Source organism: Lissotriton vulgaris, unplaced genomic scaffold (assembly GCF_964263255.1).
Source record: "Lissotriton vulgaris unplaced genomic scaffold, aLisVul1.2 SCAFFOLD_5623, whole genome shotgun sequence".
NCBI classification, from domain to species: domain Eukaryota; kingdom Metazoa; phylum Chordata; class Amphibia; order Caudata; family Salamandridae; genus Lissotriton; species Lissotriton vulgaris.
In genome coordinates, this window is record NW_028253299.1 from 15,299 (window position 1) to 87,387 (window position 72,089).

At 43.9% G+C, this 72,089-nt stretch overlaps 1 protein-coding gene across 1 annotated transcript; it reads right to left on the reverse strand.

Annotated features, from left to right (window-relative positions):
- Positions 1 to 18,407: 18,407 nt before the first annotated feature.
- Positions 18,408 to 19,376, reverse strand: LOC147661042 (olfactory receptor 8U9-like). Its single transcript, XM_086951373.1, has one exon. The coding sequence runs from the start codon at positions 19,374 to 19,376 to the stop codon at positions 18,408 to 18,410; it is 969 nt and encodes a 322-aa protein (XP_086807499.1).
- Positions 19,377 to 72,089: the final 52,713 nt, after the last annotated feature.

Genomic DNA, 72,089 nt, shown 5'->3' on the forward strand with positions numbered 1-72,089 from the left:
TCTGGTGAATTGCACAAGTACATAGGTAATGCCTAGTGCTAAGGTAATGTCTGGGACATTTTAGAAGTACATACAAACTGCTTGAGTAATAATATCTCTACAAACATATCTCAAACTTCACTTTTGTGATGTTGCTTTACTATTTCACAATTATTTATAATGTTACACCTAACCAAATAGAAAGCAGGAACCGTTTACATGTCTCTGCTATAAGTCTCACCATACCCTGCCCTGTCCTATGCTGATGACACCCAGCTGGTGGTCTCCCTCACCCAAGCTCGGGCTGGTGCTACCTCCAATTTTGTGTCCTGCCTTCAAGAACTGGCTGTGTGGATGGAAAATAACTGCCTGAAATTGAATGGCAGCAAGACCGAGGTGCTGGTGATAGGGAAGGCTCCATCATTGTGGTCACCGGCATGGTGGCCCCAGACAATGGGTCCCACTCCTACACCTTGTGAACAAGCCAAGAACCTTGGGGTATGGGTGTACAACAAGTTGTCTTCTGATTACCATACCAGGCGGGTGGCAGGCGCCTGTTTTGGTATCTTACGAGGTCTACGGAAAACTCTAGACGCTCTTTCCACAGCATCAAGGAAGAGCATGGTGCACGCTTTGGAGACTTCTCTCCTGGATTATGGCAACCTCCTGTATCTGGGTGCTACTGCCAAATGCATGCGGATATTTCAGTGCATCCAGAATGCAGCAGCAAGATTTGTTCTTATGCTTCCTAAGAGAGCCTTAACAACAAGGGCTTTGGCCTGCTACATTGGTTTCCTATTAGGAAGAGAGTACAGTTTATGACCCTGTGTGTAAGTCACCGGATTATACAAAGGAAGCAGCCTTTGTACTTGCATGACCTTTTAATTCCATATGTACCGACTAGACATCTAAGATCTAGTGGGAAAGGAAAGGTGTGTGTTCCCAACATCAAGAGAGGCAGGATGGGTGGTCGTTCTTTTCGCAATCTGGCTGCTCAGTTGTGGAACACACTTCCTCAGAGTCTCCGGCTGGAGTGCTCTGAGTCTATTTTTCGGAAAGGTGTCAAGACCCATTTATTTCCTGCGGTGTAACTTTAGGTCTTAGTTGAAGGCCCTGTTGTCGCTGAATTTAGCTGGTACCTTAGCACGGGGACACACTGGCCCAGTGAAATCAGGCACTCTACAAATTATTATTACTATTATTATTATTATATTCCTGAAAACATGCATAGATATCTTAGTACCATAACACTATGTACACCTCACAGAACAAACGTCAAATTTAAACCAAACACCAAAAATGATGTGGCATATTTCAACTGTACCTCTATAAAGACTTATAAAAACTAGTCTAATCACTAATACCTTAACTCAACATATACACTTCCAACTTGATACCAACACCTAAAATGATGCGGTATACTACAAATGTACATATCCACACACTGAAACAAAGTACCATAATCAGTAATCATATTCCAAAATACACATAATACTATACAGAATCTATATAAACAACATTTAAATACATTACAACAAACTGTAATAAACATTTCTACATTTAATAATATATGCCAAATTTCAGTTCATGATTCATATTTTACCTTTAAAAACAAAGCTAACACATAATACACCTCACAAATGTATAAATCACCGTTGACATTGATTTGTAGATGATGAAGTATAAGTAACAAAGAAAAGATGTTCTTATGTACACCACTACTCACAGCAAAGCAAAACCAGTAAGGGCAAACTTTCCCTCTCTTTCTCCACATATATATATCTAAATACCAAATCACATTGCTTCCTATTACAAATTCTACAACACATTTCTATTGGTTACCCATATCAACACTTGCCAGCTGACTTCTAAATTAACTCATACTGCTTCTGGAATTTTTTGGAGTCTCGCATCCACTGTGCACCGTAAGTGATGGCACTGCAAATCCATACGGGAGTTCAAAAATATATTTCAAATAATATTACCACTATTTTTTAATAACACACCACTACTGAAGATAACACTCACTTGGAAAATCCCACTGTAATAACAAATTACTTTAATATTAATAACACATTCACATTTTAATGTCACAGTTAACTTTTAACCCTATCCCATCCTGCATAATACCTGTTTCCAAAGTAACAGTTCATGGAACACTCAACTGAACTCACAGGTCACAAGTTTAGCATATTTTTCAATTCACCACACAATGTTGCAAATACAAACAGTAGGTGTGGTCGACTTTCCAAAATATGAGTTTATCCTACGTATTGTAGCTTTCAAACATTTTTTACTAACCAATAAGAAACATGCTTTTTAAAGACATAAACATGCACCCTTTTTTTGACTGTACAATATTCTTAAACAGCCAATCATTTCTCTTCTTTTTTTAAACTGCATCTTGATGTTGATACCATACTTCTTCTTTTAGTTTGTTGCCTACCTCCCAGAGACAGAAACGTTTACCAAAGAAATTTGAAGATTTTTTATTATTTAAATAATTAATTTCTCCTTCCTTTATTTTGCAAGGAAGGAGGATATGTGGTTGAAGAATATATTGTTTTAAGGATAGAATCCCTTTTAGAATGTTCATTTATGTATTCTCTCTATGGAACTCTCTTCTCCATGCATCCATGCGCTGTTTGTGTATTTCTTTGAAGACCTGTGTTTGTTCCATGTTCTGAAGATCAGCCTAGCTTCAGTTACACTGCTACTCTTCATCTTCATGAAGACTCTGCCTGGATTTATTTGAAACTACTTCACCTGCCCCTGTGCACCCAAGCTGCTGCACACCATCCACTCTTACTGCCCAGAGGTGTCTGCCCGCCCCTGTGCACCCAGGAGTGGATGGGGTGCAGCAGCCTGGGTGTGCAGGGGTGGCACTTCAAAGAAGGCATGTGCAGATGTATGTACTCTGTGGTTACTGATTCTATACTATGTTTCAGATGAGTGAGCTTGGGGGCTGCAGTATGTCCCGGCACGTGGTTGGAGACACACCTGTGGTGGAAAGGTGACCTGTGAGATTTTGTCCACAGTGTCGGCACTTAATCTTCCTCTCCATCTCTTCCTTTCTACCTCTCACACTCTTTCTCTCTCTCTTCCTCTCTCTCTCACTCTTTCTCTTTCTCTCTCTCTCTCTCTCTCTCTCTCTCTCTCTTTCCTTTGATGAGCACATGAAGCACAATCTTATCTTGCTTTTTCTCTTGCAGGCTGTGAGTCACAGATTGTCGAGAGATGACACGCCGTGGCTGTACCTAGTTTTATTTTGTTGTTTTGTGTAAATAAAATGTTTTATATGTAAATCCATAGATGACTGTGATTCTCATTTGTCCAACCTCACATGCATCTTGATTGTTATAATTGCGCGACATCAGCTTATTTGTTACTTTCCAGACTACGGAAGGTTGCTGTCACATTTGTTTGTCGGGGGTTTATGGGGAGTGGTGGACGAGGGGGTGGCCCCATCCCCCTGGGCTTGGCCTCTCTGTTGGGGACCGTTGGGGGAGCCCCAATGCCCCCACTGTGGGAGCCAGCATTGCTTTTGGGGATTGGGAACTGCTAACATACAGTGTCCCTTGTCCAAAAGCAATTCTCCTTTCCTTTATTGAAGTGAGAGGAGGTTTCTCTCCTCTCGCTTCAACAAAGCAAACCAGGAGTGCTATCAGAGGCTGGTAGACATGCTCCCACCCTGTTATAACAAACGGCAATGTAGACACCCTGGGACATCGCAGGAGCCATCCCTCGGGGGTGTGGTGTCCAGGGCCATCAAGCACTCCAGGAGGGAAGCCGGGCTGCCCCCCTCAAAGCCCTCAGGTGGTGGGCCCTCCCGCACCTAAATTACATAGCCCTGAAGAGGTGGCTGTATGATTATACGGCTTCCCCCGGGACCTGGCCGACCTGGGGGTGCATTGAAATAAAGTGGTGGAGCCCATGCCTAATTTTTATTTAATTTCGTCCAGATTTGTGCACCCAGCGCGCATTCGAACGTATTTAAGGACCTTCTGAGCAGGCCTTGGTGGTCAGGGTGTTTCTACCCTGCCCCCTTTTCTTCACTTTTACCTTTGTTTTACAGTTTTCTTGTGACTCGGTTCTACTGAGTGACAAGATGGCTGCCAACACTTCCTGGTTTGGAGTGTTGGCAGCCAATCACAGTTAAGCTTGTGGTCGGGAGAATGTGCGAACCCACTGAGTCCCTAGATATCCAAACTTTTTTCGGGGGAATTTCTCAGCAACTACTGAACGGATTTACACCATTAAAAAAAAGGTCACTTTTTGAACCAAGCACTACCTTTTGCCAAATTTGGTGTAATTCCGTTCAGCAGTTCGGGTTGACGCCTCGGCTAAAGTTTCCTATGGGAAAAACATTTTCCAACTTTATTTTTTTAATTTCTCAGCAACTACTGAACGGATTTACACCATTAAAAAAAAGGTAACTTTTTGAACCAAGCACTACCTTTTTGCCAAATTTGGTGTAATACCTTTCCTGCAGTTTGGTCTCTAGCCATGTCTAAAGTTTCCTATGGAAAATAACATGGGGAAAACACGTTTTGGGACCCCCCTTTTTTCCAGGCCCCGCTTAGCGAATCACCCTGAAACTTTCAAGACACGATCTGATCACAAGTGTTGACAATTTCGCAAAGATTTGTCAACCGGCGCTAAAGGTATTGGAAAAACCAAAAACTCTTTTCCTATGGAAACTAGGTCCTAACTATAACTACCTAATGGCAACCGCCAGTAGGTAATATATATATATATTACACGCTATGCATGCCAATACAATAATGAATTATTCTGTATATATGTGGATTTAACCAGTTATTTTGTGCAATTCATTAACATTGTCTATTTATTGATCATGGATTTAACCTGACATTTGTTTAAAGTGTGCTCAAAGAGTTATAACCCCCTAGCAGCGACAGTCTTTCTACACTTATGTTTTCCACGTGGTACAGGAAGTTACCACCAGGGGGTGGTAACCTACACAGGTGACATGCATTTAAAAACGGCTTGTGATTGTTTTATTCTTTGCATAGCAGCGTGAGCAAGGGCATCCGTGTCCGAAACGCGTCGCTGATATATGGCTGAGTGAACTGCAAGAAAATAAAATACTATTTGCCTGCCAATTTGGTGGTTCGTCTCTTCCTTCCTGTGGTTGGCGTGGAGGCTGTGTCCGCATACGCAGAGCTAGAGTGAAGAGATCCAACGTTCTCATATATATATATATATATATATATATATATATATATATATATATATATATATATATATATATATGTGTGTATGTGTGTGTATGTTAAGGGTGGGCGTAGTCCGTGAAGTAGCGTTACGCTACGCGAAGCTACACGAAGTGCACTTCACACTACGCAAACTTCACGTAGCACTACGCGAGCTAGGTAGTGGCATGTTCGCACTGTGCAAGATGCGTTTTCAATGATTGCACAGTGCGGACAAGCATCCGGCACTGTGCAATCATTGAAAACGGCATCTTGCACAGTAAGAGCTGTAGTTTTCTGCTTCTCAAGTAGATTTTTCTCGAGCTGCAGTTTTCTCAAAGCGAAATGGAATTTCCTGGGCAACCGCTCGCAATGAGAAACCTGACCTCCCCGAGTTGAGAATCTCGCCGGGATGTCATTTAGATTGCTTGCGGTCGCGAACATGATGTTGAGGACCGCGAACAAGCAAAAAATGACTGCTGCACTATGCGTGTTCGCACTGTGCTACGTGTAGCTCGTGTAGTGCGAAGTTGCGCAAACTTCGTAAACTATGCGAGCGTAGCGTAGTGCTTCGCCCAGGGTAAGTGTATGTGTGTTTTTGTAAATATATATGTATGTATATATATATATACATCTATATAAATATATGAAACCCAAAATGTCCACAGATAAAGCTGCACTCCACAGCATGTCGTTCCATTCTATTAGGCAACATGCAATTCCAACAACAATATTTTTTTGCCTTTCTGCTTTGGGCTGCCAAAGCCCTTGTTAACAGGCTCCTCTCGTGACATCCACACAATTAGCATGAACCAACAATTCATTTTCATAATTGCACTTTATTGCCTCTAGTGGAATGCTCATTAGTATCCATGCATGCTGGGATAGATATTTCATAGTACTTTTTCCATCAGTGGGTTCCCATCAGTGGGTGTTTTATTTCTCCTTCTTTGCATGCTGGGATTTGTAGTTCATGTTCTTTTAACCCTGGTGGGTGTAAAAGAAGCCAAGAGTCAATTAATATCATTTTCAACCCTCAGTGGGCTTGCAGATGTACATTGCATAGTTCAGTAAAAAAAGACCTGCTGTGCCATTTGTGACATGCAAAAGACACACAATTGATGGACGGAATGCAGAACAAATCAAAACCTTCACCCCAGTCAAGGGATCTGGGAAAATCCATCATTCTTTTGCTCACCATGTCACCCCAGTGTAGACCTGGCCATATGCAAATCAGTCTTGATCCTGTGCCTCAGCCAGGATAGCTTGATTCCAATGACACAGTGAGCCCAGGACCCACGTCTGGGCATAACTGGGGCACTTAGGGCGAGAAAGCAAAAGACACACAATTGATGGACGAAATGCAGCACAAATCAAAACATTCACCCCCAGTCAAGAGAGCTTAGCCAGGATTTCTTGATTCCAGTGGCACAGTGAGCCCAGGACCCACGTCTCCCAGCCTACTTACGAGATATACCCTCCTATTTAACATTCAGGAAAATGCTAAAGGCCGTCCTGTACTAGGCCCTCTCTTTTTTTTCCCCCTGCACGTCCCTATTATCCGGAGTACTCTGAGTAAAGCGCTGAGATGCCCACCGGTGATTCGAGCGCTATACAAAAGGTCGTAACATAACATAACATAACACGTCTGAGCATACCTGGTGCACCTAGGGCAAGAAAGCAAAAGACGCACAATTGATTGACGAAATGCAGAACAAATCAAAACATTCACCCCAGTTAAGAGAGCCATCATTCCCGTTGGTTTTGCTTTGTTTGCCCTAAGTTGGCAGGGTATGCCCAAACGTCAGTCCCTTGCTGACTTTGCCACTGGATTCAAGCTAGCCTGGCTGATGACGGCTTATTAGCTAGAAACCGGCCAAGGATGCTTGTTTCCTGTCCAGGGAAGACATGGCTTGGCAGTTCGGGCTAGACCGTTCCCATGAGGCACAGGGTCAGGCTGATTTGCATATGGCCAAATCTGAACTGGGGTGGCAGAGTAAGCTAAGGAAAGATGATGGATTAAACCCAGAGCAGATGACTGGGGGTGAGTGCTTGCTATGTTCAGCACTCCATCCATCATTCCCTTTGGTTTCGCTTTGTTCCCCCATTTGTGACATGGACACTCCAAATCACGGACCCTCTTTTCTTTTCAGTGAGGTGGTGCAAGCTTCACGGCTGGACAGCTGTTCGGTAATTTGAAACCCAAAATGTCCTGAGTGTTTAATCAATCACAATAGTATCTTCTTGTATCTCGCTTGTAGGCTTCTGTCATCCAGCAGCCCCAGCTGTCCACCTCGTGAACATCATCACTGATGACACCAGAAGACATCAGCTATTATTTCCTTTACCATCTGCCACTCAGGTAAGTCTTGAAACCTCTGATCTTAACTTTTGCATGTCATCATTAGTAACCTACTTATGTCATTTATATAAATTAAAATATTCAAAGTTTTTGTTATGTTCTTAATTTACCTTTCTTGTGGTATCTCGAATGTGTCAGCATTTCTCATCATGATTACCTTCATAAATGGTCAATATAAATTGAGCATTTTTCTTATTTTTATAGATGCTGGATCTGGAAATTAATTGTCTGAGGCCGGAATTGGTGAGTTCAAGTTAATGAGATATAATAATTCCATGCATGGATTAACCCTTAATTTGACATGCTTTGTATGTTTAAATGGTGCTAACTTTATTATTGTTTTTGCAGGACAATGTCAATTAAAGTTGCATATTAAAATATGAGCAAAAAACTGTATTTGATGACCTTCAACTATTTACATCTCCTTCCAGGTACTGGGACGATGGTGCTACATCATCTACAAGCTGAGGACAGCGTGCAATAAAGAAAAACATCCAATACTCCTCTGAGCTACTATATCAGTTGCTAAGACTGCTTGAAAAGTACAAGATGAGGAGGAGGAGGGCTAGGAGCTGGTCAAGGCGAATGATGACCTGGACAAGGAGGATGGCATTGTTGTCCACACACAGAATATCTTCAGGAATACCATTTGACACTGGGCAGCAGTCTTCCTTCAAGTCCACACCCATTAACTATGCAGCCATTGTCCACCTAAGCATGACTCACCTCCAAACACACTTCAAATAACTGGCAGTTATGTACAATTTCTCAATGCTGAAACACCTGCCAGCTATGACGCTGTGGAAAGTCAGGACGGGTTCCACAGCGGTATACAGCACCAAGATGCCTGTCAGGTTACAGTGCGCTTACAAGTATACATACATACATACACATACAAATCTAATACATTTTGCATAGACACGAGGAAGATCTTGTTAAGACCAAATTCCCACTTGAGATCAAAATGAGTAGGCTGACCAGTGGAGTGCTAATGTGCTTTGGACATATTCAGCTCACAGAACCCTTTATTATAAAACATTGACATGCACCTTATCGAGTCGGACTTAGGGACCTTATGGCATTCCCCAGGGCCAGTAAAATCCCTGGATTTTCCTCCCTTAGGGAACTTCTGAGGAAAATGGTGTTGGCTGTTTTGTGGACTGACCCAGAGGAGATGTCCTTGATCATGAAAGGTAGGGTTAAAGACATCTACAGAGAATGTATTATGATGGTGAATGTGTCCAATCATATGAGATCACTAACTCAACAGTTTATAGACTTTAAACCCTATACCCTTTTCATAGACACCATTGACTAGATTGTCCCACCACTGGCACTAAAACTGTTTCTCAAATTTAGGTATAACGATCTTCCCACCAAATGGTGTAGCCACGTCCCCTTGGACAATATTCATCCTGCATGTAAAGGAATTCCTGAATCACTGGTCCACCTGCTATTCGTTTGCCCTCATTATGAAAATTTGAGGTCTAAGTGGATTATCCCCCTGTGGAGGCTCATTGGCCCTAGTCACTATTTGGAAGTGCTCAGCACACATACTAGGGCATTTAGCTTAGCAACAGTTTTGATGGCCTTGTGGATTAGATGTGCAATGCTCTATGTAATGAATCCAGCTCATTGTTTCTATCAATTTATGTTTTTATTACAAATTATATGAACAGTATTTATATGCATTTCATGTATATATGGGATTTTATGTTTTTAAAAGATGCTGTATCCTTTGTTTATTGATGTTTTTAGGAACACAATTTTGATAATTTTGTGATAGATGATGCTTTGGACATATAGGAATTCCTATCATAGGATACATTTTGTTTGTCCAGTGACACTACAGAGGCACCCCTGCAGGGGCCAGCACTAATAGAAATGCGAACTGAACTATTACAGAAATCAATGTGTGACTATTATATTATATGGGGAGCTACATAAGTGTTTTGTGCACAATAGTGTCTTTTTGGTAATATATTTGTCATTATATATCATTTTGTATACATAAAAAGTAGGCCTTGCAGTCCACAAGGAAGGGTGCTGAGTATTTAAAAGTGGTACATGTAAGAATGTATTGATGGGACACCCTTACAATGACTAGTTCCTAAAACCTATTATGATAATAAAAGGCTGCAATCACTGGTTTAAGACAAGCAACCCGAATAATTCAAACACTATATGTATTGCTTATTAAAAAACATATTCAGTAGTGAATTGGACTCTTTAAGAACCTTTTAGATAACATGACTTTAAAAAGTTTGACTTGGGTAATTAGCATTAGCCTGATAGCTGCTTGTGTTTTGGTACTTCCCATTAGAGTTGTGTGAACACGACTCCCGAAACACAATCAATGACTTAGGCCTTTTGGTAGGAAGACCTTAGTGTGAGATATGTGCGCCACATATTGACAGGGAAAGGGTAGCTGCGGAGGATTCCAGAACTGGGCTGAGATCTGCCTGCTCATACTTACATGGAAAGTGAGACCTGAGGAAGAGAACGCTTTTGGCCCTTAAGTTCTCTGTATCCAGTTTGGCACGAGGCCGGTGGGAGGGAGAGCTGATCCCAGTTTGGTGTAGCAGGGTAGGAAAGGACTGCTACTTTCCCTAAATGCCTTCCTGGCATCCACACAAGCCACCTTCAATGGCAGAAAGGCTGTGTCTTTTTGTATTTTACTTAGAATGGAGCACTGTGGGATAGTTTGCAATAAAGCAGACATGATGTGCTACAAAAGAGGGATTGTTTTTCCTGGGGTACTTTTTCCTTATTGGTTATGGAGTGTCCAGGAGTCAATTCTACCCACAGGCTAGTAAATCCTACAAAAGTGGCACATCACATCCAGCTCATCAGAAAATTCTCCTAAACTGTGAATAAAAAGGATAAGACAAGGCTTACCGTTTGAGCACGTGTGGAGACATGAAGGGCTGGACCTCCTACAACTGGTACCCAGGACTATGAGCTTGACTACCAAGTTCTGTTGGCTGACTTCCTGTGTGGATACCGGGACAAGATGCCTTTTTCCTGAAGTGCCCAGGTAACCTGCTGGTGGCCTTTTCTGGAATGAGTCCTGACCCCTAAAATATTCTGCTAGTTCCTGAAAAACTCAGAACCTCCAAAGTGTCAAAAAGCTTTGAAAAATTGGGATTTGGAAACGTTTTGAAATACAAGACCATCTGAGCATCAGTGGGACCTCATGACAAAAGTGTCCAATTAAGAGCAGACTTTGTCAGATACAGATTAAGGCTTTCCCTATTGGATGATTGTTGAGCACCATAAAAAGACTCAGTTCCGTATTAAACAATTCCTATCCCTGTATCCCCCTAGCCCATTAGTAACTATCCACTTCCGTAGTATCTGATTGTCTAACTTCTGCCTAATATCCCTCCTTCCCCTCACCCTCTCTCTGGATCCCTCCTGGTCCCAGCATTCCATGGCATCCCTGGCACCCTATCATCCTCACCTACCTGCCCACACATACCATGGAACTCACAGGCACTCACACACACATCGTCTATCCCCCGGCCTCCCCAAAAAATCGGCCAAACGGTTCATACACAATTTCTTCAAATCAAACCCTGAAACTCTCTTCGCTGATCCCTACTTCTCTCCACCCAACAGGCACACAACTATTGACATCATCTTCCACACGAAATGGAGAGCACAATGGAGTACTCCTAGCCACCTTTCTGATTTCTTCCACAAGAAAATCGGCACATGGTCTAGCTATTTATATTGCCCCTTCCCAACTCTTTCAAGCTACAGCAACATTCACTATCTACAACAACGGTACTATCCTCATCCAAGCCACTGACCGTAGTTTAAATCTCCTAGATAACATCTTCCCCATCATTAAAGAACAAGTGAAAAATCCTGAAAACTGCCTCACTATCCACCCACACCAACACTATTTGTGGTGCTACCGCCTTATCCCCCTCCGGCTCCCCCCAACCCACCCTACCCGACCATCCCAGGTTTCAGTTTCACATGCTTCCTTTACCCGAATACCCTAACGTCCACTCCCACTTATACTCCTAGCAGCAGCGCACTGAAGCATCTCGCGCTTCCCCTGCCCATCATTACGAGACCACTTCCGCTGCCCACATAGCAATGGATACCACTCTAGGCTTGACAATAGCCCCTCACCCCTCCTCCTTCACAATCCCTTCCCTCATCATCTCTCCTACCCTAGCCACACCTCACAACACCACACCCAACAACCACTCCTTACAGCTCAACCTATCCCCCTACCATGACCTATTCTACATACTTACCCCCATTAGCAATGGAACCCACTACGGGAACCTCCATAGCTCCCTACCCCTCTAACATACCCCCTCCCACTATCCTCTCCCCCTCTCCTCTTCCCCTACTCGCATTAACACACCTTTCAAAGACTCCACTCTCTAACCAATCCCCCACACCACAGTTGCCTACACTCTACTGCCCACCCCTAGACTTAACAGACATCAGTCCTCCTCTGAACAACCACTGCCTCCTACTGCACCGCACACACCTGCCTACCAACATGCCAAACCCTACTCAACCTCCTACATCAACATCCCTACCACACACACACACACACATCTGCACATTCTAACTCACGTAGCCCTGCACCAGCCCATACACCCAACCAGCCGACACCCCTGACACACACACTCATCTCATCACCTCCCACCCCCATCATAACCACACCAGACACTAGATTAGATGAGATCATGTTCACACTTAATTTAATCAAAGAGGATCTCCATACTTTTAAAATGATGCTATCAAATCATCTTTGGCTCCCCAGATCCTACAGAACCAATATGCCTAGTAAGTCCCCAACTCGCCTCCCAAGCACCCCCAAACACAATACTCCCAGTTGGAAATCAGTACCCTCCCATAACCTATCCTCCCACCCAACGCGTACCAACAACCCTCTTTCGGAAACCGTTCTTCGCTCTCTCCTGCTCTCCTACGAACCGGTCTTTGTGACCCCTGCTACACTCACACACATGCCCATCCCTTCTATCCTCACCAACTCTCACAGGCCCTCTACTCACAACAACAGAGGAATCATCGACAATAATCTCTGTAAAGTCCCACTCATCCAGGAACACACCACTTCCCTCGCCACCCCCGTCTTAAATGCACACTCCTGAATTGCAGGTCGGCCTCGAAACACTCCACTGACATAGCCAACCTCATTACCTCTACTGATCTTGACCTCATAATTCTCACTGAAACATGGCTTACAGAATCCTCCTCGCCTCTCATCGACATCCTAGTACCCCCTAACTATGACATCATCAGACTAGACAGAACTGGTAAGACTGGAGGAGGTATTGCATGCATACACCGGAGCAACATCACCGTAAACAGGGCAATATCCTCGGTACTCCCTTCTTGTGAATACATAAGCCTCAACATCAACAGTAATGGCTCGCTACACATCATCTATCACCCACCTGGTGACAACCTCCACTTCACAGAACACCTCATGGACATGATCACAATTCACAACGTTCGACAAAACACACTCATTTTCCTGGGTGTCTTAAATCTCCACTGGAACGATCCCAACGATACAGTGGTCAACAGCCTGAAAAACATCCTCAACACCTTAGACCTCAAACAAATTTGCAATAGCCCCACACACAATAAAGGTGCAATTTTGGACCTAATAATCTCTAAGGAGTGATTCCACTCATCTGGAGTCCATCCTCCCCTGTGATTGGTCAGACCATCACATCATCACCTTCTTCATAAAGGAAACAGTCAAACTTAACTCGGCCCAACCCACAAAACCTAAAGCATGGAAAAGAGACTGGAAAAAAAACTCAACCTAAACACGTTACCTACCTCAAGCCAGAATGTACTTCTACCCCCTCTTGGATCTTCCAACGTAACTGATCTCACCAACCATTACCTCAACTCTATGACTTCGATACTTAACAAATTTGCTCCTCTACAACTAAAGGGAGGTTCTACGAAAGACTCTAAACCCTGGTTCAACGGTGTTCTCAACGAAGACAGACGTTCTCTCAGAGCTGCTGAAAGCAACTGGAGATCGGTCCCATCCGCCAAGCTCCTTATAAATCTAAAAGGAAAGAGAAATGCTTACTATCGTAAGGTCAAGTGCACTAAAGCAGACTTCTTCAGCCAACAACTTGACCAGGCAAGAAATTGACCAAAAAAGCTTTTTGAATTAATGACCAACGTCAACGTCCACAAGTATTAACTCACCCACAACCCACATGTGAGGACTTTTCTAACTACTTTAACCTAAAGACTGAGAACATCAAGAAAGATCTCCTCAATGACCTAATCTCTCACTCTTGCCAGCTCACCAAAACCTCCCCTCTACCCCCAATTGCAACACAACTAATCCCGCCAAAGTTTGCCCTAAAAAACGACGCAGAATGGTCTTACTTTTACACCTACTCTGAAGACGCTATAGGCAAATTTCTCAATGCCCTGGAGCCTTGCAATCACCTCACTGACCCTCTCCCCGCAAATGCGGTTAAAGATCTTACCCCTTTGCTACTACCTCTCTGGACCAAAATCATCAACAGCTTACTTCTACAAGGTTGCATCTCTGACTCCCTAAAGGTGGGGATGGTGTCTCCCATCCACACGGTACACTTCCGCCCAACTCCCAATATTCCCACCTTGGCCAAACTTCTGGAAAAATTTGTTCAACACCAACTGACAAAACATATTGATCACTTCAACCTTCTAAACAAACACCAACCTGGCTTCGGTGCAAACCACAGCACGGAATCAGCCATGACACACATCATTGGTGATGCACTACAAATACTTGATCAAAACGAAGCATGCCTTCTTATCCTACTAGACCTCTCCTCAGCGTTCGATACGGTCAAACATGAGCACTTGATACATCTGTTGAAACACAGAATGGGTTTATCAGGATCAGTGCTCAAGTGGTTTACCTCTTTTCTTCAAAACCGGACTAAAAAATTCAAGGTTAACAACACTCTGTCCAAACCCATTCCAGTTACGCTAGGAGTCCCATAAGGTTCCTCGCTATCCCCTTCACTCTTTAGCGTATTCATGGAACCACTCACCGATATGCTACAGACATCCAGCGTGCAATTTCACATGTATGCCAACGATACCCAATTGTACCTCAAGATCAAAACCCTGGACGACATTAGTTTGCTTCACACTACTCTTAAGACCAGCCAAACATGGCTGGCAGAGAATCACCTAAAATTGAATGCTGTAGAAACTGAATTCCTCCTTATTGCTCCACCCGCCAAAGTCCCCATAATGCACAACTGAATCAAACACCTTACATCACTCAACGTTCAACCAACCATTGTGGATTCGGAAAAATCATTGGGTATAACTCTGGACTGCAACCTCAATATGCATAAACACATAAGTAACGCAACGAAGGAAGAAAACTTTCAGATTAATACACTAAGGAAGCTGAAGCCCTTCCTACCTCCCAATGACTTAAAGATGGCGGTTCAGGCTCTAGTTCTACTGCGGCTTAACTATGGAAGTGTCTCGCTATGAGGTCTCCCCAAAGCCACTACAGCTCCCTTAAGAGCCTCTACCATCACCGCAGCAAGACTCATCACTGGCACGAAAAGAAGGGTCCACATCTCCCCTGACCTAACATCTCTAAACTGGCTGCCATTTGAAGGCAGAATCCCCCTGAAAATAGCGTGCATGACACATAAGGCCTTACATCATAATGCACCCAGCTATCTCACACAAAAACTCACAATATCCGGCGGGACAAGTTTAACAAGAAGTGCTGAAAACTTCCTTTTGAAACCACAAAAATTCAACAAGAAAAAAACGTATAATCGTTCCTTCTCATGTATGGCACCCAGGATATGGCATGCCCTTCCACCGTAAATAAGACTGAACCCTTCCCCCTCATCCTTTAAACTGGAAGTAAAAGGCATCCTCATGGCAAAATTCACGTACACACAGCCTCATGTACCTGTGAGAACCTCCATTCCCTTCATCAAACTTATCAACCTAATCAATATATTTGCCATTACCATGATTCGTCTGTTTGCCCTTGTTCTGCACCTTACTGCTATGCTTTTTGTATGCTCAGTGTTGTTCTATATACTTGACGTTCCTATCATTATTTTACTACCATGACCCATCAGGCCTCTCCTGTTCTGCATCATATTGATTTGTCTTTTGTATTTTTTGCTTTCCGATGCTATATATCATGGTCCTGCTTATCTTTAATGTTTTATATAACTAAACAAATTAACTGTAAAGTGCTCTGATACCCGCAAAGGTCTTGTCCGCGCTCTATAAAACATTCAAAATAAATTAAAAAAAAAATTAAAAAATTGTGTTTGGACCATGCAATGTGGTGCTTGTCCGACGCACACCCTAAAAGGCAATTTATCAATACAAGCAAGGCCACTTTGCATAGCCTTGCATGGCTTGATAAATCAGGAGTAAAGCAACACATGTCAAACCACGGCATTACAGGGGCATTGTGTGGGTGTTCCTATAGAACTCTTATGGATTTAGATGCACTTCCAGATGTACCATTGGAGGTAGACCTGGAAATGGGCCAAAATGCTAGGCATTTGCAGGTGAGGCAAAACAAGCAAGGAGAAATATCTCTCTTTTACTTCCTATTTCTATGCATGCTGCATTCTGCAGTATGCATAGATATAGGAATGTGCCTCAGGTGATTATTTATTTGCAGGTAGGTGCCCCTACCTGCACAAAAACAATCCTGCATCTAATGCAGACACCCTTGCACCATGGTGCAACAGTGTTTGTGATGGTGGTAGGCAGCCCATTGTGCACCAGTAATAAATAGGGTTCATTGATGCATTTTCCTTGTAACGCAGCACAGCAAGGTGACCTGCTGCACTGCGTTACTTTTACATAAATATGCCCCTAAGTCCAAAGGTATAAATGATGAGCAGGTGAAGGTGTTAAATGCTCCTGCTTGACATGAGGACTCTGAAGGTTGCACATTTTTATTTCAACTGATAGGAGCTTTTCCAGTAAAAGCAATGGCTTCAGTAGACCCTCGTAAAATGCTCATCCTGGTTTTAGTGGACTTCTTTGAATAAAGAGTTCAGCAGTGAAGGATTTTGACGTCCATCGCAAAGACTAAGAGCCTGATTACGATTGCAAAAGGACTTTGGGAGTCAAGCTCTGATTCTAACCACAGTACCCTTAATATCAAATGATTTCATTATTGAAAGAACTACATTAATTAATATACATGGAACATTTAATGTTAGGCAAACTAGCCTGTGAACTACTTGTGTGCCAGCGTCTGCATTGCTCTTGCTGCAGCAAGTCCACATAATTCAAAGTTATTTGCTGTTTTAACCCATATCATTCCCCAGCAACGCCCCCTCATCCACAGCAGACAATAATTCTGAATAAAAGAGGGTGACCAGTTGTTATTAGTTTTCTTTATATGCAATTTTTTCCCTAGAAGTTAGGGGACATTAAATGGTTTAATTTATCTCTGAATGGCATGGTAAGCATGGCAAATAAACAACAATAGGGATGATTTTTATGAACCGTCCTAAACTCGATGGCAATTACAAACCAATTTGGCTAGCACAGGGGCCACTGAAAGTTAGTTCAGGATGGTAGAGCCAGCTCACGTCTCTTGTCTCGAACATTCTAAGGGGCATATCAACAAGGCGGCGATAAAAAATTATCGCCGCTTTTGCGTCCGTTTTTGGCTGAAAAGCGGCGATAGTTATATCGCTATATCAGCAAGGTCACACTATCGCGTGAATGCTTGCCTTAGCGCCCTTTCCCATAACGCCCACCTTTGCATCTCTAATGAGATGCAAAGGTGGGCGTTCCAGCTCAAAATAACTGGAGAAATGTCGCTAACCTAAGTTTGGGTATCGCTACTTTCCTTACTCCTGCTTCAAGACTGACTTACCCATGATAGCCTATGTAAGGTGGATATCATGGATAAGTATGCCTTGCCCTATCATCAAGCTATCGCCAAACTTTGTGAGATTATTGCTGGATTTCCAGCGATAATCTCACATTTGTCAGTTAGCGCTTGTAATTGTATTGCTTTTGAGATAAATGTTGCTAATAGCACGCTATCTCAGCGATAAAATTCCACGTTACCTGGCGATAATTATCCTAGCGCTAAGTGCGCTTAGCGATAATTATCGCTGGTCCTTGATGAAATGCCCCCAAGTGAGGAAGACAAAGTGAGAGGAGTACCTTTCACCACCCTACTAAAAAATGAGACCTGTGTTTCTTAAAGTACTAGCAAATGGAACAAGGAGCAGTGGAATAGAAATGGTAGGATGGAGAGGGTTGTTCTTAGACGTTATTGCCAATGTAAACAGCCTTGAAAAATGCATTTTGTTTGGTCACATTTAACTTGTTTTAGCAACAGGACAAGATCCATAATCTCCACATCAAATGATTTGAACAGTACTGTTTGCGTTGTATATATTAGTATTACTTCAAAGTTACAAGTGAATTGACATATGTGAAATTATATGATAAACTTTATGTGTGACACCAATGGTATTCATTTTGTCATACTTCTGCCTATGATTTTAGCACATAGTAATTGACATCTGGACCACTAAATGCCATAAAACATATAGCTTAGCGATTGGATCAGCAGCCTCATTCAGAAATTTAAGTGGGTTATGTAAATTTCACATTTCAACTTAAATATTTAGGTTTCAGTGAGATGGCCTGCTAGACAGTAATGGTAAATTTCAGATCTGTTTCAGAAGAAGCAATAATTCATTGGTACAAATGTTTGTCATCGAACATGCACCGCACAAGTCATCATACACCGTGACACCTATCTTTAAATACTGATATGAAATGTCCATGAATTATCTATCAATCGTTTTTGAGCCACAGAGAGGGTTTCTGCAGAATGTTATTTTCTTCAAAGATTCCTTAACTTCCTGATTCCTCAGGCTGTAGATCAATGGATTGGACATTGGAATTACTACTGTGTACAAAACTGAGGCGGCTCGCTCTGTTTCAGGAGAATAAAGTGAAGGTGGCCGCAAGTACATGAAGAGGACCGCTCCATAGAAAAGAATCACGCATGTTAGGTGGGATGCACACGTAGAGAAAGTCCTTTGCCTACCTGCCACAGATGGGATTTTGAGCAAGGCAGATATAATGTATGTATAGGACATTAATATAGTCACAAGAGATGTGCCACCAACCATTGCTGCACAAAGAAATATCACAGTCTCATTAATGAATGTGTCTGTGCAAGACAACTTCAAGAGGGGTCTAACATCACAGATGAAATGGTCCACCACTCTTGCCTGGCAGAACTTTAACCTAAATGTCAGGCTGACCTGCAACAAAGACTGAACCGTGCCCAGTGCAAAGGATGCAGCTACTAGTTGAATGCATAGTCCACCAGTCATGATTGTGGTATAATGTAGGGGCCTGCAGATAGCAACGTAGCGATCAAGGGCCATCACAGATAATAGGAGACATTCTGTTGATCCAAAGGCAGAGAAGAAGAACAGCTGTGCAGCACATCCAATGAGAGTAATCCTTCCTTCTTTGTGGAGGATATTAGCTAGGGTGTTAGGAACTACAACAGATGAGTAGCAGATGTCCAAGAGAGACAGAGTGGTGAGGAAGAAGTACATAGGTGTGTGAAGGTGAGGGCTCAGCCTAATGAGCAAGATGAAGCTTCCATTTCCTAGAATTGTAATCAGATACATGACTGAGAACACCATGAAGAGAAGGGGTTTTAAATCTGGGTTCACTGCAAAGCCTGCCAGGATGAAATCTGTCAGCAATGTCTTGTTCAATTCCTCTGACAAAAGCATGCCTATATAGATATCTTCTAGAAGAAAATGAATAATCTATCAAATTTACATAGAGTAGTAATATAAATGTAAGTATGAAAAGAGCATATGGATGGAGGTACATATGGCTATCTATAATGTTTATTAAGATTTAAATCAAAGATGTTTCCATCAGATTTCCAAGCTGTACATGGAGTGAAAATCACATAACAATTACCAAAGTTTCAGTGCAGGTGAAAAATATACATGTCAGTCATCATGAACAACTTTACATGCGATTCATTGAGAACTGCAGTTAAAATACAGCAGTAAAAGGGATTTGTAGTCCGTCTTGTGATAGACATGGGTTTGTAACCATGATGTTGCAAAGCACAGAATCGTAACCAAATGCAGTTGTTCAACAGGTGTCTCCACCAAATTTTCATTTACAATGAAGTATTGTATTTGACATCTGCACCTATGTTCTGTAAAAGGTCAGAGATTACAAAACCAATGCAGCGATAGGGATCTGTGATCTGTTGCAGGCCTCGTGTCTGTATTTGCAGCTGGCAGCAAGAATTCACAGATGGAGTAGTACCTAGTTTAAACTGCTAGGACAGGATTTGTTTGAATTTGCACTGTGCCAGAACTGTCTTTCTAATTTTGTACCAAAGAATTGCCTGGCACATTGAAGAATCTGGGCATAAATAGAGCAGCATATTTGCCTGAACATTTCTACTTTAGCAACTCATATGAAACAGGCTGTAGGTGGGCATAGACGATGTTTACCACAGGGTTACAATATTACAACTACATGTGTGATGTCATCACCCATTTTGGAATGCCAACAATATTAACCCTCATAAGAAAGAATTAAACGTTTGTAACCAATAGCTAATTTTTCAACACCTTTCTTTACCTATTAATTTTAGTTTGCTTAATCCAATATTTCACAAAGGTTCAGCTACCCTTGCTCAGAAACTCAAACTATCAGATAATTACGAGCTCTCTCTTCTGTAAGAAAACACCAGACAGTAACTGAAATGTTCACCAACCAAAATAAACACTACACACAAATGTGATTAGCAAGGCAACAATTCAACCTGCCTAGGGGCAAGAGACTTGGTAGAGCATGATTCTGAATTTGTTGATCCGAAGTTAAGATACTGACTAGGGGCCCGATTCACAGAATGATTTTAAGACTCAATCCTAAACTTACTCCTATTTTGGTATTCACAGAATGCACTTACTACTTTTGGCATTCACAGAAGTTAGGATGTTGTCTTAAGTCTGTATTAAATCTGTCTTAAGTCTGTCTTAAGTTTGTCTTAAGACAAATTTAAGACAAAATCCTAACTGCTGTGTTATATCAGGGAGGTGTATTCATCTCTGAACATTCCTTTTATATCCCCTGAGGAGAGTTTCACCTCCGACTATCCGAAAAAAGAACTAATGATCAGATTGCATGGGCTGACGAGGGCTTCAGGGGATTGACAAGACTTCTGGAAGAGTTTGGTGGTCTAATACTTATCCATTTCCCCAGTGTGTGGCAATATTATATCCACCCACTATGGGTACATTTTAACAAGGTTCGGTCTCAATTTAGATCATTTTAGGGTGGCTTACCTTTGGGAGACCAATGGACTAATAAAGGAGGAACTGTTCTTGTGACAGTTGGTTTGTTCAATGCACAATGCACTTTGTTTTCTTTTGCACTTTTCACCCTGCTTTCAGAGTGAGATTTATAAGGCCCCATATTAAAGATTTTGGGTAGTATAGTAAGACCTTGTTGTTTTTACAATCCATTCCTAACCATGCTCATCAATGTTAAGTTATGTATTCGGTGCAGTGAGCATTCGGAAGCCTTTTCCTGATTTTTTGCCATGACTATATCCAGTTGATTGTGTTTATCACGTTCTTATTGACATATGCTACTTTTTGCTTTCGAGCTATGTGCTAGTTGTGGATGTTCATCAGAATACTTATTTATTTATTGATGTATTCAAGTATTTATTTATTTATAAAGTTTTATATAGTGCAAACTTGACCCATGAGGGTATCAGAGCACTTTACATTCAGGATAGTTGCGTTGAAAGTTACATCAGTTACAAGAGCATAGTAATGTACAGTACACAAAAACAATGTTGCGAGAATTCTTGGTGAGAATTTGTAGGAGGGAGGGGAGGAAGGAGACATAGCAGGGAGACGAGGAGGAACTATGCCCAATACTCTGCTGGATAGGTGACGGTCAAGGTAGAAACCAGAGCCAATCTCCTCAATAGCTGTCTAGCAGCTCCATCGGGCATCAGCCATGTTGCTCAGGACTCAACGTTCAGGAAAACCAGTTTTGAGTTGATATGATATAAGGAGTTTATATGGCGCTGGCTAGGCCCGAAGGTATCCAAGCGCCTTACCAGAGAATCATTGCAATATGAGGTACATCTTAAAAGATTTATATAGGGATGGCTGGACCAGGAGGTATTAGAACGCTTTACCAGAGGATCGTTGCATTACATGTTACATCAGTAACAATAGCGTAGTAAGTTACGGTAAACTAAAACAAGGTTGAGAGAATTTTCAGGAAAGAGGGGAGGAAAGAGCAATAGCAGTGTTATTAAACATGTGTTTACTCTCATTGTATTGTTGACATGTCCTGGACTTTTTATATGCGAGGGTAAGCAGGTTGTCATAATCATTAACATGGCAGACCATTAAGTAGGTTATTGCTTTTAGATTTAGACGGCCTGTGCTGCCACATTCAAACTTGTATGTTTAGCCATTGAGAGTGCATACTGAGTCGTGTGACTCTGTTTTCAATTCATTGTTGATATGATACCTGTGCTGTTTCTATAGTGTACTCTGTTTTAAATGTATTGTTAATATAGTAACTGTGCTGTTTTTTTTGTGTACTTTTTTGGTTTTCCATTTGGAAACCGAATAAAGATTAACAATGATTAAGTAAATTGCAAATACATGTTGTCCAATTTACGTCTATTAATCATTGCAAATGTTAAATCCTAAACCCTTGCCATGAAGTTGGCAATCCCACTGACAAGGGCAGAGAGTGCTAAACTAGGTGGATCTCCAGCAGGTAAAACACCATCATCCAAGTAGATTTGTCAGGATGCTGTATTGTGTGTTTACCTGTAATCTTTATTACCATGTCATATCATTCCCTTGAACCTGAAGGTTTCATTGTGGTGCAGGGAGTCAGTTTCTCCTTGAGCTCCTCTTGCTTCGCATGATGGGTAGAGAAGCGTTTACACTGTTTAAACGTGAAGCTGGTTCGCGTTGGCAATGAACATGGAGTTGTCGTTTGAAGCCTTTTATTATCTTGAGCAGGGCATTTCAATTAGGGAGCATTTTGTGGCAGCTACTGGAAAATTCAATCAATTTTTGCTGTGTATTTTTTGTATTACTACAATGTGATTATTGCACATCTGTTATGTCACTTTGTGTGTATATGAAAAGGCTTCAAACTATTTATTTGATCATTGTAGTGGTCCATTTCTCCAACATCCTGGCAAATCTAATGTTAAAAGCAATGAGTGGTTTAGAGCAGTTGATAAATATATCATTGCCATTGATGAGAAAGATTTTTCACCTAAAAAGAAACAAATAACTTTTATTTAGCATGCTCTGGGTTGTGAGTCAAGATATTTTCGACAAACTTCCTGAAGTATATCCGCCTGCTGGTCAATTCTTTCTTTGGGATGTCGACACTGAGGCTATTAGGTGCCTGGAAAAGTGCTTCACTGAACAATTAAACATAATGTTATAAAATATATATTTTTTTAAAAGGAGGCAGTTTACTGATGAACGTATTTAGGAGTACAAATGCCAATTTACCCATTTTGGCATCCAAATGCGATTTTGGTGAAAATATTTCCACTTACCTGAGAGACCAGTTTGTATTTATTTGCTTTTTGGAAGAATGTTTATCCTGCAGAATCCCAAAGGAAGTGGTAGATACTGCAAAACACATTGAACGTTCATGTATGTCTGTTAAGTCAGCTTTACGTCTGTTAAAGGTATAGCTACTGGTGAGACAGGCTCTGATGCAGTTTGCATCATTTCTGACAGAGGAAAAATGTTGGCTCCGATAAAGGAAGTAATCTTTCTTTACAGCAGAAGAAAACCCATGTTTTCAATGTAGGTAAAGTTCACATCTTGGGAATAGTCCTATCAGGCCCGTAATTGGCCAGAGATGCTATCAGTGAAGAGGTGTGATGCACCAGCCAGGGAAGCTGACTTCGGAGCACAGGGTTCACGGTTGGCTCCGTGGTTCGATCGTCGGCTCTGTTGGCAGCTCAGTTTAGCACTATGTGACTCTGGGCAATAGCTCACCTAAGGGCATATTATCAAGAACGGCGTTAAAATTATTTCCGCTTTAGCGGCAGGAAACTGATGCTAAAGTGGCGATAATGGGCTTGATAATATGCCTTTGAGAATTCCAATAGAAGCCCATGTTCACACCAGAACATGGCCGCATAACAAGGAATGAGGTCAAAAGGAAACTAAAGGAAAAACAAAAAGGTGAGCCCAAAGATCCCTAACTGAGCCTGAGCAATCCCTTTCAGAACCATGCCGACCACCTATGAAACACCAATCAAGCACTACCCAGACGAAAATCAGCACACAAAGTCCGTAGCCGAGCAAACAGGGAGGGGCTGGTCTAATGAATGATTGCACATTAAATGGGGGTATCAGAGCTGAGCAAACAGAGCAACTGGTGCAGGTTGTAAGAACAGAAGCAAAACCATCAGAACAATAAAACAACCTGTTACATCTTGCTTATGCTCTGCATTTCCCTTGCTTGGATTTCCCCATTGCTTAGCCACTGCATCTAGAAGAATGTTTGATGACACACTAGAATGTTTGGTACCTGACTGCTCTGAGTAGAGGCAGTTGATGGCAGACAGGCTGAGCGAGAGAAGAACTGCTCCTGGTGGGGTTTTTATTATTACATCTATGGTTCATTTTATTGCTAACTTAACTTGGATTAATCTACAATAAATCATACCTATTTTACTTACTGAATTCAAGAACTTTATTTGTGACAAATTGGCGATGAGGTACAGAACGGAACCTATGCGTGGAAAGAGGATTCTTTTAATGAAGTACTACTGCAACCAAGGAACTACTTAAGCCGGAAAAGAAAAGGTAAATTTACAGAAATGCCCTGGTTAACCCCACCAGTGTCCCCAGTCATCTGGACAGCCTACCATCCCAGGGCATTGTTTGATTTCAGACTGCGTGATTTGGGCTTGAATCTGAAGGAATTATAACTGCATGATTCAATCTGAAGAGAACTGTTTTAAAGTGAGAGTCTCCCACTGTTTAATTTTGGATTTAAGAAGACCTGTTTTAATGATATCTAATCTACATGCTGCATGTGAAACTTTTAAAATTGACTCAAGCCTCTAACAAAACCAAGTTTAAAAAAAAAAAAAGTGAACTTTCCATTTTCAAAGAAAAGAATGATTTCTCCATTTTTGCCCAACAGAAAAAGGCTAAATAGTGCTTTTAGCAAGAGGCAGTTTCAAGTACATTAAACCTGTGAGTTAACTGTCAAGATTTGAGGACACTCTTGTTATATTTATCAACTTCACGTTGTTCCTGACAAGTGCTTAGGTTTAAACATTGGTCATGCATTGAAATTAAAAGCGTCAAGTTTCTGAAGCAAGAGATGTTTCTTTCTACTTTTTGGCAGTCATGCTACCAACATGTCCATGGTGATTTTAAGACATTTCTGCAAAATTACTCGTGTTGTGTTAAATTACATTTTCTCAAGGAGCCGAATTGTCAAGAGATGTGTGTAATTTGTGACAAAAGGAGCTTTTTATTTCCATGTTTTTAAGTGTAAATTGAGCAAAAATCGAGCGGAAATAGAGCCATTTAACCCCTTGACAGTTTAACTACCTTTCTCAATTTTAAATTTCCAGCGCGTGTGTCCACGCTCTTACCTGCTTCTTTCTTGGTTTTCTGTGACGCTGTGTTGGAGTGTCATCTGTTTCCTCTCTTCAGCGCGTTTGGTGCATGGTTGCACTGTGAGCCACTCGGCACTACGTGAGGAAACGTGCCTCCATTTTGGAATCTTCTGCCAACCACAACGCTATGGAGTCCTGCCTTGCCATGCATGAGAGTGTTTTGTTTTTGCCAACCACGATGTTTTTTTTGTTTCAACAAAACTTTACTCAGCGCGAGTCATCACAACGTGGTTATGTCCTTGATCTGCTCTGCTTTTGTTTTCTTTGATGCCGGCTGCAATGTTTTCCCAGCAATTTTTAGAATTTGTTTTTCAACAATTTAAGCACTGTTATTAATGGAGCGCCGTGTTAACTTTGAGGTACTGTTCTTACATGAAGCTATTTCATTTGAAAGCCAGCATTTTTCTCAGTGACAGGCACACCCTTGACTTTAAGGAAGTGGTGTTATGATTTAATAAAACCTGCCTGTTTATGCTTTTGTTTTAAATTTTAGGAATATTTACAGTGTAACGTTTTATTTAACCTGCAAATTTTTTCATTTATGTATTTCTGGGAAGACTGCACATCATTTTAGTTGCCATGTTTTTTTTTCTTCTTATATGAGTTGCATGCGTGTACTTTGCATGTGTGTACTTTGTATGTGTGTACTTTGCATGATGTATTTTGAATATGGGAGCCATGTTTATGCTCAACGTATGTTGAGGTGCCCTATCATTTTTATTCAGATTTCTGGTTTTAGTTATTTATGGAGTGAGCCATTATTATGCTCTACTTTTGGTTGTGGTGCTCAATTTGTTTTTTTTCTGTTCATTTGCAGATATTTTTGATTCTGATATGCTGATTTGAACCACAAGTGTGCTCAATTTGTTTTTGAGGTGTTCAATGCTATTTTGTTTTTGTTGAAGATTAATTGTTCAGGTGTTTGAACTTATTAGAGTGTATTTTTGCTGGAGCCACTTCGGTGCTCATGTTTGAGGCGCTCCATTTTGGATATGTACTTTTGAGGGAGCCACTTCGGTGCTCATTTTTGGGGCGCTCCATCCTTTTCAATTGTTTAATGTTGTGAAGAGCCGTAGGTTGCTCAATTTTCTGGTTTGGGACTCTGAGGGGTTCAATTGTTTAATGCTGTGAAGAGCTGTAGTTGCTCAATTTTCTTGTTATGGACTCTGAGGGGTTCAAATATTTGATATTTAGAAGAGCCGTAGTTGCTCAATTTTCTTGTTATGGACTCTGAGGAGTTCCATTGTTTAATGTTGTTAAAAGCCGCAAGTTACTCTATTGCCTGATATGAACCACGGAAGTGCTCTAATGTTTAGAGGAGTTCATATAGTATTTATTTTGGATATGGAGGTTGTCGAAGACTATATGAACATCTGTTTAATTTTCCCTAGGAAGGGGATGGGGTCACTATATTTGTGAATGCAATTATATTTGAGTATGCAATTGTGAATATATTTGTAAATGCAATCCTTATTATATTTCAACTGTTATATATTTAAGAATGCAATGCAATGTGTTCCATTCATATGATTTGTATATATATTCTCTTATCTTTGTTTGTTGTTTTCTAAGGAAGGGGGATGTGTTACATCTTGCTTATGCTCTGCATTTCCCTTGCTTGGATTTCCCCATTGCTTAGCCACTGCATCTAGAAGAATGTTTGATGACACACTAGAATGTTTGGTACCTGACTGCTCTGAGTAGAGGCAGTTGATGGCAGACAGGCTGAGCGAGAGAAGAACTGCTCCTGGTGGGGTTTTTATTATTACATCTATGGTTCATTTTATTGCTAACTTAACTTGGATTAATCTACAATAAATCATACCTATTTTACTTACTGAATTCAAGAACTTTATTTGTTACACTACCCCTGCAACAAGCAGCTCTCATGGGGATCTTATGAGAGGCCAACACACTGTGATATGATTCTAGGACATGAATGCACTGAATGTTTATTCATTCCTCTTGATATGCGTGTACCATAAAATTCCAATGATCTGCTAATACATGATGAACTATCATTCCTTGCCGTCCTGATGGGACATGTATTTACCCATGCTTGTGTTGATGATCATATAGCACAAGCCTAGAGTAGTACTAGTATTGTGGCGTGGTAGAGTAGTGGAAATGTTATACTACTGCATTTATTCCATATGGGAAGAATTAAACAGCTCTGTTTACTATACTCTTAAAAAAAAGAAAAAAAAAGAAATAAAGCAGCTCCAAAGCAGTTTCTGGTGTTTCATGAGCAAATAATAGCTCATTTGAAGAATAAATAATACAGGAAGGTTAAATACCATATGCACAAGTACATCTTCAGTACTGTCAACACTTAATTCATTATTGATCGTTCTTCTTGCTGTGGAGGCCCTATTTGAATTGCCCCTGTCTCAAAGAAAGTCACAGTGGCATTTTGTTAAAAAAAAAACCATCTAAGTACATATTTAGGTGGCAGGAATAAACAGATGGCCCTCTGTAAACTAGACGTAAGTGTTGCAAATAGTGACAGGGAGTTCTTGGTTTTCTTTAGATATAAATTTCTATAAAACCAGCTGCCTTCAAATTGAAAACATGAAACAAAACTCTAAAGGAAATAGTCTAATTTAGGATAAACACATTTTGAAGAGCCATCATGTCGGTATTGGCCCAAACAGGTCCGGAATTCTATGACTGCTGAAAAAACATCTTTCAATTGAGGTTTCATCTCTATTTAATAAAGTACAAATGCGAGGAGGCTGCCTAATTAACTTATTTCGAGATGTAGATCCCCTACAATATTGCAACTAGGGAGCCCTAAACTCTTCCTCTAGCTTTCACGCTCAATCATTTAACAATGACGTAGTGCTGTAGAAAATTTAATTTTGAGAGCTAAAGACTGGACATTTCATTAAATCTGCCAAAGGTCCCACTTAGCGGCTACTTCACTGTGACCAATTAAAGGAAGGTTTCATTAAACCAAGAAAGCAACCAGTATCTCGGTTGTTAGAGCAAAGCTGTAACGCCCAGTTATACCGCAATATGAAATCTTTTATTCAACCCCGTGCAAACTGCACTAATTCTCCCACTGTGCAGGCGAATTAGAGAGTGGGCGGGATTCGGGCAGCCCCTGGCCGTCCTCTGCTCACGTCCTCCGTCACGTGGGATGGACGGGGGCCGTGCGCAGCACTGAATGGATTAACATATATTGATTTACATTAGGTTTGTTGCAGAGGAGGCAGCCAACATTTGTTCAGTGCAAACCGACCCCAATTCTGTCCACATGCACATCTTCATCAACATAGGATAACATTCTAAGGTTCAATAAATTGACTACTGGCCTCAGTAAATCTGCAGAAGAAAATTGGCCAGACTCAAAGCTACAGCAGAAAATAGCTCCAGTTACACCCATCAGGCCTCCACTAAAGGACACCTGACTGCCCACCCTATTTAGAGTTCCCGCCTCCCTGGTAGGGATCTTGAACGCCTTAAATGCAACCACCAGCACAGAGGTTGCACTGAATGTATACAACTTTAACAAGTAAGCATAGCTTTGCCCGCATGGCAATGTTTTTTATTTTTTATGAACAAACTCCCTGTGTATTGGGATTGTTTATTTATTTCAGTGCTAGGGACCACCATGCATTACATCAACGTGCCTGGCGGGGAAACCGTGTGGTGGATGCACCATTATGAAAAGGCTGGACTGTCATTCAAGGAAGTTTTGAAGCCCTACAGTTGGGTACCCACTAAATGGACTCAGGTATACTGACTTCCATGAACGGGGTATCTGCAGTTCTTATTCCAGGTTACGCACAACCAACAACGTTTAAGTAACCCTCCCCCCCTAGATTTGGGAAGCAGAAGAGCAAATTGCCATGAGATTACATCAGAATAGGGGTTTGAGTAAGTGAATGTTTGAATGGCCTATACATAATGTCTTTAATGGATATTTAGGGGCATATGTATGAACTTGTCAAGAAGTGCAGCACAACAGGTCACCTTGCTGGGCTGTACTGCATGACAAGAAAAGGGCAGGAATGCACTGTATTTAAGTCAATAATGCACATTACTGCTCTCGGCCTGCTCAGGTGCACTTTAAGCAGCCTAGGACCAAAGCAGTCACCCTTGCACCATTATGTAAGGATGCCTTTGTTGCATTCAGAATTGTTTTTGTGCAGGAAGGACCACCTTCTTGCACAAAAAGAATCCTGACAGGAGTACTCCTCTTTCTATGTGATCTGCATAGAAAAGAGATTGCAATGAGGAGAAATACATATATTTCTCCTTGTAACGTCTCCCCTGGGAAGCTGTATCTTTTTGCAGCCTTCCCAGGTTTACCAGTTCTGGTAAATCTGGAAATGCATCAAAAACCATAGAAGTTGTGTGGGAACATCCATACAATGCCCATTGAACGCCTTCCCAAGGCAGAGTAAGGCAACACTGTTATTTGTGCTGCATTGCCTTACTCTAGATTTATTGAGCCACTCTAGGCTAGGCAAAGTGTCCTTGCGGGGCTACATCAATGTCATTTAGGATATTTAGCGACACAACTCCTTCTAGGTTTGTCATTCGTAATGACCTCTCATTGAAGTGTTAAGTATAATGCATAGATAAAGGCAACACTCTGCTCTCTGCCCACTACATATCCCAAACCGGGCAGATGAGCTGTGTGCAATGAAGGACAGAGGGCACACCTTTAATGTGCATTGTGCGCAGTGCTTGTCCTGAGCCACTGGTTGTAGGTGGAGCCCATCAACGCGTCTTTTTGTGGACCGAAACTTATTTAACTCCATCAGACTTTGACCTACAATAAGATAGAGAGAAACACAAAAGGGGGAAAGAAAGACAAAAAACCACTTAAAAACAGTGACAAAAAGAGAAATACAGGAAGAAAATTAAAGTGTAGGAGTCAGTTTGAGGAACAGGGAGTGTTTGGGGACGGGTTAACGTTGCATGAAGAGGAACAAATGCTTCTCGAATTTGGTATTAACCCCTTCTTAGGGTGACCAAGTGGCACTAGTGCAAATTCAGTACCGAGAGTGTAAAAATTCAGGACAAAGGGTCAAAATTCAGGACAAAAATTCAGGACAAAGGGTCAAAATTCAGGACAAAAGGTACATTTTACAGACACATCAGAGAAGGTTGCACAATAGTATATACGTAAGTAAATAGACAACCACTAAAGTACAAGTGGAAATAAGTTTATATTAGGTTGAGACAATTGTGACTTCATGGTTTGTCAGTATGCATGCAGCTTTAAGCAAATGTTCAGGTCTTTTTGTGGTAACAAAACCGCCCCCACCTTTCCAGCTCCCAGAGAAATCACCTGTTGCCCGCTCTGGCCAGTCTGGCCTTGCTACCACCCTCCAATGTCACACCTCATCTTCACATAGACCCTCTCTCATGAGTATTTAATTTCTACTCATCCCAAGTATGTAGGGCAGAGTGTTGGAGTGCGCTACAACACACACTTATTATTTAGAGCCAATCACTCATATAAATGTGAAAGTCAATGTATAGGAAATGATGCTTAAGATAATGGGGCTTACAATGTGTAATCATACTTTCATCCATCATTCAGTCTTTCACCATTCATCCTGTCCTTGCATCTGTGTGACCATCCATGTCCATATTCATCCATTTACCAACCTATCCCTCATGTATTCTTCCATCCATCATTCACTCATCCATCCCTCAATCCACCCTTTTACACATTCAACATCCATCCATCCACCCTTTCACCCTACCCATCTGTAGACTCATCCATCCGCTCTTCCCCCCATCCATTCATTCATCCATCCATTCACTCATCCATCCAGCCATTTACCCATCCGGCCATCTTTTCACTTACTCATTCATCCATCCAGTCACTCATCCATCCACCCATTCACCTGTTTAGTCATCCATTTCGCCATCCCCTTTCTCTTTCAATTCCCCTTTCACTTAGCCATCCACCCACCCATCCATCCACTCATCCACTCACGAATACATCCATTCAAACTATCATTCATCTATCCTTTCACTCATCCCTCCCTCCTTTCTCTCATCCATCCACCCTTTCACTCCTTCACTCATCTATCCATCCTTTTGGCCATCTACCCGCCCTTTCACTCACTCATCTAGCCTTACATCCACCCTTTCACTCATCAGTCCTTCAATCCACCTTTTCATTTATCAATTCATCAATTCATCCATCATTTCACTCATCCATCCGCCCATTCACTGGCCCATCATCAACCCTTTCACTCATGCATTCCATTCATCCATCATTTTACTCATCTATAAAGCCATCCATCCACTGATCCCTTCACTTGCTTACTCACTCACCTTTTCACATTAATTATGAGACCCATCAAGAACTCCACCCTCGCAGTAGTTCCTAAAGCAAGGGGTGGGGCAGGGTTCACTATGCCCCTGCACATAGGCAATCTGAAAAAGTGAAAGGCATGAGTCATGCATGATGCACAGTGCCTGGACGTGGGGCGGCTGTGACATAGTGTTGTTTCCAGAGCTTTAAGTAGGATGAAAAAACTAGGGGGGTCTCTCCAAAAGGGTGTTTGATGTAATAAAATGTGTGGCTTAAAACACATGAGCAAAAAATCTGTGCTTAATAAAATGTGCCGCCCGACTGGTATGTTTGCTTCTGTCATTGCTTCCAGATATATAATAGAATTAAGGTTACATTTAGAACAAGTGACCATACACCTACAAGAAGCCTGAACTATTGGCTTTGTCAATGGTAGTTAGTTGCATAAAATAAAAAAGCAAATCATGGCTGCCATACTATAACTATATTCCTTTCCTTTGAACTTCTTTCACTGCCTTCCTGACATTTTTGATATTCCATGTGACATAATGCCCTGTCCTGGACCGAGCCAGCTGGAGGCCACCACATGCTGTTCCAGCCCAGACTGATGTGTTGTCATTCTGTATGTTGTAATCAGCCCCACACAGAATGACAAAGGGTGAGGTGGTGCTGCTCTTGTGCTCGCAGGAGAGGGTGCTCTTGAGTTCGGAGGAGGAGTGTGAGGCTGCCCCTTCAGGAAGCTGAGGCCTTTTGCAGGGGAACAGCTCTGCTACCTGAAAGGCCCAAAATTATGGACAAAAGGCGTCCAAAAGGGATCCTCATGGACCACGGACGTGAGGTCCGTTGTCGGACTGTCGGTGAAATTTACAGACGGTTGGTCACCCTACCCCTTCTGCAGAACCCACGGCAGCTCCTGAGCAAACGTTTGGGACACTGCACGTATTATTTTGCAAATTAAGCACTGCTGGAGCGTGCACGCATCATTCTACTGCGCAGTAGGAACAATGGCCTGTAAGAGAAAGCAGGCCTTCGAGTCCACCTTACCTTTCACTACTCAATGGCACAGCTTCGCAAGGGGCTGGTTCACAGTGCCGAGGATAGATACATTACTGACGTGTCATCAGGACAGGAGGGCATGCAGTAGACATTAGAACATGTAGTACATTAATAACAGGACTTGCAGTCTAAGCTCCCACATTTTCTCTCAATCTGTAGAACAGAAACAGAGAGGCCAATGGTTTTGAGCACAGCTGTTTTGAGCATGTGTATCAAACACTCAGCTTTCACCTTTCTCCTTTCGCCAATCTGGTCAAGTGAGAAGCACCGTTGGATGAAAATATTTAGTCTGCAGAGCACATTACAAGCCTAATCATTCACTCCTGCTCCATGCTCGATTTTAAGGCAGTTGCCTATGGATATATGCCCTAAATGGACACCACTGCTGCTCCGTTCCTTTTTCCGAGTGCGTCCTTTCCTGCACTCCGATCTCCAACATGGGGTTATTTAAAAGATGAGAGCAGCAGCCTTACCTCGTTGATATCCTTTTCCTAGAGACAGGTCCAAGTGATGAATAGTTAAAACTACCACGTGGAGGGGAGAAGTCATGAGGGGGGGCACAAACAAACAAGACTGCACGAAATTGTAGAATAAAAGCAGTTGAGGGCAGGGGCGGCTGGTGACATTTGAAAGTAGCAGGGCGTAAATGTTGCGGGATGAGTGTACTGTGGCGAGCAAGCGTGGCGAGCGCGTCTAACTGCGATAAGTGAGGTTTGGGGGTTCCCCCGCGAAAATTTTGAAAAAAGAGAAGGCAAATGGTACATTTTTAAGAAAATTTGAGAAAGCAAGAAAGTTCATAAAACAATTGTGAAAGTATAGCTATGACATCAATAAAGAGATTTCATATGATAATGTAGGTGGCTGCTTATCCAATATAACCAAAGAACTTCATAACAGACTTCGAGTTAAAAATGCTGATTATCTCACAGATTTCTTTATTTATTGATATATCTTTAGAAATTAAATAAACTGAAGAATTACAAGCTATTGTAATTTGTTGGACTGGACACAGTGAGACAGTAAGGAATGAACATTAAAAGCTAGCTTTGTGGTAGCTGAGCAGAGCTACAGGCGGTGAGTAGCCTGTGTCAATCTCCTGATGTGGCAGAGTAGTGCCACAAAAAGGGGCATAAGAAAATACCCCCAACAGTGTTAAAAGGATGTCCCCAACAGAGTGATTGTGAGATGGAGGTCTCACTCTCTGCTCCCAGTATAAAACCAAATGCCACTGCCCACTGATCTCAAAACGTTCTTTCTTCCATCCTGTGCCTGCTTAGTAGGGAACCAGGTCATTGAAGCCCTCCGAACTTGTTCCAGAACCCTGTTGCTCGTCTTGTCACCTTCTTTGAGCACAATTTATAAATATGCTTATTTTTCTTCAGAAAATTTGGAAGGCCACAAACGAATGTTTCAGGCACCAGAACATGCCCTATCTGTTACATACCTCGGAACCGGAAAGGTGGACTAGGGTGATTTCCTGCCTATCTGGACTCTAATTAGGTTTAAGGGAGTAAATAAGAACTGATATTATTCTGGGCCAGGCAGACTGGTCCATAAACTCGTCATATATTGTAAGAGCAGGTAATATTTGGTTAATATTAAAAGTCTGGGAAAATAACAAGGGGCCCGATCACAAAACGCCGTCAGCCTTTTTTGGGGTTAGAAAGTTTATATTTTGTTTTCATGACACAGAAAATATAAGAAGAGCAGGAATTGCTCTTGAGGACAGGGTTTGGATCCTGCAAACTCACTGCACATTTGCAACATGCAGCCATCGAGACAAGTGAGTCCAAGATGGAATAGGTTCACATTCAAATGATTGCATGTTAAGAATGGATACAGCTGTCCTGATAAATCAATGGCATGAATTGTATTGCGTGCGTTTGGAAGCAGGCTGCTTTAAGCAAACTCGTGTGTTTATTACTTCCAAATGTAAGCAGTAAAATTCAAGCCATTGGCATGTAATGTAAACCATTTGTCAGGCCATAAATAAAGACATCACGCAGGGTTGAGACCAGAGCGCCTCTGGAGTCAGAGGACCTTTAAACTATAAAAAAAATACTCCACTTCTCCTGTTCCACTTTCCTCTCTACCCCAGCCCAGTACTTAGTTTGTATGAATCCTTTCCTTTCATTATTCTTTCAAGTGATTATCTATAATTAATACTCCATTACAAGAGAAATTAAGCTGACGAAATTCTGTCCCTTGAACGGATGTTTTTAAGGAAAGATGTTTGTGTTTTTCTTTTGTAAAATAGCAAACCACGACGCCAGCGTCACATACACTGCAGTGCAAAAGAGTGAGAGCAGCTTTAGCTCTCGGCTGCATTGTGATGATTGTTTTAACCTGAATATTACGTAAAAATATACCGCTTGGCTGCACAATGAATACACAAAGGATTTGGCTTTGCATGAAGCTCTGTGATGGAACGCCATTGTCACACTGCACAACCCTTGGAACAGTCAGCTATGTTTATTTTGAATAACATTTGTAATGAGTTAGTTTTGCAAAAACACATTATGCAGCTGAAAAACCCTCATTTAATTGAAAAAGATCCATTGATAGTGATTGCAGAGACTGGGAATGAGGAAGAAGTCTGCATCTAAAATTTACAAAACTTTCTTTATCACCTACATATGCGGGGTGTGAAAAGGTACTGTATGAAGGCCATGGCATACATGCAACCGCACCCAAGAGGGCAGGATTTCCAGGCACTAGAAAGCACTCCAAAGTAAAACTTTTTTTTTTATCTCGACCCTAATCTGAAGCATCAGAAAGCAACAGGCGCTTCCCAAACATACTCACCCAGGTCAGAGAGGCATGATATCATTCATTGCACAAGGCCCCAATTAACTCACAAACACCCAACACAATATTACGAAGAAGGGTGTCACTCAGCCAATTTCCAACAGGCGTGATATGAAACGCCAGTTAAACAGGCAAGCATCTACACCATTGAGGTACAGCTCACGGCTGCTGCTGGCATTGCTGACCATCACTGGACATGCACAATATCAGCAAGATCACCACAATGGCGCCGAGAGCCGTCACGGTGTGATAACGGCACCTACATCTCTGTCCCCACACCCCAGAGGTGCCTACCCACCCTCGAGAACACTCACCCCTTGCCTTCTCGAACGAGCATGTCAGCCAACAGAGTGCTTAAAAACAGTTGCAGACATAGCCTTACAGATTATTAGCTCAGTATGCTTCTGCTCTGACAGTACACCAAGGTTTCCAGTAAAGTAGTTAAATCAGTGACTGTCCCAGTTATGGGCTGACTGGCCCACCCTCTAAAACTGTGTCTGCAGCGGACCCCCAACCGGGTGAACTTCGAAGTAGGCCATGCTCCCCCATGTGATGACAGGGCACTGAACGGGCCTATACTGAAAGTTAAAAATGCCCGCCTGGGCTTGTGAACCGACCCGAGTTGGTTAAGACGCCAGCAGGCTGTCCGGCGGCCCCGTACTCTGGCAGCAACAAAAATAAGTGGCAAGCAAGCAACAATTGCACTGTGCAGTGATCTGTGCTGGCACTGTCTGCAGTACTGATGATTTAGAAATATGACACAGTGCAAAATGCATTCTGACTGCAACAGTCACTTCAGACTGCAGACTCATGCGTGGGACGCCTTCTGCGCAGACTCGATTCCTGAATCCCACTGGCCACACCGTTTCCCAACTCGTCACAGGGAGGGGTCCCACCCATGACCTGTAACGAGGTGGGAAAGGGTGTGGTGACAAGCGCCACTCTCGCTGATTGATGTGGAGGGCTAGCGATCCCGGGCTTGTTTTCAAAATGCCCGGGGCTAACTTAACCTCCAGGCCATCAGGGGGTGGAGATTGCTCCCAGCAGCTAAGTCTTTGCCGAGCTGATGACATCACAGCCCTCAGGGCTGTGAGGTTCTCAGCCGGCAAACACGTAGGCTAGGCTTGAGCAAACAACAGGGCAGGGGGGAGAGTGAGACTAGTCAGTGAGTCACGTGATGTCAATTAACAGCGGCAATATCAGTGAGTGGGGCATACAGTGCCCAGCAGTTCCATGTTTATGATCTACTGACACAGAGTAATGTTAATGGCATTTTGGCAACTCGTAAATGAGTATTTGTTTATAAATTACTATGAGCTGAGCATATCCAGCAATGTAACGGGGCGGAGCCCCGACGCCCTCATAGAGAAACCACCACTGGTTGAGGGACAAAGAGACACCCAGAAAATATGGAGGGAAGGATAGAAGCAAGAATACAAATGAAAATCAGCAATCGTAGAAACAAAGACATGCAACTGTAAAGCTGTCTGATCTGCGAGAAAACACAAAGCAGTAAAGAAAACCAGAAACAATACATGGGGTAAAAGAAAATGGGAAAGCAAAGAAAAGCATGCCTGAACTGTTGGGGTGTGTTAGATACCAAATTTAACTTGGAGACATCAAAAAAATTTAAGAAACAATATTATTATACACTCCTGAAGTGGACGTTTGTATTTCTTGTAACTCACCAGTCTCTCTGTGGACCATAGATCACAAGCCCACAACCGCCTGTAAAAACAAGTAATCTGGGGAGAGCGTAGAAAACAACTTTGACAAGCGTGGCAGAGGTCTTGGTGTTTTATGGCGGATTTAAATAAGATAGTCTGTCTCCTGGGACCAGCCTACCTCTTTAGTATCTCTGAGCACGGACCTCATTAGCCTCCGCTCCAGAGACAATGTGCTAGCTCCTTTTCCCTACATGGCAGATGTTTGCAGACCTTGGAGAATTAAGCTTGTGCTGTTTTAAACATAGGCATTGTTAGACCTGGAATCCTTGGAGTAGTTACCCCTGACTTTTTGCATCTACCTCCTGTATTTTTTACACCATGCTGGATTTCGTTTTTTTTTTGTGTAAAATTTTTATTTTGCATATAACAAAGGGAAACACAGGAAAGAAGCACCGAGGTGCCGAACATGTCCCCACGCAGGGGGAATAAACCAAATCAAAATGAGGGTGGTGGCACACCGCAAAGAGAGATCCATGCCAGTCAGTCTAGGTACCTGCAGGAATAAGAGCACTAGGTAAACAAGCAACCATTGATGCTGAGCATTATGGAGTCAGAATGTCCCAAAGCAAGCAGATCTTTAGGCTATTGCAAACCATTCAAATGCACCAATCGGCGAGAACGAGCACCTCGGTGTCAAAGGGGAAAGGAAAAAGGGAAAGAAAATGCAACTCCCCCCCCCCCCCCCCCCCCCATGACGGTGACACACACTTACCACACTAATTCAGAAAGTCGCACTAAATTTGGAAAAGGTGCAGGGATCTCAAGGATGCTGGGCAAACCGCCGACGGCAGGCCTTTAGACAGGAAGGCAACCAAGGGTCCCCATACATGTGTGAAATTCTTGTAATTACCGAGGAAGATGTCCACCATTCTCTCTAAGCTTGAAAGCTTCCAAAGCCGTGCGTGCCAAAGAGATATCGCCGGTGCCTCCTTTCGCTTCCACGCTGCCGCCAACGTGAGCTTGGCCGCCCCCAGGCACAGCCACAGAATCTTTTTATCAGATCGCGTCTGGTGTTCAAGACCGGGGTCTCGTAGACCCAACAGTACAGAAGCCACAGAGTCCTCTATAGGGTATTGAAGGATATCTTTGATATGTGAAAGAATCTCGTCCCAGTAGGGCCTAATCACCGGGCAGTCCCACCAAATATGGCGGAAGTCCCCCAGGAGTCCACATCTCCTCCAGCATTTATCCGAGGTAGCCGGGTAGATACGGTGGAGCCTGGTCAGGCACAAATACCATTGCCTGAGAGTCTTTAAGTGAGCCTCCCTAAGATGTATGGAGTGGTTAAATTGGGTCATATCCCTCCAGAGCGCTGACCATTCATTGTCGGTAATATCTCTCCCCACCATCTCCTCCCAATGCACCATATAACGTGGTCTAGGTGACAATTCGGATTTAAGCAGTAATTGGTAGAGGAAGGAGATGACTCCCTTCATGGTGGACGTCCGCAGCAAAAAGGCCTCGAACGTCGAGGGGGGGTCTCGTAGCTGCCTCCAGCACCCCTGGAGACCTGGCCCAGTGTAGCAACTGGACATGCCGGTACCTATCAGTTTGTGGTACCTGATAGTCCCGTATACAGTTAGCGAAGGTCAAAGGGTCAGGGCCATGAAACAGGTGGGTTAGTGCCCTACATCCACCCTCCCTCCATGCGTCAAAAGGCCCCTCACTAAGCGCCGGTGGAAAGGCCGGATTGAAATGCAAGGGCGTGAACGGAGATGGAAAAGTCGTCCACCGCTCATCAGCAGCCAGGGTGTCCCAGACCTTCAGTGTAGTACCCGTGGGGGTACTAATATAAGCGTTCAAGGGGCGATCCCTCTTCGGTTTCCAGGCCAGATCCCAAATGGACCGGCCAGCCACACTCCGGTCCATATGCAGCCAATGTTTTTCTGAAAACTGCTGCGACCATTCCACCATTACCCTCAACTGGGCAGCCTTATAATAGAGATGCAGGTCCGGCAGACCCACTCCGCCCTCCGATCTAGGCCGGCGTAAGACTGTGAAAGACAGTCGGGCTCGGCCCCCTTGCCAGACAAATCGCAGTATCGGCGTTTTAAGCTGCCGGAAGTAGGCGCTATCCAGTGGAATAGGCAGGGCCTGGAACAGGTATAAATATTTGGGGAGAAGGACCATCTTAATCGCGTGTATCCTACCTAGCCAGGACAGGAATTTAGGTTTCCACCTCTCCAATTCGGCCCGGGTCTTCGTCAAGAGGGGTGGGAAGTTGGCCGCAAATAGTTTGCCCACCGTCAGAGTCAGGTGGACTCCCAGATAAACAATCGATCCAGTTGCCCATGCCAGTGGTGTCAACGTCCGCACATGAGCCACGTCAGCTTGTGAGAGAGTCCAATTCAGGATATATGATTTGCCATAATTTACTTTAAATCCCGCCACTTCCTCAAATTCAAGTAGAATCTCCCTAATGCAAGGCAAGGAACCTGCCGGGTCTGCCACCGAAAACAGGATGTCGTCCGCGTAGAGCTAGATCTTATGTTGCTCTCCTGTGAACGGTATGCCTCTCACTCCTTCATGTTCCCTCACCGCCACCGCCAGGGGCTCGATGCTGAGCGCGAACAGCAGGGGAGAGAGGGGACATCCCTGTCTGGTGCCCCTCGAGTGTGAGAAGAAGGCCGACAGCTGGCCATTCACTGCCACTCTTAAACGTGGATTGCAAAAGTTAGCCTTTACCATAGTGACAAATTTGGCAGAAAAGCCAAAAGCCTTCAGCGTATTAAATAAAAAGCCCCAATCTACTCGGTCAAAGGCCTTCTCCGCGTCCAGGCCCACAAGCACAGCCGGAATACGGAACCTGTCCGCCTTTTCGATCAGGTGAACCACTCTACGAGTATTATCATGGGTCTGGTCCTTTAATAAAGCCAGACTGGTCTGGGTGGATGATCGCCGGCATCAAATCCTGTAAGCGGCACGCCAGGATCGCTGAATATAGTTTTGCGTCGATGTTAAGTAAGGCTATGGGGCGGAAGGAAGCACATTGCGCCGGATCCTTCCCTGCTTCCGGTAGGACCGTGATCACCGCCTCAGCCAGAGTCCCTGTAGAGGCTCCGGATGACGCCATATCGTTAAAGAGAGACACTAGAAAGTCACACAGTTCAGTAGCATATGTCTTGTAAAAAACCGCGGTGTACCCATCCGGACCCGGGGCCTTGTGTAACTTAAAATTTTTGATGGCGGAGAGAACCTCCTCACTAGAGATTGGCGCCTCTAATAATTCGTTCCACTCTGTAGATATTCGAGGTAGAGGCAAACGTTGCAGAAACTCCTTTTGGGTTTCCGCTCCTAAGTTATCACCCGTGTACAACTCGGCATAAAAGCATTCAAAAATGTCCGCCTTCATTTCGTCCCGATGTTGCAGCACACCTGCAGCGTCTCTGATGCCTACTATGTATTCTCGCTCTCTCCTATCCCGCAGTTGCCGCGCCAAGTGCCTACCCACCTTGTTCCCGCATGAATAGGATTGTCGCCCCAGTCGCAAGAGCGTGAGCTGGGCCCTATTGGCGTAGTGCGCCTTTAATTTACCCCTCACCGCCGTCAGTGGACGGAGGGTCACCCTCGAAGGGTTAAGTTTGTGAGCTTGTTCGAGCTCGACTACCTCACCCTCCAGGGACTCACGTTCCTTCCTCCGCAAGGTGTTGAGCTGCGAGTTGAGGCCTAAACACGTGCCCCTGATCGAGGCCTTAAAGGCGTCCCACGTGTTCGAGAGCGAGGTATCCGATGGGGGGTTAAGATCAAAAAATTCTCTAATGGCAAGCCGCAATGCTTTATTTGACGTATCGTCCCTGATCACCGAGGCCGGAAAGTACCACTTCCATTGTGCTGCACCGGGCGACGACCAGCGAAGGCTAAGCACCAGCAGACTATGGTCCAAAACGGATATCGGGAGAATGGCGGCATCTACTATGTCCCCGCGTAGTGATTGGCCAAGAAATATGGAGTCTAAACGGGAGTAGGAGTGATATACGTGGGAGAAGAACGTGTAGTCTTTTGTAGTAGGGTGGAAAAAACGCCAACCATCAACCAGCCCCAACTCCCCCACCTCCCGCTGCGTTGATGCAGAAAACACACCCGTACCCGCCCTATGCCCCCCTGAGCTATCCATCTCCTTATCCCACACCAGGTTAAAATCCCCCAGCAAAAACAGATGTCCCTCCGCAAAATCCCCAGCCTTCAGTGACAAATCTTGTAAGAACTTATTCTGACCAGCGTTGGGTAGATACACCACCACAAAGGTGCACATCCGACCCTGAATGAGCCCTTTGGCCATCAACCAACGGCCGTCCTCATCGTTACGCACTTCTACAGGTTGGAAGTGAAGCGCAGCTCGGAAAAGGAGAGCTACCCCCCTATGCTTCGTGGCAGCGGAAGACCTATAGATAATGGGATATGCCCTGTGCCGCAGCTACAACTCATATTTCCTTGCCAGATGGGTTTCCTGAAACCCCACTATATCAAGTTGGTGATCTACCACATATTTCCACACCTTCTGCCTCTTCTGTGGTGAATTCATACCCTTAACGTTCCAAGTTCCTATGCTAATCGGCATAATAGAAATAGACCCCAAAACACTCCACTGCCACCCCAAGGGTCCCCACCCCCGTACTCAGGTGCCCTCCGATCCTAGGGCACCGATCCGAAGCCCTCACACACAGCAGCAAACATTCACGCAGCAGCCCCCCCTTCCCACCGTCATGGGACCCCCCCACCGAACACCCCAAGCCCCCAAACTCCCAACCCCCCCCACGTAGAAAAAAAACAATAGAAAGAACAGATTAAAAACTGTGAATTCGAAGAAATTACTCATCGTGTCCAGAAGTCCAAAGTTTGCGAGGGGCCTTCTGTTCCGGAAGTGTGTTAGGGGAACCAACACGGTAGCCCCCACGGCCACGACCATGGGTGTCTCCTCCAAAAGTACATCCATACCCCCAGACCAGAAGGCCGAAGCCCCTCCGGCGCCGATCCATCATCAAAGCAGTGGTCACGCTGCTCCGGAACTTTGCTGTGTATCAGCCAGAGTAGCCGAGGCCACCGATGCCACCGCATTGCCCCGTTCCTGCAGACTGGTAGTGCGATCTGGCCGCCGCCGGTCAGGTGAAGCGCCCACTCTGTGCCAGGAAGAAGAGCGGTGGCACCTCCGAGACGGGGAAGCGGGTGCTCCCTGAGAAGGTGGCACATCCTCCAGGCCCAAGAGGTCCTTCGCCACTTGGAGTGAGAGAATTTGTGCGAGCCGGTTCTGCCACCGGAAGATGATCCTGAAGGGATGACCCCAGGAGTAGGCGATGTTACGTTCCCTCAAAAAAGCAGTCACTGGACGGAATTCCCTCCGTTTCTGCAGCGTAGAGGCCGCTAAGTCCTGATAAAGCTGAGGGCGGTGGTCCCTGAACTGCAACGATGTGATGGCCCTGGCCTTGCGGAGGATGCGTTCTTTCAACTGAAAATCATGGACACAGACGAGAATGTCAGGGGGGGCCCCCCCTCGTCTAGGCAACCCCACTCTATGTACTCTATCCATCTGAATTTCCCGCACATCCTCCTCATCCAATATCTGTAGGAACAACTCCTGAACATACCCACGCAGGTCGCCCGCCTCACCATCCAATGGCACAGCTCGAATGCGGATGTTGTTCCTGCGGGAACGATTTTCCAGGTCCTCCGTGTGCATTTGCAAGTCCAGGTTCTGTTCGGTGAGGCGGCTGATATCCTGCTGCAATAGGTGTACGTCATTGGCCACACTTAAATCATGGTCCTCCAGGGTCGCGACCCTCTCGCCTATACCATCCACGTCCCTCCGCACGTCCCGCAGGTCGGACGCCAGTTGTGCGCGGAGCTCGGAGATGTCTTCCTTAATGGAGGCAAAAAGTTCGGACATAAAAGCCTTCGTCACCAGCGCCACATCGTCCGACTGCTTCGATGAGCCACTAGCCCCTGGGGATGCCGGCTGCTGGGAGGACTTTGAAGCGCCATCCTTCCCCGGGCGCCCCTTGCGCAACGTGTTGGACATTGCAGCGGGCAGCACTCCGCCCGTGCACCAAGAGACCAAACAAAATGGCGGGTCCGGCCGCTCGCTCCACCTCCAGTCCAGAGCCAGGGCCCGCGGTCCCAATGTCCAGGCCTCAAGCTATAGTCCGTAGTGCTTCCGAAACACTCACACAACCCATACAGCGGCCCAGGCCTCCGTTCTGCACGTGCTTGTAGGCTTCACAGGCACCAACGGCCGGTGCACAAGGTTACTGACGGCCTGAGGTCCTGTGGCGGCCAGGCAGAAATGCCGCTGCTATCATGTAGGCCGCGTCTTCACCACATGCGAATCCGCTCTCGCCTGGGCCCACCGGTCACCACCGCCGGTCCGGCACTACTCTCCACCACCAGTCAAGTTCGGGGCCCCACCTGTTGCCGATTTTCCACAGGCGCCCTCGGCGTGCACAGCCCCGCTGGCACCCGGGCTTCACCGGGCCTCCCCTCGATGATCACTGCTGGACGTCGTTGAACCTCCGCCTCGACGCCTCGTGGGCTCGCTCCACGCCACAGGCCAGAAACGCAAAACACCCCAAGTCACACCGGAAGCTAGATCGACCGCTTCGCGGGCGCGGAGCGTTCCTCCACTTGCAATCAGCGCTGGCGGTCCTGGGCGGGATCTCAGGAGGCCTGCCCTCTGCCAATGGCGGGCGCCAGGAACCAAGCTAGGCCGGGGTCGCGCAGGCCTCAGAGCTCAGTTGGTCTCGTGGTCGTCCCTGACGCCTCTCCGCTCCGCCGACGGCACCAAACCACCCCGCTATGCCAGGGGAACTTCTGCAGCACTTTTAAGGCTAATCCGCTCCCTCGGGACCATGCTATAAGAAGCTATGTCGGATCGACGCCGGAGCGGCTCGGAAACGCGTCCTACTCCGCCGCCATCTCGGCCACGCCCCACCTGGATTTCGTTTTTGCTGGTTTAGATGCTTTGGGCACTGTTGCCACTGCTGATCAGTACCAAAGTGCAAGTGCTCCCTGTGTAAATTGTTATTGTGATTGGTTATCCATGAATGGCATATTTGTTTTACCAATAGGTCTCTCGTAAATTGTGCCAGGGCTGGTAATTCAATTGCTACTAGTGGGCTTGCAGCACTGATTGTGCCACACACATAAGTAGCTCTTGAAATAGGTCTCAGGTCTGCCACTGCAGTGCCTGTGCGCAGTTTGTTAAGTGCCATGTCAACCTGGCCAGTGCGCCCACTTGCCAGGCCTTACCTTTTCTTTCATCTAGGACACCCCTATGGAAGGCCTAAGGTACCCACCTGGGCAGGGTGCAGTGGATGTTAAAGAGAGGACATGTACTTGTGTGTGTAACATGTCCTAATAGTGAAATACTGCCAATTTCGTTTTTCACTATTGAAAGGCTATCTTGCCGATAGGGCAGAATAGGGAATGCTGTGTAACATGTTTACCTGCATATCTTCCTATAGGAGTGAGATTGAAAATTGTAGTCTAGTATTCCTGAACTCAGAATTTAATAACACATCTTTTAGTAAAGATGGTTTTTAAATCCTGCGTTTGAATATAGCATTTTTCGAAAGTGGCTATTTTCTTGTTCAAGCTTTCTGTGTGCCTCTGCCTGTTTGTGGATTGACTGTCTGGTTTGAGAGTGACAGGGGCTGGAGTGGCTCCAGGAGTCTGGGGGAGTCAGCACTAGGTTGAATAGGCCGATCTGCATTTGGAGTGGTGAGAGGAGTAGCACCTGGGCCTGAATAGTGCTGTGCCTGCCTTCCACATTGCTGGCTCCACCTCCTGCGGTGTGTCTGATGATCCTGGCCCGCACTGCCAAAGGAAGAAGTTGTGCACTGGCAGAGTGCACCCAGATCTGGTTTGGACTGGGTCCAGGACCCCTCACACATAGAGAACAAAGAACTTTGGGGTATAAATACTAGAGCTGAAACCCCTGAAAGTTAGACTACTTTGTGATCAAGAGGAACCTGTTGCCAAAGAGGACAGCTGAAGAGACTGAGGAGAAGTACTGCCCTTGCTGTGTGTCTGGGGTTGGCCTGCAATTTACTGTTTCTGCGGAGGAGAGGCACACGAGACTTTTCTGTGTGCTCTGTCCCCTTCCTTGAAGAAGGATTTTGCTGTGTGCTCTGTCCTTCTAAAGAAAAGTCCAAGGGCCTGAGAAGTGCTGGGATCCTGTTTTTGAAGTCCCAGCAACATAAGGACTTCACCCCCAGCTTTACTGAACTTCCTTACTGGGAGTTCTAACCTGCCAGGAGGAACTGTAACTGTCTGTGAGGCCTTTTTTTTGTTGGGAGCTTGAAGTGCGAAGCAACGAGGGACAAGAGTGTCGCTGCCGCAGCAGCCGCTGTCACATCGCAGAGAAAACGTGTCGCTGCTGCCTCTGTTCACCGCTGCATCACCGGAGAAGCTTGTCGCATGGCCCATCGCATCACTGAGGAAGCTTGCCGTTGCCGCCGCTGAATGCCGTTGCAACTGAGAAGCGTGTCGCAGGACCTGTCGCTGCTCAGGAAACCACTGATTTCGCCCATGGCCGTCAGGTATGCACGCATCACCGCCACGTTGTCGCATCGCATCAAAGACACCTTTTTGTCGCATCACACCAAATCATCGCAACACATCGAGGTGCCATCTTGTTGCATTGTAACCGGAGCACAGGAAGAATCGACACATTGCCTTCTCTGCGACCATTTTGTTTGCTCTGCGCTACGCATCCAAGGTACTTTGATAGTAAAGTATTGCATATACCATCTACATGCTTATTTTTACAAACAACTTTTTAAAGACATGTTACTGAGTATCTGTTTGTTGGATTTTTGTAGTTTTGGTCTTGTTTAGTTTAGATAAAGATATTTTATTTTTCTAAACTGGTGTGGTGTTCATTTGTGGTGTTTTCACTGTGTTACTATGAGTGTTTTTACAAATACTTTACACATTGCCTTTGGGATAAGCCTGTCTGCTCGTGCCAAGCTACCAAGGGGGTGAGCAGGGTTTATCTAAAGTGGGACTAGAAGCAAGGGTCCCTATTTGGTCAAAGGCACCTACCTCTGCCAACTAGAGACCCCATTTCTAACAGGCATCTGATGAAGAATGAACACTTCCTTCACCTATATTTTGAGAAAAATCATAACACCTGTCAAACAACCCTGAAGCAGTAAGCATTTCTCCAAGTGAAGGATAAATGGCAACAGACACAACAATGTCATGCAGTGTGAATTTTGTATAGGGTATGTATACAGAGGGAGACAACACATGTTTGACAAATAGCATTCCTCCATCCACACTGACCCACACACCGGCAACAGTGCTCCTATGCCAACAACCACACTTTATCAAGGGGCACTTGGGACCCAGACTCTGCATTAGTGGGGCGCTAGGTGGCATGCAGCAGGGCAATATTAAGCTATACACATAAGACGAGCACTGGGTGAGATGCAACACAGGAATTCATTCAAATATCTGCATGTACAAACTCGAATCAGTACACTTTCAAGAACAGTGCAACAATGGACTCAAACTTTATGTAAGATACTTAGAGAACATATTTCGTATCCTCACAAAAACTACGGAGCATTTATTTGTGCGTATTTTCAACTCTAATATTAAATGAAGGCAATATCAAATTCACCCATAAAATGATGAAGAACTGTAGACTTCCTATATGGGAGAATAAGAAAATATATTAATAGACAGACTGCAGACCTCTACACTAAACCCGAAGATAGAAATAATGCTATATTGTTTTATTTCAGTCATTTGAAATCAAAGAATCACTTCAAAACCAGATCAATTTGAACATGAGAAAATTAGCATGGCTGAAAAGGTTTTGAAAAGCGGATACCTACGTGAATGCTGAATAAAGCATGCAAAGGACTGACAAAGTTGAAAGAATTGTACTACTAATATATAAATTCAAAGAACCCAACCACAGACCATTTCTTATTACACATTTTTAGGTCGACCATTCAAGACCTCTTGTATATACTTTACTATATACTTATATGTGTATGCACTTTGTGGGCTCCAGAGAACGCCTTAGTACTTGTCTGATTCCTAGGGACTTCTTCTTTTGGTTCAACTGCCTCGATTTAACTGTCTTGATAGAAAACAACCAGTAGAGGTCAGTAAAATACCAGACTTGCTTTCTGCTGCAGGACTATTTTTTTCAGTATTTTTCTGGCAACTGCCTCTATTTAACTGTCTTGAAAGAAAACGACAAGCAGAGGTCAGTAAAAAACAGAATCACTAGCATTCTCTAGATTCCAGTCCGTAGACATTTTCTTCCACAAGCACGTCTAGACAATAATATTTTATTACCTGGCAGTATAAGTAGCTGGGACAAACAACAACCCACAAACCATGCCATGAATCTATAGCTCATCATGGAAGACAAGCTCAATATGACAGCATGTCAACCCAGTGAGTGCTGCCTGCTTCCTCGTTCAAAGTATGCTACAAAAAAGCTTCAAGGAGCTGCAGCAGAACACCAGATTTACCACCACACAAGCACTCATCACTAGCAGTCTTGACTACATCAACTTACTCTACACCTGAATCTCCAAGCAGCTCCTAGATAGAATGCAGCCGTAAGACTCATACTTGACCTCCAAGGCCAAACCCACATTATACTCCACTGGCTCACCATTCACAAATGCAGCTAATTCAAACTCCTCACACACACACATACAAAGCCTTACACAAAACTGACCTCCATACCTCAGCAACTGAACACACTTCCACCAGCCTACAAGACATCTATGCTTACCCTCACTCTCACTTTCACCCCCTGCATTCCCAATAACAGAATAGGAGGTAATTCATTCTCAAACATTGCACTAAAAATAGACTTAACATCAATCAATCAATCAGGGTTTGCAAGGTGTGACTAGTCACCCTTGAGGATCTGAAGGCACTTTGGGTGGGGGGCGGAGCAGATCAGACTAAGTGCTGAGTTCATCCGAAGAGCCAGGTGTTGAGGTCCTTCCTGAATTCCATAAGGGAGGGTAATTTCTTGAGATGGGTAGGGTGAGTGTTATATGTCTTGGAGCCGAGGAAGGAGAAGGACATTCCTCTGGTTCTGGTCATGCTGATTTGTTTGACGGTAGTCATAGAAAGCTGGGCGGAGCAGAGGTGTCTGTTGGGTACGTGGAATGTGAGGTAATGATTCAGGTATGCAGGTCTGGCATTGCGAAGGGTCTTGTACACGTGGGTGAGGAGTTTTAAGGTTATTCTTCTGTCAACTGGGATCCAGTGGAGGTTGAGGAGTGGTCCAGTGATGTGGCTGTGATGAGGGATGTTGAGGATTAGTCTTGCAGCAGCGTTCTGAGCATTCTGGAGTCTTCGGAGTTGTTTCTGGGTGATGCCGGCCCTGATTGCTTTGCTGTGGTCAAGTCTGCTGCTGGAGTGGGCATGGGTGACTGTCTTCCTGAAATCGGTGGGGTTCCATCTAAAGGTCTTTCAAAGCAGGCGGAGTGTGTTGAAGCAAACTGAGGAGACAGAATTTTTCCGGCAATGCATTGTGAGCGAGGAGTCCTGTTCAATGCAGAGATTTTGTGCATGGCCCGTGGAGGTAGGCAGACTTCTTAGAGCGGAGGGCCACCAGGAGTCATTCCAAGCAGAAGACGAGGTTCCCAGGATGAGGAATTCTGTCTTGTTTGAGTTGAGCTTCAGGCAGCTGTCCTTCGTCTAGGTGGCAGCGGCCTTCATGTGAATGTTGTTTCTTGTGACAGTAGGTTCTTTGGTGAGGGAGAGGATCTGTGTAGGAGACAATGTTGAGCCTGTGGGACAATGTAGATGTTGAAGAGGGTGATCTCTGTTCTGTTCTGTGTTCTGCTGATGAAAAAGGAGCGGGTCCAGTTGAGGGTCTTGTCTCGGATACCAGCGTCATGGAGTCTTGTAGCTAGGGTGCAGTGGGAGACAGTGTCAAAGGCCACCAAGAGTTTCAGTACAAGGAGGGCCACGATTTTACCCTGGTCATGGAGCTAATGGATGTTGTTGGTGGCCACAAAAAGGTGGTCTCTGTGCTATAATTGCTTCAGAATCCAGATTGGAATATGTCCAGGACATTGTTGGTTTAAATAAAGTTGACAAGCTTGGCTTTGATGGCTTTGGCTGGGAAGGGGAGCAGGGAGATGGACCTGAAGTCCTTAAGGTCCGGCGGGTACGCGGAGGGTTTCTTCAGGAGGGGGTGATCGCAGCATGCTTCCAGTCATCCGGGAAGGTGGTGTTCTTGAGGAAGCCGTTGATGGTCTAGCATAGCTCAGGTGCAATTGCGGAGGTGACTTTGTGGAAAATGTGGAAGGGGTCAGAAGGTGCTGCAGAGTGGATTCTTTTTATGGTCTTTAAGGTGTCGTCCATGATGAATGGGTACCAGCTGTAGAGAGTCAGTTAGAGGTGGTCATTGTTGTTTATGGTGGTTGCTGACGCGGTGGGTGGTCTTGGGTGTGGTAGGCAGTCTTTATCTTGAGGTAGAAGAAGGTAATGAGTTTGTTATGGAGGTCCTAGGATGGTGGGATGTCTGGGACCTTGCTGTTGGGTTTGGCAGACTCCTTGATGATGCTGAAGAGTTCTTTGCTATTGTGTGCATTGTTTGTGATTCGGTCTTTAAGGGCCTTCTTTCTTGTGATTTTGATGAGGCGGTGGTGTGCAGTTGTGGGTGCTTTGAAGGCGGTTTCGGCTTCCAGGGATTTGTTGTTCCTTCATGTCTTTAATAGCTGGATCCAGGTGTGGGGGTGAATGAGCTTGCTTTTTGACATGTTGTTTGCCAGTTGTTTACATACCCTAACAAATTCGATTTCCACTATTTGATTTTGCTGTGGTTCATTGTGATATATTGTGAAAACATTACATGCTTTCTGGAGTTGCCATCAACTAGTTTTCTGTGGCTTTTTTTCAATTATATACCTCACACAAGTTAATGCTACCCACTTGAAGGCATAGATCCAGTCTACAATAGCTATTCAAAGATCCTTACAAAGAGTGACGTTTCATCTCCTAGATTAGTCCAACATGTTATTTATGTCCTTCTTCTCACCATCAAGTGAGCTGGAAATTAACCTATAAAATCACTTGGTGATCTCACCCTTCTACAAGAACTATGTTTTTAGTGGTCTCAAGGGTTAAACCCGGGGACTGCTATCCTATCTTTAAACCAGTAAGTCAGAAATTAAAAGGGCAGGTTTGGTCTCGCAAGGGCGCAGAAACTCTCCTTGATTCTACTTAGTCATATTGTTTGAATCCAGAATCGAAAAGAGAGAGGTACAGCACCCTTTAAGGTGTAGTAAAAAGGAGGTTGTGCCCGTTACCGATATGGTGGCTCTCGATTTTGTGGGTTTTAATAATGGAGGAGTCTCTAAGTTTGAGCAAGCAGAGTTCCGGAAACATTAATAGAGAAACAGTCTGCTATTCACAAATTAAAAATTAATAAATAGAAAACAAATATACTATGCTTTTTCCTCAAGATCGGAACATGCATGGGGCTTTTCAAGTCGATGGAAAATGCTCAGTGTCACTTATAGATCACCATCTTCTGGAGGACATTTTGTCAATGATAGCAAACTAGGACTAATCATATTTCATATTTCAAGGGTCTAATAACTCCAAATGAGTTTTTCACCTTTATATGAATCAAGGGGCATCCATGATAGTCTTAATCGGAGTTCAATTGTAAAACTTATCTCAACCATCCCTAATCTATCATGCATTAAAACAAATAATCTTTTTTTCATACAGTTTAAACAAATACATTTTAATTCATCTCATGAATCCACTATAACAACCTGGACTACCACTGAAATAGTAAATAAAATCTTAGATTCAATGTTTTATTTCATGAAATGGGGCATTGAGGTTAATAAGTGTACACCTTTCAAATGTCCCTCTTTTTTAGAGACTTCAACCCCAAAAGTGAAAAAAGAAAGATATAAGGTTGATAGAAAACAGTTAATCCCATTACTTATAGGTGCGGCTGGTCCACTGAGTAAATCACCCTGCAATTAAGATCTTTTAATTATTCATGCACTGAAGGGAGTGGTGTCTGCGAATTTTTACTTAAAACCAAAATGCAGTTTAAGGATTGAAGACGATTCCGGCAACTCGTGTAAATGTGCCCCTAGAAGAAGAAAACAGAATTGTGCCTGCTACAAATGGTAAACATTTACAATTAAGAATTTGTTCTTGGAATGTGCAAGGGCTGGCCCATTTGTCATGCAGAGAAGAAGCAACTCAATTGCTTGGGTTCAATTAATGTAATTTCCCTGTTGTAAGCACTAATAAACTAGGCAAAGCAGAGTATGGACTTTCATATTATACTGTGATTGAACTAAATCTAACAATAGAAGCAGTTGATTTACAGTTGGCATAATTACAATGCATTTTAGTACAATTGAACTGACTTAAGATAATAATATTTATTGTTTCTTTAAGTGCGAGGAAAAATATGATGACCCAGCTGTTTATCTTATGGGATACCATAAGCTCATTAGCACTTCGGCACCCAGAAGCTAGTTTGATACTTTCTGGCTAATTTAACTCACATCTGGTCTCTCTCAATGCCTCTTTCACAAATAAGTGTTGTGACAATATGAACCAGCTTGGACTAATCCTGTTAAAAGAAAAACTTCTGTGCAAATTAAGCATGGCTCATTTATTTATTAGACCTTTATTTCAGGAAATACTGGGCCAATCAATTGTTGAATATAAGGTAACTCCTCGACTTGAAAGTTACAATAACCCTCAGACAGTTATACTACAACTGCCAATAGGCTGTAACCCTAAATCTAATAAACTTTTCAATATAGGCCACTCTTCCTAAAATTGGTATGGCATTCAGATAAACAACCAGCTGACTTTTTGCCCAGGAGCCACCGACCGGGGGCCCGGCCAGGCCAGGCCCCCGGACCCAGCTGGGGCTCCAGGACCCAGAGGTGCAGGGGAAGCCTCCACGGGCCCACGGGACCCCATCCCGGGCACCCTGACACAGGGCAGGACCAAGTATACAGCCCGGGGTGGGGAGGCCACACTCCCAGGGGCTCTGAGGGGCCCCAGCCAGAGCAGCAGAACCCAGCCAAGCAAGGGGAGGTTCTCCAGGCACAACGATCACCTTCCAGGGCCAGAGCACCCGAACTGGGACCTGGCAGGCCCCTGGACCCAGTCAGGGCTCCCAAGCCCAGAGGCACAGAGGAAGCCTCCCCAGGCACGCTGTCCCCTGTCCTGGGCACCCTGCCACATGGCAGGACCGAGGACGGATCCCGGGGTGGGATGAGGCTGCCATCTCGAGGGCCCTTGGGAGCCCCTGAAACCAGCCGTCCAGGGGGAGGCCCGTGGGACCCTATCCAGAGCAGCCTGCCATGCCACAGGCCCGGGGACGGACCCAGGGCTGGGGTGGGGTCCTGGCCCATGCAGCTGCCGGCTGAGGAATGCTAGGCCGAGAGAAGTCCCAGAGTACCCTGCCCTTAGTAATATGGCATACTCTGCCCCTACTAATCCAGCAGAAAGCTACATCTCTTTCTGGGAATCCATGCGCACCGTGGGACTAAGGGGACCCTGGGTGCAAACGCGCCCAACCTCCTGGAGCCCTGGCGGGGATCTGGGAGGCAAATGAGCCCTCATTGGGCAGCCTGGTGATCTGGTTGCCCCATTGGAAAGCATTGCGTGCGACCAGATGGCCGAGGGGAAAGGTGAGACCATAAGGGGGGGACCAAAAGGATGCCCATCTGCCCGCCCGAGCCGAGCCATAGCGGTAGGGCTCTTGCCTGCCCACGCAGAGCTCGGGGGCTCCGCGTCCAGAGGGGCTCGGGGACCCCGGCTGGGCCACAGGCAAAGGGAGGACCACCTGAAGTCTCAGGCATGGATGCCCAGGGGAGGACTGCCCGGGACCCAAGGAGCCCGTACCAGTCAATTTACCATGCTGTGGCCGGGAGGAGGGAGCCCCTGGACGGAGAGGAGGTGCTGCATAGACCACCTGGTCCCCGGCAAAGAACCGCCAGCTCGGGAGGGGTGTTACAGCATAACCTTCCCCTCCTAATCCAGAGGAAAGCTACCCCTCTATCTGGCAACCTGTGCCCCCGTGAGACTCAAGGGACCCTGGGCCCGGATGCGCCCGACCTCCTGGGGCCCTGGCTGGGATCCGGAAGGAAAATTAGCCCACATCGGGACTTCCAGGGCAGCCCAGCCATCTGGTTGCCCCATTGGAAAGCATTGCATGCAACCAGATGGCCGAGGGGAAAGGTGAGACCATATGGGGGGGGGACTGAAAGGATGCCCATCTGCCTGCCCGAGACAAGCCATAGCGGTAGGGATCCTGCCAGCCCTTGCAGGGCTCCAGGGCTCTGCACCATGGACCCTTGTCCTGGGCAGATGGACACCTGGCAGGCCGCAGGATGGTGGGGGCTCCCACACCCCAGGCCTTGACTGAAACCTATCCTCAGGGCCAGTCCCTGCTTCTCAACCCAGCCAGCCCGGGTAGATCGGGGTGGCTGCCGGGCACGAGGGACCCCTGTCCCGGCACACGAACCCTCAGGACAGGAGCTCGTTTTCCACTAATTTTTTCCATTACAACATTTCTGCCCAGCCCTACCTACTGCTGGGAGGCTGGGTGATATTTTACTAACCACAGACATAAAAAGTACAGAGACACATACAGATATAAAGACACCCACTGACGTCACATAACTGCCCCTGCACACAATACACAAGCACACACACACTGCACAAGTACTTACTGACTCACAAGCACACACATATACCCACAGACTCCAAACATGTACACGGGCATGCCACACACATACAAAGTAAGAATACTCGCAAACTACACAGGCACACACTGACTTTCTTACCCACAGATCTGAAACATTCACAGACACGTCACACAAGTACACAGAAACACGTGTACACACACACAAACACAATCCCGCACCGCGCATCATAAATCAGCACGCAGCCCTCAGCACTCACTCTCCCGGTCCTCCTCTCCATGGCTGCAGTTGCTGCAAATGTGCTTGATCTCCTTGCCGATTTGACAGTGGATGACACAGGACACACTGATGTTGTTGGTGCTTGAATCCTTCAACGCCTTTATCCTCACCAGATAGAAGGCTTTCTTCTGTGCCTTCCCCTGGCTGCCTGGCTCTGGCACAGTTCTCCCTGCAGCCCGGCAGCAAGGGAGAGGTGGCGGAGGAGGAGGCAGTGGAGAAGGAAAACATCTTGGGCTGCCTGGCGTGCATGAAACCTGCCATCCGTCCACTCCTGCAGCCTCAGTGACACACCGGCATATGCACACACACACGCATCCATATGCACAGGGATTAGGACAGTGGTTCCCAAACAGTGCCCCGTGGCACCCTAGTGCGCTGTAAGAACTAGCCAGAGCTCCATGCAAATGTGCTTGATCTCCTTGCCGATGTGACAGTGGATGACACAGGACACACTGTTGTTGTTGGTGCTTGACTCCTTCAACGTCTTTATTCTCACCAGATAGAAGGCTTTCTTCTGTGCCTTCCCCTGGCTGCCTGGCTCTGGCACAGTTCTCCCTGCAGCCCGGCAGCAAGGGGGAGGTGGCGGAGGAGGAGGCAATGGAGAAGGAAAACATCTTGGGCTGCCTGGCGTGCATGAAACCTGCCATCTGTCCACTCCTGCAGCCTCAATGACACACCGGCATATGCACACACACATGCATCCATATGCACAGGGATTAGGACAGTGGTTCCCAAACAGTGCCCCGTGGCACCTAGTGCGCCGTAAGAACTAGCCAGGGCTTCATGCACATCTTAGGGATGTGGGAAAGGTTGGTTCTGAATAAGATTTTTGTAATGTGGACATTTTGTAGATTACATCTTTGTGGAGCAGAGTGACCCATTTGGGACTGTCGTTGGTTGGGGAGTTCCTAATCATTAGGAGAACACGCATTTACAAACAATGCAATGAGACAAAGTAGTGCTCACAGTCTAAATAGCACGTATGTACTGTGTAACACTCAAAGTAAAGCAGCCAATAGCCATGCGAGGGTACAGATGACAACCTGGCCATAATATGACTGGACTAACAAGCCTCATAATCAATCAGACAGCAGCATTTACAAAACACAATGACACCAGCCAATTAAAAACATGGGCGGGGAGTGGGCAGAGCTTCCACTGAGCTTCCACACACATACTAGATAACTGCATGCCTGGCAAAGCGAGCCGTTCATGCGCGCCGTCCCCATAGGCTCGACCTTAGAAGGTAAAATTGCTACACAATGGAAAGCATAACGTTCCATTCTACAACAGACCACTGTGTCAAAACTGTTGTCATCTCAAGCTGAATACCCACAGCACCCCGAAGTAACACACACTGAACATATTATGCTGTTACAAATACCCCTTCCACCCTGGTTGCTCGTATGCACATGCCAGGCATGTGTTTTCACCTGTTGGAAGTAGTTAGTCATTATTTTAAAGAATGGAGACTGCTTGTATATTGTTCTTTGTAGATAAAACTGGTTTCATTGTGCTTGATTGGAATTTGTAGGTGATCATTGTATTCTACATTGAAAAATGATTTTGGATCTTGACCATGGACTGACCTTTATTGAAATTTTAAATGAACGTCCTTTTTCAGTTGGTACTGTCTGCATCCTTTGTTTTTTATTGGAGATGTACCAATGACCAGAATAAAGGCACAACAGAATGCCTATACGTTTCACTTATTCAGTTTATAGGATACCAAGACGTCAAGTAGGTTAATTATTGTTGCATGTTCCCTTATCGATGATAATTTCTGTGAAGTAAATAATGGACTTTATTATAATGGATAGTTATATGTGGATCATGTAGTTGTCATATCTCAGATGTCTATGAGTGAAAAGCATCATTCCCTGTGAATTGATCATCAGATTTCTTTTTCCTTTTTTTAATGAAATCCACAGTATCAAAGATAAACTAATACAGACATGTCATAAGTCAGAATACAATAACAATTCATTTCGTTCCCCAGCACAAAAATGAATTTCAACAATCATATGCTCAATCATAGCCCCCACATATATACAAGCCAAGCTTTCGCTTTCTTGGCCCTTTAACAGAATACAAACTAAACTCCAGGTTAAACGTACTGCCATAGCAATAAAAATATAATACCTAAACTTGTACATTGGCATTCCTTGCCGTAAGTCTTCCCCAGTCCCAAGCAGCCTTATGGATGTTGATATTTGAATAGCGACTCCTGTAACCTCGGACAGAAACCTTTCAATATGGCCTATAAACAAAGCCAGTTTAACACATGAGTAAAAAGAATGGGAAATGTAAGCATTATCTGCACCACATCGAAAACATTTCCCGTTGTTCACACACCCCCATTTCCTCATCTTTGCGGGGTGTGGTACAGATTAAATAATGTTTTATAATCCTGTGCCTTTTAATTTGCAGCCAAACTAATCTTCTCTGCTATATCAATTGAATTCTCCAGGGATATAGACTGTTCTCCTAGAGAAATCATCCATTTACGGGTTTGTTTCTCTAGACCATTCGTTTTTAGAGGCTTGCAGCACATTATAAAGAGCCCCAATTCTTCCTGGCGTCTAATGTCGTGTTATCATAGTTGCATGTTTACCTAAATATCCCTCCCCTTAACTAGAATTCCGCTACTCACGCTCCCCCCTCATTCACCCTGTCTTTCAGCGCCAGGAAGCTTCGGCGTCAGTGCGCTTTACAAATTGCATATAAGATAAGATAAGATAAGATAAATGTCCCATATTTGCAAAAAGTACAAAATTTACTTTTAGATAAGTGGTATTAATCCGCCAAGTTGGAGAAAGAAGAGCACAATCCCCCAGCCTCATAAAAATTACCAATTTGTGTGATACCAGGAGTCTCCAATTCCCCACCACATAATCCCGGAATATCAGTGGGAGAATACCTACGGTGGACGTGGGTGTATAAAATGATAACCCTTGATCTGCAGACTTTTTCACATGATTCTCCACACCTTAAAAAACAGGATTTTAAATCGAGTTTTTTTTATAATAACTTCCATCTCTTCTTTTAAACAAGCAGTTTTTAACCTCAGTCCCCAAGACCATCTGATAAATCGAAGGAGCCTCGGCGGGGTTATTGACTTCTTCTCCAGTCGGTAATATATGTATATTCATAGAATACACGCATAATAATAAAATGCAAAATCGGGAACAGACCACCCACCTCTATATAGAGAAAGAGCCATAAAACGTGACGTTCTACGTGGTTTCACCTGGGCCCACAGAAATCTAGCACAGAGTGATTGTAAATGTTGGAGTTGCACGTTAGATAACTCCAATGGCACTGATCTATAAAAATACAGCACTTTAGGCAAAATATTCATTTTAAGAACATTGGCTTTGCCTACCAAAAAGAGATGTAAGCATTTCCATCTCTTGAGTGCTTGTTTAATATTTCCAAGAATAGCCCCCAAGTTGGCCTCAACCAGCTCTTTCAGACACATATTGAGATCGAAATATCTAACCTTGTTAACAACTCTAGAATCATTAGCCAGAATTTGATTAGTACAGAAGAATCTGCATTTGAGACACGTTGAGCTTATAGCCTGACATACAACCTAAGTTATGTGCCAGATGATTGATTGCAGGTAAATCCATGACAAGATCAGATGTTACAATGGCTATGTCATCAGCAAATGCTAAGACACAGAAATTATCCTGCCGAACAGAAAACGGTTTTATCTTTACATTCCTCTACAACATATCCAAAAGAGGGTTGATATACAAAGCAAACGATAGTGGGGAGGAGGAGCACCCATGCCGTGTACCTCTAGAAATCTGAACAGGTTCAGATGCCAATCCCATTGAACAGATCCCCAATTTGAGCTGCTTGGAAAATGGTCAGCAAATCAATTTTGAGGTCTTGGAAAAAGGTCCTATAGACCTCAGATGGAAGCTTATCTGGACCTGCTGCTTTAACGATGGTCATACTATTGATAGCCTTCTCTAATTCATCAATAGTAATAGGGCTATCCAGTATCCCAGCTTCCTCCTGATCTAACCGCTTCAATGGGAAATATTGAAGCCGCATGTCCCTAGCGTCTTGCCCCATGACCAGTACTGTATAGAGTTCGTAACAAAATTATGAAAGATCTTTAGAATCTCCTGGGGATCGTGTACAAAACTGCCCGATGCATTCTTCATGCCATCTATTTTTTGAGCGGCCTCCTTTGAACGTAACCTTTGAGCTAAACAGCACCCTACGGCCTCACCAAACTCATAACATTCTTTTTTATAAAGCTGATATTTTAGGGCAATTTCTCCATGTCAGGTTGATGTTAGCCTTACATCTGACCACATTAGTTTGCAGCTTGGTAGTATTATTTCCCTGCGAGATCCCACATGCCAGATTTTCTTCAGCTGCTTGTCCATAACTCATGAATTCCCATCTAAAACGCACTTTAAAAGTATCACAGACCACCTCACACGACGTGGAGTGAGGATTGTTTTGAAAAAAGTCCTTATTCCAGACTCTCTTCTGATCAATTAAGGTATTCTCCAGGAGAAGAATCTTATCAAAAGTAAACACCCTTGAAGCTGTACTAAAACGGAGTCTGGGAATGTCCAACCCCACTGGAGCATGATCAGAAGTGATTCTAGAGAAAACTTGTATCTGACCTGTGAATAATAGAGGAGGTAAAACATGTTTTTATCAAGCCGCACTAATTTACCATGTGGATGAGAGTAGAACGTGTGCCCCGAATCAAGCACATGAAGCGTGCCCCAAACATCTATCAAGCCATGATCAGACAGTACGTGATATATAATGCCTTAAAAACCCTAGGTTTATTATCTTTATAACTGTGGATGCCAGATTGTAGTTCCCTCCCTCCCAAGTTCATATTAAAGTCACTGTATAGCACAAGTGGGTGGGCCATAATGCAAGCTCGAGATTTAAAGGCTCAAGGAAATGGGCCTTGTTAAAACTGGAGCCACCAAATATGCCCAACATAAACTTCAAACCCCAATGGATACTTTCCAAAATGGCCCACCATCCCTGGTTATCTACTACGATGCATCCAGATGTTTGTATGGTCGATTTGGCTAACACCGCGACCCCGAGTCATTGTTGATTGCTCTGAAGCTGCTAAAACCACATCACCCAATTCTGACAAAAAAATCTGCTTTCCCCATGGTATATGTGTCTCCTGTAAACACACTAAGTCTGGTTGAATCACACTGAGCTCTGCAGCAACTCCTTGTCTCTTAGTGACTGTGGGTGTATCCCACTGTGGTCCAGTGTTACGCAATCCATAAAGTAGTATTCACTAAGTGCATCAATTGATTTATTTATCAATCAAAATGTTGTCTGGAAGGAGCTGTATCGAGATGTAATCCTACAGTCTGCGGGATGAAAGGCAGATCGACCGATCCCATGACACAGGCACACACACACTTACGCACACATATGTAGAATTCAGTCCACACTGAAACAGACATTCACTGTAAACCAGCCTACAATCATGCACACAACTCCAAAACTCGAAGGCCCTTTAGGATTGGACTGGCATATCCTTAAGGAATCAACAACATCCTTTACCACTCCCTTTTTATTTTGCTTCGCACAATTTTTCACCTTAACATGCTCCAACCCCAAAATTAGGGACTGATTTCAACATCAGCAGCCCGTCAGTCTAAACATGGAAGACTCAGTCGACAGAACACCACATATCCTGCGGTGTTCATACACCTGTATTACGAATGGACTGCCAGTCCAGGGGTCCAAAGTCTGTGGACCCATGGCAGCAGCATGGCTTGGCCATTGAGAAGGACCGCAGCAATACCTTAGTGGTGCAGCACCTTCTTCAGTGCATGGAGAGGGGGGGAACATGTGCCCCCATGCACCATCCACCCTGTGCGAAATAACCCTGGGTCCTTATTTTGGCCCCTTCCTTACTTTTCTGCTATTCATTTCATGGCGGGATCCCACAATGAAAAGGCTGTGGAAAAGAGAGTTCATATTCCCGACACCATTGCCTCCCTCGACCATTCGTAGCTGCCTTCCCCTCAGCAGCACCACCAGGGCTTATGACTAAACTTGTAATCGGGCAGTCGGACCATCTAGGTTGCGGCAGTTGGACCACTACCATGAGTATTGCTGTCTCGGGAGCGCTGCGCTGATAATGAGGCCCTTAACCACATCATGCAACCATTTTGGGTCACATATTAGTACAAATTCCAGCTCTTTATATATACCAAAACTCAACTTCAAAGTGAAGGCTAAACACAACTTCGTTTTGACTTTCATAATCTGAATCTAAGGGCCTGTTTCAGCTAAAGGGTTACTTCATCACAAGCCTGGGTGGCCGCTGTAGGATATCCTTTGCACCTGTATATCTATTTGCTCTTTTAATCCAAAGGATAGAATATACGTCACATTTGTAACAGAAAACCCATTTTCCGATCTCTAAATCAGGCCCTAAGTGGAAGAAAAATCATGTCATGTGCCATTGTACATAAATTCCAGTTTTCTTCACCAATTTCTTTACTTCACCGTAATAGAGGAAGGGCCCAATTCACAGAATGAACTTAAGACTCAATCCTAATGGTACTACTGTTTTGGTATTCACAGATTGCACTTACTACTTTTGGTATTCACAGAATTAATTTACTACTTTTGGCATTCACAGAATGCACTTACTACTTTTGGTATTCACAGAATGAATTTACTCATTTCGGTATTCACAGAAGTTAGGACTCCTAACTTTAGGAGTCCTAAATGCCTTCTGTGAATACCGAAAGTCTTAACATTAGGATGTTTCTCAATTTAGTAGTAGTAAAGTTAGGACTACTAACTTTAGGACTCCTAAATGCCTTCTGTGAATACCGAAAGTCTTAAAATTAGGATTTTTTCTCAATTTAGTAGTAGTAAACTTTACTACTACTAAATTGAGAAAAATCCTAATTGCTTTTCTTACTCCCTAAACAATTACAAGGTAATGAAGGGACCACTCTATCTAGCCCCTGAGATGAAGCTGAATCAATCGGGCTATGAGAGGAGGGTCTAAATTATGTACTTCAAATATAGCAAGACATGTTTTTGAATAAAAACACTGCTTTTCTAACAATGAGTGTTGAAATGTACACATTAGGTGTGCGTGACATTAGCCTTTTAATCTGCCAGCCATCTCCAAATCTCTAAGGGCCCGATTCACAGAATGAACTTAATACTCAATCCTAAACTTACTACTATTTTGGTATTCACAGAATGCACTTACTACTTTTGGCATTCACAGAATGAACTTACTACTTTTGGTATTCACAGAAGTTAGGATTTTGTCTTAAGTCTGCCTTAAGTCTGTCTTAAGTTTGTCTTAAGACAAACTTAAGACAAAATCCTAACTTCTGTGAATACCAAAAGTAGTAGGTTCATTTTGTGAAAGCCACAAGTAGTAAGTGCATTCTGTGAATACAAAAATAGTAATAAGTTTAGGATTGAGTCTTAAGTTCATTCTGTGAATCGGGCCCTAAGTGAATTAATACCAATGTTGTTCAAGTGCTTCCATATGGCAGCAGATGCAGTGGATACATTACCTGATGGGTCTCACTTTTTAAGATAACCCACAGATATGTAAATTTCCTTTCCACTAAATACAGAGCAGGGCCTCCAAATCCTGAGCCGTGGCCAGGAGAGGTGAGGTTTACTCCAAAGACTCTTTGGGTGAGTAATATTTAACTTTTTTTCAACTTTTTTCAATTATTGTTATCCACTATCACTGTAAAGGTTGACTATGAAGCAAAATCTATATGTTCACAATAGTAGGTATGTTGTGTCTGTGTTAGATACAGGTGTACAATAGAAATATCTATGTGTTCCTTAAACTTCTTTTCAGGAAAGAATCCTTTTTGAGAATTCTGGAAATACCGACACAGTGAGTAACTCGCGGACGGCCCATTCTCCAGTATTATTATTTGGTAACATAATTTATTTTGATTTATGTACATCATTGCAGTAGTGTATTATATTTTTGGTCCTGATGAAAGCCTGGTAGGGGAGACGCCCCTGCATGGCAGAAACATGTTCACCACGATACCAACTTTATAGGGCAGTCATTATTTCAGACCGCCATACACTTTTCTTTTAATCTTGACGCCATGATTTATCCCCAATAAACATTTCCTTACATCATGGTAGCCAATTTTAACTAGCACCTTTTTTGATCTTTGTTTCACATTATTGACCTCACTGCAATTTATTTTCCCACACCATTATACCTACACATAACATTCAAGGTCGGATCCATTTGGGTGGTCTTGGAGAATTGGAGAAACACACACAACATCCTCAGGTGTGTCTCCTTATCTGGACCATGACCCTTCTCAATCTCAGATGACGAAGTTCCGCCATATGGGTGGGCTGATGGGATTCATTTCCTTTCATTCACACACATTAGTTGTCTAACACACATGGGCTTGTTTCTATTCCATTGCCTCAGTCTGCAGTATAGACCGCAACCTGTTTTTGTTTTTTGTTATTTGCCCCTGGAAGTTTTACCTGTGTTGGGAAGCTGGAAATCAAGATACTAAGGACTTTCTGCGAAGTTTCAAGCATCGCTCGCGTGCGGAGTGCATCCCCGTCAGTGCGAGGAAATTCCCGCTGCCGCGAAGATCGAGATCGTCGCAGCGCCTGTTGCCGCTGCAAGAACCGACGCATCCTTCGCTTGTGGAACGCATCGCTCTGGTGCAGGAAAAGTACTATCTCTGCGAACATCGTCGCAGAGCCTGTCGTTCCAAAGATCGTCGCATCGTACCTATTGTGAGCCGCTTCCACCGAAACCTGCGCACCGGAATCCACGCCAGGTATCGCATCCCTCCCCATACAGACCAGAGTCATCGCAACACGCCCGCTACGTCCAGCGGAGTTGACGCATCGCCTCCCCAGGGTCTCAGGAATGACGCATCACCTGCTTTTCAACTCTGCAGCTTTCACTTGGAACTTTTGTCGAATCTAAAGGTACTTTTGTCTAAAACGTGATGCAACTGTGGATAGTTTTTACGCAACATTAAGAACACTTTTGAAATCATATTCTTGAACTGTGTATGTTGGATTTTTGTCGTTTTGGTCTTGTGTAGTTTAGATTAAAATACCTTTATTTTTATAAACTGTTGTGGGGTCAGTTTGTGGTGTTTTCACTGCGTTACTGTGAGTGTTGGTACAAATACTTTACACATTGCCTTTGATAAGTCTGGCTGCTCGTGCCAAGCTACCAAGGGGGTGAGCAGGGGTTATCTAAAGAGTGTATCCTCCTTACCCTGTCTAGAAGCAAGGGTTCCTATTTGGACAGTGGTACCTATCTCTGCCAACTAGAGTCCCCCAGATCTAACATCTACGATTCACAAAGTGTTTATATGTCTAATTAGTAACTACCTTTCTCCAGGTTTACTTCTAAACTTCTGGGATTGATCAACACTTTCCCAAGTAGAAGACGATTGTGGATTTGGCCGTAACTGTATCTTTCATATTCCTATCATAGAAGCAGGCAGAAGAAAATATTTAGTAATTCAGCTTGAATTACATGGTTCATTGTTTTATCTAAGGTATCCTTCTAAGAACCAAGGTAACCATGTTTCCAGCTAGACCAGGATATTTTCTTGTATTATTAATAAAATATATCTGTACTGAAATTAACTATTTAATAATTTAATTGAACAGCTATAAATATTATTCCGTTATAAAGCTTTTGTCCATCTTGCCTATTTTCACTGGAGGAAAAATGATGCTCCTGTAAAGCCACTCTTATGTGTATCATATATTATAATTAGCTTTGAAATATTCTCATTAACCACAGTTTCACAATCAACCCTGAATCAAAGACTTTATATGGCCCACAATGCCATCTCCCATGCATGCTGCTTGAAATAGAAAAGTACTACCAACAAATGTATACAGTTTGAGACCACAAGGTCTCAGTATAGTTTGTGTTTCTTCTTGTTTGACCTATTCATATAATTCTACATCCTTACACCAATTATCTATTGTGTCTATTGCTACATCCAAGGATACAAAGAAATGAACACAAGTGTCTAGCTAAAATAAATGGCACCTATATTTAGCTCATAGCATTAATTCTAGTGCTTGATACATTTTGATTGTATTGCTTGAACCAGTTCTGCTTTTTCTTTTATAGCTACTGGAAAAGAAGATGGCACTGAAGGATCTCTCAGAAAACACCACTGTTATTATGAGATTGCTGATCCTGGGATTTCTGACCAATCGAGCTCTGAATCCTCTCCTTTTCCTGATATTTTCCAATATTTTCCTCTTTTCAATAGCAGGAAACTGAATGATTTTGATCACTGTTTCCATGAACAGGCGCCTTCATTCACCCAATTTGTCTTTCCTAGATATCTGGTACATCATAACATTCATGCCAACCATTCTTGGTGGATTGTTGCCTGAGGACAGGACAATTTCCTTTACCAGTTGCTTTTTGCATTGCTTCTTTGTGGGATTTCTACTGGCAACTGAGTGCTGCCTCCTACTGGCAATGGCCTATGACAGATACATAGCCATATGTTGTACCTTATACTACACTACGGTCATGGGCCAGTGACTTTGCCTGCAACTTGCTGGAAGCTCCTGATTAAGCGGGTTAATGATTGCATTATTTGTTATAGTTCCTATTGGGATGCTACGGTTCTCAAAGCTCAACATGATTGACCATTTCTTCTGTGACTCGGGGCCATTATTACAAGCAGCTTGTTCAGATACTTCTGTGGTTGAAATAGCCATCTTTGTTGTTTCTGTATATGCCTTTCTCATCACATTCCTGGTGATCATTGTTTCATATACCTTCAATATTTCAGCCATAATGAAGATCCCATCAGCCATAGCAAGGGAAAAAGTTTTCTCTACGTGCAGCTCCCATCTACTGGTGGTTGGCATCTACTTTGGGTCGTTGATAACCACATACTACATGCCAAAGACTGGAAGCTCTTTACGCATAGGAAAAGCCTCTTCACTGCTCTACACTATGGCAACTCCACTGCTCAATCCTATCACCTATACTCTTAGAAGCAAAACTATTCAAGAGGTACTGGGGAGTGCTCTAAGGAAAACTTGACTGAAGAATATAATATGATATAACTATCGTATTAGTGTCAGTGCGGGCAAATGTATGATGCACTATAAATCACTTTAGTAGTCAGTACATCATCAGCTGAGAGAGTACATCAGACAAGGAATATAAATCCTGAGACAAAAAAAATTCTGGGATTTTCACCAAAAACTACAGTTTAATGTATCAAAATAAGTTAAACTGAGTCTTACTTAAAATTGGATTTATTTTTGACATAATGCAATTCACAATGAAAATACAGTACTGTAAACTGGGCTCACGTATTTGTAGTATTGTGAGTTAATGTGATATATTCTGCATACAATTTGCTGCACTGTACAACAGTTTTTGTTCCAGAATAACCACTAATTGCATAATACGTGATCTTCTGGAGTTCCATACATGCATTAAATGAGGGAGTCACTTCCCCATGTTTCTCTCCAACTGCTTGAAATTGGCATTAAAGTAGACCTGAACACAAGAGGTATCAGTAAAGGGGGAAAATGTCCAGGTCTCTTGTTTGCTAATGAGATGATCATCATTATTTCAGCACCAGATACATGTTTTGCAATATAGCTTCTTTTGGAAAGTTATGGAGCCTAAAAACCAGTCTAAGGAATTCACAGGGATAGCTATCAAAAGGATCATTGCTAAAATGGTCCAAGTGCCACACAATAGGAAGAGGGGAGTTCAGGTTCATTTAATAGGCTAAGAACAACCCAGGAAACAACAGAGTGAACAAGTATTGTTCATGCACACATAACTAGGTTTTGTTAAGGTTATAATAGGTTGTCACGTTGACTGTAAATGAAAAAGCACCCAGTCACTCCATAAAAAAAATATCCCAAAGTGCTGACAAGGATTTAGTTCAGGAATATCATTAGATATTTGTGTGTGTGTTTTTTATATAAGGCACTCAATTTACAGTGAGTGAGGAGTCTTTGGGGTGTGCCAAAACTGAGACTCTTTTACTGACCGATAGTCGGCCAGCATCTCAGTTGATTGGGTAAAAAATAATGATAAAAATGGTTGAATTTCATTTGTGCCTTCAGATTTGATGTTGGGAAAAGTCTGTATTTGAAACTGGATATGAAATGGAAAGCTTGTTGGATTGAATGAATACAATTGAATATTTGTAAATAGGTGATTGAATAAGTGATTGTAAGTACAACAGCACTTGAAAACCAGAGTTTATCTAATGCATCTTTGATCTACATATACTCACTTCCTTTATGCATCTATACACCTTCCATGTACTTGGATGTATATGTGTATTACTTCTCTTCTAAAAACGCATATTGAATGCAATGCCCTAGTTCTCATTCTATACCTCTATCGAACAAGTTACTTACCTTTGGTAAAGATGTGTCTGGTAGAGACACAGGCTAGCCGCAGATTTCTTAAATTAGAATATTCCCAAGGCATTAGTCTGGATCCAGAGATTCCACAGCAGTACCTCTGCTCGCTGGGGGAATGGCATCACATAGCTCCGACCTGACATCTTCCACAGATATGAAATCAGTAGAGCCATGTAAGTCTCCCCCAGTGTGCTGATGTCAGTTTTCTACTGTGAAACCTTTCCACGCATAGCCACTACTAAAACTGTGAGAGTATGGAAACAGTGTGCCAAAAAAGATAGAAAAATAATTGCAGCAACCATGACAATAACATCAAAGAGATGAGAAATATGATAATGCATGTCCAAAAAAACAATCCATACTGTAAGGGACTGAGGGAAGGGAGCTTAGTACTCGCCCCTAGAAACAGTCTTGCACAAGCAAAGAACCATAACCTCCTATGAAGCAAAACAGCAATGGAAATGAATGCTATGGTAAACAACAAGCAGTCTGAAACCACATGAATGTTATGGTAATGGACAACAAGACTTTAACAACATGACTGTTATGGCAATTGACAACATTTCTGCGCCAACAGAGAATGTGCAACCATACATACTATATAGATACATGACCAATTGACTTGTAGCATAATCAAATAGATCCCAAACTAATGGAGGAAAGTATCCGTGGGGAGGAAGGGAAGAAGGACATGACCAATCTCCACACTGGAAAGAGCCAGGTAGCAAGAGAGTGGATGGATACAAGAACCCACCATGATCCACCCAAGTGAGAACTGGTGGAGAAGTAACAGGTAAATCAGAAAAAGACATCCTGATCTGGAAAGTATGTGAGGTAGACAAACACGCATGAAGACAGAAACCACTGGTAGGAAGGCCAATGGGTAATACCCCAACCTGAAATGGTCATTGCTGAGCGGTGAGGAAGGGTGGGCATTAAGGAATCTGCGGCTAGACTGTGTCTCTAGCAGATACATCATTACCGAAGGTAAGTAACTCGTTCATCTGATAGAGACATCTATCCGCAGATTCCTTAACTTAGAATAGATACCAAAGCTATACCGCATGGGAGGAGGGTCTGTGACTGAACCCCACTAAGTTCCAAAGGGAACTAATCAATCAATAAAGATTGACTGAACAGGTGAAGACAGCAAGTGCAAGCATGGCTGACACTAGCCCCCTAAAGCCCAGGAAGGGACAAAGGGAAATCACAGAGAGAAGAATGGCCAGTGCATAGTGGAGAAAAGCCATAAGCTTCTGAAAGAAATTTTAGAAGCAGAACAGTGCGCAAGATCCCGGGGATCTGGAAAAAGGAAAATGAAAAGTCCCAGAGGAATGACAAATTAGCATGACAGAGTCAGACCATACAAAATGAGCATGCACAACACAATGAGTGACAAGAGTAAAAACAGATATAACTCATGTAAAGAAATACAAAACCATGACTACAAGGAGATACATGGATGAGGACAATAGAAATACATATATGTAGACAGTGTGGATCGAATGAGCCACACCGCACCCATCCAAAGCCAATGAAATGGAGCAGCAATAGCACACATGCGGCAGCAGAAAGACACCGAACAAAGCACCAGGTAGTCATACTGACCAGCCCTACAAAAATGTACACTGAGAGAGAGAGAGACAGAATCAGGGGCAAGGAACCAAAGAGACTGCAACAGGGAAAATACAACGTATGTGTACTCTCTCGCAGGAAGTATACATATATAATATGTATACCTATACATACAAACATACATATCTACAAGCATAGAAATGCCTACATGCCCATACTTTCCTGGCCCTCCACCGTACCGTCTGACAAGTTGTGGTATTGGGTTCCCAAGGCCTACATCCTCCGCAGAAATACCCACTTACACCAAAAGAACTGTTGGCACGGAAACTGAAAAGTACAAAAGACAAGTTTATTAAGACCCCATGGGGTGGTGGTACATTCCTACAGCACCCTTCGGCAATGCAAGAAGTATCACACCGAACGTTGGTGTGAGTCCTTCTTTTATACAATTTACAAGCAATAAAAAGATAGGCGGTACAAGGTTACAGAGTTTAGGTACATATATGGTCATTTTTGGAGCACAGCCAACTCATGGGAGGGGTTACAACTCCACTGGTCAGTTTTGGCAGAACATTCCTGAGGGGTGACTGGTCAGTTGGAACTGCGCATGTACAGGCTTGACCGTTACTAAAAATAGCCTGTTGCTGGGCAAACTCGAGTGGTCAGCGGCACGGACAAAGGACTAAAGGGCATGCTGACCACGAAGCCGCTCATTCCCTAAAATGGCCGCTGTAGCATACAAAATGGCGTTTTCGAGTAAGGCCAAGTTAAGGAGAATAACATGTAGAAAACCTAAGCGCTAACCCGGCCATTGTCAAATTACGACAGACGACCCTTTTAGCGTTTAGCTGAAGCTACCTCATAGTGGACGTAGTCGGGATACTCATCTTCGATATCAATTGACATTATTTGAGCTACTTCTTTATGAAGCATCAATTCTTTTTCGGCAAGAGCTCGTCTGGATGGAATACAAGCTGATAAACACATAGAACATAAGGCAGGGCCACATTGTATACATAAACACACAAAGAATAGTATCCCAACTAGAATACATTAAATCGTCAGTAGCTTCCAGCCCCAAGTACTAAGCATTGACCAGAACCACCCCGAAAGGGTCCATGTGCCATTGTCCGGGTGTATTTAGCAGCGATTTTGTGGAGTTTGGAAATCGCATCATATACAGATGGCGAGTTATCAGGCACGTAAACGCAGCAGCTACTTCCGATAATTCTACATGCCCCCCCTCGATCAGCTAGAACCACATCAAGAACCATTCGGTTCTGAAGCGTAACAATTCTGGATATTTGAAGTTCTTCCGTTATATTTCCTAATTCAAAAGCAGTGTCATTAGCTACAGCCTCAACAACACGAGTCAGTCGTCGTATTTTCCGACTGTTCAACGCAGCCCCCACAAAGGAAAACCATCCCAAATTAAAGTCTACATATTGCTGTAAGGCAGTATCGGTCTGGTCGATATCATCCAAGACCACAGCACGTCTAACTCTATTTAACACAAAGTCATGATATAACACGTAATCATTGTGGTACATTGGTGGGGCAATGAATACAGGGGGCAATACAAAGGAGATATAGCATGTACCTAGCCATCCTAAAGGGAGCTGATGATAGCCTTTATTACCACAAATGAAGTATGTATTTCGGGATGCCACAAATGATATGCCATTCGGACTGTCAAATGTAAGTGTGATGTTACATTCACTTTTTCCAACCGGGATTGTACCTTTATTACGTATACAGAGATCAGCCTTAGTATCTATAACATTAATGACATGAGAGCTAGACATGTTAATGTTCCTTTGATTGCTGTAAATTCCGGGTGCAGACACATTGTCGGGGCGGTACTCTTCCCATTCGAATCGCGTACCCTCAGCTCGTGGATAGCCATCCCGGTCATGATAACATATTTTGTTTAAATGGAAAAGCACCCCCCCTTTTGTTGGCCATCGTAGAGTGAATAAAAGAGTATACCAGGCATTACAGGAACCATTGTGGGAAAACGGGAGTGGGATGAGCGGGGTGCCCCCTTTCTTCTGATGTCCAGGCAACATTCCACACACCCAACAGTTAGAAGTGTTCGTCATATTATGAGTATGATGCAATATTTGAATAAAGCTATTGTTCAAGTAAGTCTGTCGGTGCCGTTCTTCATGGTAGGGTAAGGTGAAGTGAAAATGTTCAGATGGAGCCGGGGTAGTCGGCAGCAAATGTTCTTGTACAGGCACCACAAGTTCTACTACCCAGGCTATCACTGCTATCACCACAATTGTCTATACAGACAAGATGGCACCAAGAATTCTCTTGTCTCGTGATGCAGAAGACGCCATAGTTCAAAAGTTCACAATGTCTCAAATACACTAATACAAAAAATAAAAACGTTGGTGCTGAGCTCCGAGGTAGCCGTTGTTTTCTTCTCCGGGGTCAAGACAGGTGTCGCTACTCTTGGCAGAACTGATCCCCCCCCCTTGAGATTCCCGGCTTCCGTTTCACAAACCCCAGAGCGGTAACCAACCAGTCTCGCACAAAAAAAAATCTTCTTCCTATCTTGGCCGCAGATCGTAGCGCTGTCGTCCAGAAACAGTGTGGTCCGGGAAGGCTCCCTCAGATTCGGCCGACGTCACAGCTGGGCTTTTTTCTTGATCCAAGATCTCTTTGTAGTCGGACAACACAGTAGGATTCACCAGGTCCGGAGAGACGCCACGGCAGTGAGTTGAATGCACCCACCGCTTTCTGTTGGTCACTCGTACAGCCGTTCGAGTCGCCAAGAGGACCTGCTCGGGCCACGCCACCTCGGTTCCAAGCTGTTCGCTCTCTCAAACGACTTCACCATGACATAGTTTCCAGGACGGAGATTATGGGCCTCTCCAATGGAATTGTCAGGGAGCGCTTCTCGAACCTGTTGATGAATAGAAAGCAAATCATTTGTTAATCGTGCCAAATAATCGTTCATCATTATACAAGGCACATCATGTAACAATCGCGGCTTAGGGACTCCCCATATGTTCATAGGCCTTTCAAACACCACTTCATACGGTGTGAGGCCAGTTCAAAAGTGGGGCACTGATCTAAGAGAGAGTAATGCTAGCGGTAGGGCATCCGGCCACTTCAATGACGTGGACGCCACAATCTTAGCCAATTTCAATTTCAACGTGGCATTGTACCGCTCGACAAGACCTGCTGACTGAGGGTGGAACACAGCATGAAACTTCTGCTGGATCCCCAGTCCCTTTAGCACATACTCCACAATTTTCCCAACAAAATGAGGACCATTATCGCTCCACAAAAATTTGCAAACTCCAAATCGAGGGAAGTACTCTTTGAGCAGGACCTTAGCTGTTGTCAAAGCTGTATTATCTTTCGTGGGGAAGGCCTCGACCCATTTCCTAAAAGCACACACCACCACCAAGACATACTTAAGGTTATTGCAATGCTCAAGCTGGATGTAATCCATTTGAAGTACCTCAAATGGTGCAGAAGGTGGAACGAACCCTCCTTTCGGAGTATGCGTCCCTTTTGCAGGATTGTGCTGTAAACATATCAAACAGGTCTGCACTACTCTCTTAGCAGTATTGGCAATCTCAGGATGCTCCCAAACTCGTGTTAACAATCGAGTAATTGCAAGAGCTCCCACATGTGCTAACCCATGTGTCATCTGGACCATCGCCTGCAAGTAAGCTGCTGGCAATTTCCATCTCTCCATGTCCTTACTCCTCCAACAACCTTCGTCATCCAGTACCCCTTCTGCTGCCCATGTTACAAGTTCTGCTTCAGTCGCTGATTTTTGGATGTCTAGTATCTCTGCTCTAGCATCATACCATCGCTCGGCCTGCGACTTCGCTACATACATGGGGGAGTCATTTCGAGACATAGCTGTTTGT

Coding starts and splice junctions, on each gene's coding strand:
- LOC147661042 (XM_086951373.1), bottom strand. CDS start 19,376: ATGCTTTTGTCAGAGGAATTGAACAAGACATTGCTGACAGATTTCATC.